Here is a 72,089-nt window from a genome sequence, read left to right on the forward strand (position 1 = left end):
ACTGAGAAGTTTCAATACCCTTGATGGAAAATAGTCACACTTCTTCCCAGATAACATCTGTATAGGTTTAGGATATATAACACAAACATAGTGTTCAAAGAAGAGATTTGCCTGCCATGACGAAAAGGAGTCTGAACTCTGCGGTTCACAAGAAGTGTGTAAAGATATGCAGAATCCTCTCTAACTGAGCAGTTGAAGCTATTGAGCTTCCTCTTGACACAGATAACTAATTGGTCAGTATGATATTGTAGTTTCTTGACAACATATCTATCTTGGGACTGTGACGATGTAATATCGGATTGCTTGAATTGTTACATGGATAACAAAGCAGCGTGTATATATCTCTGAGTCATCACAAACAAACCCTTCAGAAGCTGAGGAATGATGTGATTCAAGATCCATTGCTGCCTCACGATTTTGCTTTGCATCTGCTGCAATCGCTGCTGATGATGCTAGATATGCAGCTGTATCTGATTTGTGTACTCGTGGAGTTCCCACTACATCTTCTTTGGTGTTTTCCTTTGGCATGTAGAACTGCATTATTGATCTGCAGCTGGGATCCAGAACCAATTGATAGTCTTTGACAAGAGCTTGGACATTAGATGCAGCAGAAGCAACAAGCTCATATGCAACTGATGAGTGATGTAAGCGCTTATGCCTAGAATTCTCCTTTTTCTGGGTACCTGATTCTGCAGATTGATGATGCCGCCAGAGGTACAAGACTGGAATTCTGATCAAGTTTGGTTTTCACAGCTGATGCATTTGCCTTCTTTGCTAGAGAAGAAGTTACAAATTTTAAGCCATAGTATCTCCTTACATCCTCAGCCTGCTCACAATTTGGTTCACGTCGTCAATTGATCTGAAATAATGTCCAGGATGTAGCTCTTGAAGTGAACGTGGTGAATGTATAACCTTGGAATAGTGGACCAAAATGGAGAGTATACAGGTGAATCATTCTCCTCCTTTGTTCAGACGATACAGGGATTTTGTTGGTGCATCCCACATAAACTATGTTTCTTGGTTCCGTCAAGGAGAGTTCTCATCGTAGTAGGAAGTGTATCAAGTATTTGATAAACGTACTTTAATCTCTGGGATCACACAAGCCATGTTGCACAGGAAAGCCAACTTAGAGAAAAGCTTGGTGTCTGACCAGGGCACAGGACTCAACAGCCTCAAGAAGTATCCAGCTTTTTTCTTCGCACTGCCATCAGCTGCATCATCATCGTATTCTGCTTTACATAAGTCCCCAGCTCCATCTTCATCACCATCATCATTGTCTTGTTTGCCATATTCATCATTCTTTAGTTGCTTCTGTTTCCACTGGCGCACAAGTTTGGTTATGCTTTCAACCCAGTTTGCACTCTTCAGCTCGTCTTTAACGTTGATCTCACTGCCTTGGTCTCTTTCCACCATGTTCTCTTCCATGGAGATTTTTGCCAGTTAACAGATCAAATAAGAATGATCGAGGATTGACCGAGTAACAGAGGTGATTGCTGGAATATGATCTTTTTAATCTTCTTCTAGCAAAGAAATCTTTGCTCGAGCACACCCGGGAAAGGCTGCCTTGCTTTTTCGTTGAAGTAACCAGTATGCTGGTTGTAGGCAGCAAAGCGCATGCCATGACATCAATGCCACCTTCTCTGCAGCCGTGGAAACCTAAATAAGTTCAGAATCGAGCAGCATAATTTGCCTTCTTACTCATCAGCATCTTGATTGTATTACAATTTCTTGGAAACCAACGTACGTGAAGCAAGAACCTTGAAGGTGCAATAATCGACAACAGGCACCTTGTTTCCAACGAGACAGAATCAAGATGATGCCATTTTATAACCGCAATCCGTTTTGGAAAGTTTCAAAATAACATCAGCTACCAACCAAATATGTTCGTGTCTGGTTATCATCATTTATCACCAACATGTTACAATTAAACTTCTTATTAGAATCTCAATTACTAGAGATCTTCCGTGTGCCTCATGGTTGAAGTTATATTTAATAATTTAGACTCAATTGGTCTACCAGAGAGCACTTAATCTAGATTAGGCGTCTACTAGATTCTTAATTTTTAGGGACTACTCCTTGTGAGTGTTTTTGGCTCTCCAGCATAAATCCCTGCAATTATTTATGGTTGAAGTTTATGGACTGACATAAAGGGTTGCAAGTATTTTGTAAATTAGGCATATTAGCTTAGATTCGATTCATAAAAAGGGTGGAAGATGAAATCCTTTACTACAAGGAGAACTTGCGCTAATTTTTATGAGTATACATTTTGATGCTAATTGGGATTTTCATTTCAATAAGAATTTGTACAAACACTTTTTATAAAATGACTTGAAATTGTGCTCTCTTTTGAATAAACATCCAATTGCGACCTTTGCACAATTTATCAATATTTTGAAACAAGCTTGATAGATAAATTACTGGAAACTTTGTGAAACATCAACATGGACAGCTGATTTTCAATCTCAGACTTTGCATCTCCCAAATGCTTTGTAACAACTGCCAACTCTTGAAGAACCAATGCACTTTTCAGCAGACATTTCACTAATGCTAGATCATCCCAGCTAAATCTTCCAAATATCACTTGTCTCAAACATGGTAAAGCATGTGTGGGCAAGGATTCAGTTGCTTGATTGTTGCCAGCCGATCTCCTAAACTGTAACAAAAAGAAGGAAAAAAAAAAAAGGAATTCCAATTTGTATAAAAATAGCAGTTTTCAAACACTACATAACTAAATGGAAAAATGCACATAAAGCTTCCAAAATTTTGTTGTTTCTTCATTTACCTTGTTGTCGCCATCTTTGCTAAGCCCATTAGGGCTACGTTAATGTTGTCATTGAAATATTCTCCAGATACTTTAAGGACGAGCAGCTTATTGAAGACTGGAAGAGCAAATGTGGGTTCTGCGTATGCAAGTCCCTTTAGGATAGGGAGGAATGAGGGAGGAAATCATTCAAGTATCAGTTCAAGACTCATCATTGGTAAGAAATTAAAAGTCTAATCAATAATCTTTCAGGCTGCAAATTTAGCAGCCACCTTCAATCTCTGTGGAATCTGGTAATGTGAGGCCTCAAATACACCCAACCAATTAGGTAAAAGATAGGTTGATTCTTCTTTGCAGCCTCAAAGTATAATTAGGATGTTAACAACTGGTAGTTTACTATACTATTTGTGACCATCAGTCCCTAGACTTCTACAACATACCGCTTGGTCTAGTTAGCAAATAAATGCCATAGCCATTGAACTAAATTTGCTTAGTTACATATAATTGAGACTAATTTGACGGCACAATCTACATTAAGTAACTAGATTAATCTTATATATATTGACAATGCATAATACACTAGAGGGTAGGGTATGATGCATGCTACCTAATTTTGGTTTGAATTTCAACTTCAATCCTTGCATGTATAGCGTGCATCCATACCTTATAGTGTATACACTATCAATATGTACAAGATTAATTCTAAAAAATTAGCATCTAGTATCAATTCACTCAAACTGCCAAGAAAGAGAAGTTAACATAAAAAAATGTGTTTCAGGACAAATAACTTCAACTGGAGGAAAAATTTACCTAAATTAACAGAATTAAGCCAAATAACCAATCACACTTAGTTTGACTGACAAACTTTTCATGAGTATTGTAGAACCCCAATTTTAGGGTTCTAATAATAATAAATGCATGCAGGGTTACAAAATTGAAGGAAGAAAACAAACACTCAAAATATATGTGGGGGAAAAGAAAATAATTAACTCACAATATTATTAAAATCTCAAACAATGAAGAAAGTCACACCACAATAGAAAACCTAATAAATTCTTCTAGACTCTCTTAAGAAAATAGTCTAAACTAATGCCCTATTTATAACCTACCAGACTTGTTGAAAAAGAAACCACTTGCATAAGAAATTGCCAAATAAAACACAAATTCCTAAATCATACAACTACTAAAAACCTAACTCCAATAAAACAAACAAATAAATAAATAAATACTTCTAGACTTGGTTTAGTTTGCCAACATTGCCTCCCTTAAACTAAACTCTCCATTGAGGCAGGCCCAACACCATCTCGAGCAACAATTTCTATGCAAATTTCTGTTGCTGTATAGCTGACATGCAACTTCATCTTGTTGCTGGTTATGAACTTCATCTTTACACGTGTTTGTGGGCGCATTTTGTATTTTACAAATAATTTTTCAATAATTTCTCCTTGATCAAAGTACTCATTCATACAAATCCATTCATCACCAAAATCACCATATTTACGACCAATGTAAGTGCCTAAAAATACAAAATCATAGATTGCTCTCTTACCAAAATTATCATCACCAAATAATTCAAAATATCCACTACCATAATTATCCAAAAATTTCATATTGTCAATCAACTCTTTTGGAGCAAAATTTTTTTGAATTTCAATGAAATCCATATCTATCAAATCAAATATCTTTCCATCATCTTGAGGAAAATTCAAACCAATGATTTTTTCAATAATAATTTCTTTTTCTTCACATACCAAATCAGACTTCTTTTCTTCCTTTACCAGATTATTGCGTTCTTTTTCTTCAACAAATTCATCACTCCCAATTTCTTCAAACAAAATATGCAAATCAAAACTATCAACTGATTCAAAATTTTCAATATCACCCATATTATCAACAAATCTATCATTCTCAAAATTCACAAACCATCTCCAACAACCAAACTTCGGTTTGAAAGCATAATTCTCCTCAATCGTTTGCAAAAATATAGTAAATATCCTTCCAAAATCTCCAAGGTATTTTAGTACAACGAACAAAAGTTTTATAAATACATTCTGCCATCATTTTACGCATCACTTGAAAAAAATAATCGTGCCTTCTTCTTAAAAAACATGTTTTGGCAACTCACTTGCATCAACCCAACAAAGAATATCATCCAAATTATATTGTTTGAGATATTTTTCCACTATTAAAACCCAGCCAAAATATGTATGTCTATTTGTACTTATGGGAGTCAATATGAAAATTTTTCACCATCAATCAAATCTGTATAATATTCCATTATTTAATATTTCATATACCTGAATAAATTTTCTCTCCCTTCTATCAGGTTTTCCTAGCCTCTCTGGTTGATTGAGAAATCAAATCCTTCAATTTGATAACCCACAACAATCAATAAATCTTACAAGATTCTTCTCTGATCTTTGTCTTCACCTGCAGCAATCTAACAAATTTTGGACCAATCTTATGGTTGGATTCTTCACCAACTACACACTTCAGAACCAACTTTGCAGTCAAACTCAATTAATTGAATACTTTTCGGCAACTTTTTGCCCTAATTCTCTGACAGCGGAAACTCCTAGAACTAACCTCGTAGTCTGGCTCTGATGCCAATTGTAGAACCCCAATTTTAGGGTTCTAATAATAATAAATGCATACAGGGTTACAAAATTGAAGGGATAAAACAAACACTCAAAATATATGTGGAAGAGAAAAAAATAATTAACTCACAATGTTATTGAAATCTCAAACAATGAAAAAAATCACACCACAATAGAAAACCTAACAAATTCTTCTAAACTCTCTTAAGAAAATAGTCTAAACTAATGCCCTATTTATAACCTACCAGACTTGTTGGAAAAGAAATCACTTGCATAAGAAATTGCCACATAAAACACAAATTTCTAAATCAAACAACTACTAAAAACCTAACTCCAATAAAACTAATAAATAAATAAATAAATACTTCTAGGCTTGGTTTAGTTTACCAGCAAGAATAAAATAAGGATGTTTGTTCATTGACCTCAACTACATGGGCTGGGAGTTCCAGAATTGTAACGGAAGCAGAAAGCTTTTGCAACAATCTGAAGGTTGGAAAAGTAATGAATTTCCTCAACACAAGAATGTTGTCTTGAGTTGTATGCTTGATAGAGATATTAACTGCCCCTGATGGTGATGCACTTGACCAAACAAACTTGTGAAATAGAAGACCACTACATTTAAACTTTTTCAACTTGGCTACACCATTTGTTCTAATTTGTGTGCTGCAATGGTTAGATAACATCAGGAAGTTGGCAAGCAAATGAGCATCTATCTTCAATGTCTTTACTTTATCCAGCCCTTTATAATCTTCCAAGTGAAAAGATTCAAGAACTGGGAAGGACAACACTAACTGGCTCAAAGAAGATGAAAGATTGCGATTAAGAAATCCAATTTTACGAAGATGCAAGATTCTGAGCTTTGGCAAACAAACAATGGGAGGAAATTTGAGATTGAAACGGCATAATCTCACTTCTGTTAAAGAATCACAAGTGTGAAAATAGCACGGAAGTTCCAACTTTCGCATGCCATGTTCTCGATATGAAACATGAAGCCTCTCAAAATTATTATGCAATAACAAAGCTGAGATCCATAATTTCACACGAGATGGATCGTAGGAAGATAATTTGCATAATAGCTCAAATTCTTTTGCCATAGACATTGTGCAATGTGCTAGAGTTCTATCAACAAAATTTGCGAAAAGTTTCTTTTTAGTTTGCTGATTTGTATAGCTTAAACTATCATCAAACTTGAGATTGTATAGGCAAATTATCCACTTGTATTCCCAAGCTTTGCTTAGAACACAGGTTCGTACGGCATCCTTGGCTTGAAGAAGGGATAGTATGTGGCACAGAACACTTTCTGGTAGATTGCTAATTCTATCTCCATCATCCTCGACATTAAATTTTGGGTTCCACATGCTAATTCCTTCGTTGATTGCTTCTGCTATCCATTGTTGTTGTACTCTCTGAATCTCAATCTTCAACATGCATTACATGTATATAGCTGTAAATTCGGTTATGTAATACAACTATCTTATGGAGAGACTATATTCATTAAGGTCTCAGAACTTATGAGCAAACAATATATCTTCTAGAGTCAAGTTTTTGAAGTAAATTACCTTTTTTCAAATTGGATTGTATTTTGACAAACCCCCTTATATTGAAGTTCAAATGCCTATTAAATTCTTGTGTTTATGGAGTACAAAAAATTATATTTGTCTGATATAGAGGTTAGGTTTTACCCCTCTAACTAGTTTTCCTTTACCAAAAGACTAGTTGTTGCTTCCTAAGTAGGTTGGTTGTAGGATCCTTGATGTTTCTATATCTTTCAGTTGGGATGGTAATAACTATTACTCCAATAGCTTGTCTATTAAGTATTTCTAAAACTTCATTCAATAACAACAACATTACCTTGCTTCGTGCTTGTTCTCAATTTTTTTTAAGATTATAGATTTTTAAAATAATGAAAACTAAATTCTATAATTTACCAAAAATTAGTTTTTTTGCATGCTGACTCTGATTATGCACCATAATCATTTTTTATCCATGGCGAAGCTAAGACCCTAGGGTTAGGGGGTTCAATTTTCAACACTACATCATATATAATCATGGAAAATTTACAACCAAAAGGCGGTTATCTTAAACATATCTTTTTCCGTTATGTCAATTATAATTTGACATCTAAAAGTTGTGCTATAATGTAGTGTTAATTTGAAAACGTCAAATGTCTCATCGTTCAATTTACATCAATAACTAATCTTAATCAGATCCAACACTCTTGTATAGCATAAGAATTCAGAATTTTTAATTCATTAAGGAAGGCCAATGTAAATAAGAAAGAGACATAAAAATTTTTTTAAAGGAAATAATAATATAATATAGATAAGAATGATAATTTCAAAAATATTGGGGGTGCAAGGTCGATAGGCATGAGAATTTCAAATGTTTCAGGAGGTGCAAACAAAGGAGCAACTTGAAAATTTTTAAAAGTTCCATACTTGAAACAAAATTTTCTCAAAGTTGAAGGGGAGGGTAAATTGCCTACCCTCAATTCCATTTGCCTCCGCCCCTACTTACAATAACTAGCTTTTATAAATCTAAAGCGAACGAAGATCCAGGTCTTCATGTGAAAAGTTCTTTTGGCCTGGTTTACTATTAAATGTAAAATAGCTAAATTTCTAAATTAAATGAAAGTTTTGAAAGCCATCATAAGTTCCTAGTGGATATAACTTTGTAATTTCTAGATTCAAAGTATGAAATGGCTATGATATTATCTACTTGGTATAAGGATGTAGGGATGTGCTCGAGCTCGAGTACTGCCATGTTCGAGCTTGACTCGTACTATAATATTACCATACTTGACTTGAGCTCAAACTCGATCGAGTCGGAAAATATGGACTCGAACTTGACTCAAGGAAATGCTTAAAAAGCTCGAGACTCGACTTGATAAGGCTCGAGTCGAGATATCGAGTCGAGATCGAGCCTTTGAGTCAAGTAATCTAATCAATCGAGCTTCTTGGCTCAAAAAACTGGAAGAACATCCTGTTCACACATTCCCGTTAATAGTCATTCAAACTATAAATGAAAGGTAGAAACTCCAAAATATAAATATACTCCACAATATATAATAAATACATGTCTTATAAATTAACAAGTTCCAAATTATGAGCTAATTTAGGTTGAAGAAATGAACAGCAGCATAAATCTTCAAAGCTTGGGCAAGTCGAATTCTTTGATTGTCTTGGCTTCCTACAAAAAGGAAAGGGGACAAAACACAAAAAAGTTGCACAATTTCCCAAAAAAAATAAAGTAACTTATAGTCAATAACTCAAATATGGAAGTTTGGTAGTAAAACAATAAAGTTGACCTTCATCTTCTTTTTGACCCCGTGAAGATTCTTACACCAATCTCCTGGACACATCAACACTTGAACTATATTTGAGCGAAGTGCAGCTCAATAGGTGTCAATTATTCGAGTCCCAACACTTAATGTGCCCTTCGATGCAACTGTAGTTATCGGAATGGCCAAGATATCATAGGCCATTCAAGAAAGTACTGGGTATGGGATTCGATTAATTTTCCACCACTCCAAACAATCAAATTTATCGAGATCTTCTCCAGTTTTTTGGTGAGGCTTGTCTAAATAATCAACCAATTTTGGCTTATAGGGTTCGTTGGTCTCGACTTCATCACAATATTGATCAAAGTCACCCCATCTAGTCTTCTTGGTCACATTTGTTACTTGCCTTTGTGAAGAGCCAGAAGCTATTGGCCCTCTAGTTGGATTCGATGCTAAAGCAACATACTCATCATATAACTCAAAGATTACTTGACGAATGGTGGAAATGTTATGAGGAGCCTCTGAAGGTGAATACAATTGAGGGTAGGTGAAGTCTACAAGTCTCATTTTCTGTCTCGGATCTAAAATGGCTGCCACAGCCTATCAAATTACATTCACCCCAATACTTGTCAAACTTAACTTTCATCTTTCGAGCCATGACCTAAATGAAGGGGTCTTCTTCATTAACTTGAGCATCCAACACTTTTTTTATCTTTACCAACTCTTGAAGGAAAAAATTGCTGGTAGGATAATCTGAGCCAAAAATTATATGTGTGCACTCCCAAAATTTTTCCAAGACTGAACAAACCTTTTCTGCCCTTTGCCAATCCTCAGCAAATGGGCAAAAATCGTAACTTTGCTCTCTATCTTGGAAATAGGGAAAAACATCCTTAAATTTGATGGCACAATTCAGCACCTTGAAAGTGGCATTCCATGTTGTCTTGCAATCGTAAAGCAACATTTTTCCTTGTATCTAGAGTTGTTAGGTAATCTTAGCAAACATCAACGCTCAACCCTCTAATCGATTCACAAATTCCATGGAGTCCCTAATGGCTTTGGTGATGTCCACAATCTCAGAAATGCCATCTTGAATCACAAGGTTCAAAATATGTGCACAGCATCGAACATGGAAGAATTTTCCATCACAAGGAAGCTTTTTGGACCTGGAGATGTCATCCGGTAATATTCTAACAGCAACATCATTGTTCAAGGCATTGTCAACTGATATGGAGTAAATCTTGTACACAATGCCCCACTCTTTCGCACTTTTGAAAATTGAAGATGCTATCTCAACTCCTCAATGAGGTGGTGGTATGTGCACAAAACTCAGAACTCGCTTTTGTAGTTTCCAATTATAGTCAACCCAATGCCCGGTGATGACTATGTATTCGATCTTTTGATTTTTTGGCTTCCAAAGATCGATTGTGATGCTAACTTTTTCCACATGTTTTAACTTGTTTCTCATCTTATTTTTTTCAACCTCATATACTTGTATACAATCATTTTTTGCTATTGCTCAAGAGATTCTCTTCCACTCTGGCATCGCTCGTTTCATCATAAGATTGAAACCCTCTTCTTCTAATATGGTGAACAGATGCTTGTGCATTAGCACCCCATGTGCAACAACATATCTAACTTTCTCCATGTCAAACTTTCCGCTTAGGAGTGGCAAAGTTGAAAAAGTTTTATCAGTTGGCTGGAAATTCAGTTTGTTTTGCTACTTTGCCTTCTAATGCTTACTTTTTGGGCTGAACATCTATTTTGATGTCTCCACATCCTACTTGTTTGTTTTGTCCTACCTCTTGACAATTTTTTCCTGCAATACTTGCAAATAGTGTAGTACAATCCATTTTCCTCAACTTCATCAAAATCATCCCAAGCCTCAGATGTTTTACTTCTTTTAGGAATGTGGAATTCATCTTCAGCTTCAATCACCTCTCGTGTATCTCCTCTTTTTTGGGCAGCTGGTTCTTCTTCTTCCTCTTCAGGTGGCACAGACCCGGTTGTTGAGTTAGGAGCAATTGCTTGAACTCCAGCTGTTGGTGTTGTATCATTACTTATAAAGATAGGGGTATCCAGCGTGAATGGAGTAGATAAATCTATAGCGAATAATTGTGGGATAGAAGATACCTCAGGAAGACTAATTGTCGTACCTACAATTTACCCAAAAAGTAAATATATATATACACACTTGTGTCAGCCATACAACCACTACAAACATTCATTACTACCAGCATATCACCACAAAAACTACCCAAAATCAAGTGCATTTAGCTTACCAACTCCTTCAGCATTGCCTTTTAATCTTGAGCAACTCGTCAAATGTCCAGTGCCACTTTACATTTTCTTGACAGTTTTCTAGGGAGTGAGTCAAAGGTTCTTCTAAAGAACTGTCAAAGGTTTTTTAAGTGTCAAATTGGGCAAATTCTTAAGTGTCAACAAGATTGCAATTTTTATACTACAATTACTATTACAACTTTAATAAAACATCCTTAGTTGATGATGGTCAGCCATACAAGAATACAAGATTTTCAATTACTCTTACAATTTTAAAACTATTCCCTAACAAGTAATATATAATCTGTGGAATGTATACATATACCTACAACATAAGCCATCCGAAAGTACTGGGTAGAAACATTTCATCACTTGGACAATTTAAGATCAATTAACCCATGTTTTTGCAGCATATCTACCTCCTGCCAAATGCCAATTTACCTAAATTTCCTAACATTAAAAACTAAAACGATCCAAGAAAGAAACAAAAAAAAATTTCTGTGGATAAAATTAACTCATTAATCAAGATAAATTCATATGCACAGTGACCAATCTCCTTAGGGTTCTGGCCATTGACAAAAGTAAAATTAACTCAAGAAAACTTCCACAAAACCAACTAACAATCAACCATTTACAGTAGCATTTAGCAAATTCCACAGAAATTCGCGCATTAGGGTTTCAACCCTTTGGTAATATTGTTTCAAGTTCCCAATTTTTCTTTAATTGACAAACATTTTCTAAGCAACAATTAATTCTAGAAGTTAAGTCGGCAAATAAAAGCTTACCTCTAACTCAAATGAGCTCTGGTGGCTGGTCTGCGATCAACCCAAATAGCAGCTCTGATGGCACCTCACTATTCCTTCTTCACTCTTTAGATTTTAGCTAAACATCCCTAGAGGTCAACTAGCTCTGCAGCGATGGCGTTGGAGGCTTACAGACACGGTGAGCAACGGTGGTGAGTGAGAGATTGAGAGTGATAGAGATGGGGGTTTAGAAGTTTTAGTCTCAGTGGTTTGAACAGAGAAGAAGAGACTGAAGCATTTCACAATTTTTTGATGAATTTTCCACCTTTTCTTTGCTTTTTCCCAACATTTTTTCTTTTCAGTACGTACAATTATGTTATTACTTTTCTACCATTATGGAATTTTATTATAAAGAAGAGTATCACGTAACTTCAGTATAAATTATACCCATAATGATCATTTTATAATTATAATACATATATATTATTTAAATTATATTACTCATTGAGCCACGAGTTGCCTAATCTTGACTGGAGCTCGACTTGAATGTATAATCGAGTTACTCGAGATTCGGCTCGAATTTGGTCACACCGAGTTCAAACTTAGTCATTGACCGAGCTGCTCACGAGAAGCTCGGCTCGCGTACAGTCCTACTTGGTGTCTTTTATAAACTAATTTTTTGCTTTAAAAGAATTGGAAAAATTATAGTGTAACCATTTTTCAATTGGTTTTGTTTAATGAAATCTGGAGTTAAAACTTATTCCTGTAACCAGTTTTGTCAACATCCTTCAAACTAGCATCAAGCCTTCTTTTTTTGCTAAAATTGAACACCCAAAATAAAAAAACCTCCAACTTGTCTTATTATAAACAAAAATAAAAGCCTTCTCTAAAGTTGTCAAGAACTTGAACATCTAGGTGAAACATCATAAACTGTTCCCCATATACATTTCTTATTATAAGATAGATTTAAACCCATTTCATAAACTAATTTAACATTTAAATTTAATAAATTCAGATTTTAACAGATTCAGATACATTTGTTAATCAAAAATTAAACATTTGAATTAATTAATTAAGTAACAATGAATTTTCTAGACAAAATTTGCTCTAAAAAATAAGTGATAAATTCACTTATCACTTAATATGACATACACTCAAATGTATTAGATTTAGTACTTAACAATTCAATAACTTAATAAATTCGCACTTTAGATTTCAGATTTCATATTTCAATTTCCAGACTTCAATTTTATGAAACACACCCTTAGTTTAATTATCAAAAACAAAAACAAAAGATAGATTTAGTTCAAAATAATGTTTTTTTCTCCAATTCTTAACTTGTGTATTAACGAAATTTCTCATTGTACCGTTCTTCACTTCTTTGTTTCTCAATGTGAAATATTCCAAACCTCATGGACTACAGTGCAATTTAAGGGAAAGCCACAAACGCAATTATCCATGAGTTTTCGTAACTTCAGTTCCTCACTCTAACATTCCACAAGAAAGCTGATTATCCGTTGACTTCACATACGTTTCTTATTTGGGATCATTTCCCAACTTCCCTCTTCAGATTTCCCAACCTTTTATTGCTGCCAATTATCTGATCAAGTAAGCAAATTTCTTCCCTTTTCTTTCTCCGTAACAGTTTTTTTGTATGTGATTTTGTTTATTTTACTTGAATCCATACTCATATGATTATGCTGCTCTATCATAGTTTTCCTAGTGGTTAGTGCTAAAGTTCATATGGTTGTGGTTGACTTTGGAAGTAGCATACTTTAGTTTCTGGGTTTAAAGTTTTTCATGTTTTTTAGTGCTTTTGATTACTACATAAGGTAGGAAATTCAGAATCTTTAGTGGGTTTCTCGGTTTTAGTTGAGATAATGCATAGGAAAGGGACGATGGGGGCGAAATTTTGGGGAATTTGCTGGGGATATAAATCTATGTTTGGTTTTGGTTGAGTTCATTTTGTGATTTTTTAGTTTCTTGACTAAGTTTACTGGAGAATTATTGGATTTTAGTTTGGGAAAGACACTAAGGAAAGTTTCTTTTAATTCAAAGATGAGGAAAGAAAATGTTGTCAAAAGCTTCACTTTTGTGCAGGGCTACTTGGAAGTATATGATTCTTGAAGGAAAGTAATTATCCTGAGAATATGGTTTGTTAAAGTGAAAGAAATGTGAATTGAGACTAAAATGATGGAGTGATACTAGAATTAGACATAAGCAGGTTCTGAATTCTACAGATCCTATTTAATTTGGACTCCGTAGATTTAGTTAGCTTATATACCAGACAAATGTGGAGGCAGTAATTTTATTTTGCACTTTTTTTTTCGGTCTTCCACAAAAATTTAGGATCCAAACAGGCCCTAAAAATAGCAAGAAAAATAATGTGTAAAGAGAGAAAACAAGTTTTGCATGTGGGCTCTTGACAACATTGGATAGACTCTCTTTTCCTACTTGAATGCTTTTGTGTTTCAAGATATGGATTGCTGAAAGTTGGAGGTTAATTTTTAAGTTTTTGGTGTTTCAATCCTAGGTGTTACTATGGGGACTAAATGTGGGGCCACTGCAGTTACTTTTGTACTGTTGTTGCTTTTGTCCCCTGCTGTGTTTTCAGCATCAAATGATAAACTGATTAGAGTTGCACTGAAGAAAACAAAGTTAGATCAGATCAGCCGGTTTTCTGGGAATGTTGATCTTACTGAAGGGGGTTTTGCAAGAATTAATCGTCGTCATGGAAATGTAGTACAGTCTGATACTGATATTATTGCTTTAAAGAACTACATGGATGCGCAATATTATGGTGAAATTGGTGTTGGCACACCTCCTCAGAAGTTCACTGTGATATTTGACACTGGAAGTTCTAATCTATGGGTGCCCTCTGTGAAGTGTTATTTTTCGGTAATTTCATCTCGAGGAATTCTTTGATTCCTCGGAATGCAATTCCTTCACCCAACACCCCCCCTTCTCTTTCCCATTTACTTTGCATACTTGCTGTTGTTTCTGTCACCTGAATTTTATAATTGGCTGCAGGTTGCATGTTATTTCCATTCAAAGTATAAGTCAGGCCATTCAAGTACTTACAAGAAAAATGGTATCTGAAATTAGTTATTTACATCCTTTTGCTGTTGTTCCTGATCATTAATTTTTTAAGTTGTTCTCCATATAAGATTGTAGCAACTCTATATTAGGGCAGTTTTCACTTCAATTAAGCATTTTTCTTGACCATTCTTAGGAAAGTTCATCGTATTAAAGACTACTATAGTTCACATTCTTTTCGCTTTTAGGGTACATGTGGTTTCTAAGCGTCTCCTCAATCTGCAGTTCATAATACAACAAAAGAAATAAATTACACCATTTTTGTGTATAATGGTGAAACTATGTTGGCAAGGCCTTTGGAATGTTTCTTGATCCACAGTAGACAAAGAAATTCCTACTAGGAATGGCTAGAAGTTGTCTATCGATAGAACCCTCATAGAAACAGGAATAATCTTAGGGATATAAGCCAAAATTCTTATTCAGCATTGTCAAACATAGCCTCTCATAAACAGTATTTTGCAACATGATGTCATGTGTTAGCTTTAATTGACTTTTTGTCTCAATAGTTGAAATTATATGGTAAATCATTCTTGACAGGAAAATCTGCTGAAATTCATTATGGCACTGGATCCATCTCTGGGTTTTTTAGCCAAGATCATGTCAAGCTTGGCAATCTTATTGTAAAGGATCAGGTAAAGTTCAGAATAAACATTTTCACATCATTATAAATTCACTGATAATATTTCAGAACTAAAATATTCTTTCACGATCAGAAACTCAGTATTAACATTTCTGTTCATTAGGATTTCATAGAGGCAACCAGAGAGCCAGGGATCACTTTCTTGGCTGCCAAGTTTGATGGTATCCTTGGACTAGGATTTCAAGAGATATCAGTTGGGAATGCTGTTCCCGTCTGGTAGGTATAAGTGTATCTCCTGTTAATTGGCTGGTTGCTATTCGACTGACAAATTTGATTCCTCTCTGTAGATAACCAGTTTACCAACAGTATTTGTTTAGTCTTGGATAAATCTCACATACAATTTTTTTTTTCCTCAATTCAATTCCTTCTTTGTTACATTTGTTTAGGTACAACATGGTGAAACAGGGTCTTGTTGAACAACCAGTTTTTTCATTCTGGTTCAATCGCAAAGCTGAAGAGGAACAAGGGGGTGAAATTGTTTTTGGTGGGGTTGATACTAATCATTTTAAGGGTGACCATGCCTACGTTAATGTAACTCAGAAGGGTTATTGGCAGGTGGGTTTTCTGATTCTTATACCATTCTTTCCCTGAAATTGATGATTGAAAACTAGAATGTTCTTAGTGTAGTTTCTTATTCTCGCAGTTTAATATGGGTGATGTACTGATTGGTGGTGAAACAACAGGTAATTTTTTAGATTTCTTGCTTAGGAGATATTGATAATATTGTAATTGTTGCTTATTCATTTCTTGTTGCTTGTTACGGTCTTCAAATCTTCAATTTCAGGATTTTGTGCTGAAGGTTGTTCAGCAATTGCCGACTCTGGAACTTCCTTATTGGCAGGACCAACAGTATGTATCTTATATCTTTTAACCCAAGTTATCTTTCCTATTTTACGGTCTAGGAACTGGAGTATAAGCATATCACAAAACTAGCTGCCAAAATTGATCTCTAAAAGCTTGATATTAAGGAGGACAATAATATTTGAAACCAAATTATCAATTAGTCATTTCTCCCTATTGGAAGAAATATATCTATTGACTTTGAAGGGCTTATGGTTTTCAAGTTTAGCTAGATGACTGGTGAAGCTGATCTCAATATTTAAATGATTCTGAGCTTTGATAACTAATTTGCATTGCTGCTTAATTTAGCATCGCAGCTTGCTGTCTGGAAAAATCTAAACGAAAAGATTGTTTGTTGTCTATCTTCTTTCTTCTTCCCCTTTCTCGTTCTCTTTCTTTTTCCACGAAAATGTGTCCCATGTTATCGTTCTATGGCTGAAAAATATAGATCTCACATTGGCTGGCATGAGAAGTGATAGGAATCCGTGTGCTACCTTCAAGAGTTTACGATGTGAAGTTCCAGTTCGTGATCATTTGGAGTACTCAAGATTATTGAAGGAATGGATCATGGAAGAACAAAGCATCAATAAGGCTTTTCCAGGGTTAGTTTGGGCTCAAAAGGAGGTAAAAGACCTTAACAAACCAGGGTTTATATTGTACTCGGGCTTGGTAGATGTTGGCATGGATCGTTGTCAAAGGAAACGTTGGGAAAAGAAGCCAGGAGTGGATCCGCGACCTGATCCGCAAGGGACCAGGCTGTGGATCTGTCTGTGGATCCAGTATCCCTGCATTTAAACATGATTTTCATTCTTTCAATGTGAACTTCTGGTCATGTCCGGCACAATGACCGGCATGATGTCCCGGGCCGGTCTTCGTCGAATTAGTTTTTCTATTTTTAGACTATTTTCGTAGTTTTTAAGTTAGTTTCTATTTCGTAGCGTCCATTTGAGGATTGTTCGTAGTTTTTAAGTTAGTTTCTATTTCATAGCGTCCATTTGAGGATTGTAAGCCTATTAAGGCATATTTAACATATCTAGAGTTTGGAAGGTTATGTCAAGATAAGTTGTCAAGTCAAAATAGGAAACTTATGTTTTTCCAACTAGGTCTAGGGTTTTTGAGTCTTGTAAGGCTATAAATAGCCAACCTTATGCAACGTTGAGAAGTTTCTCTTTCTTGTTCCTTTGGGAGCGTCCTTGATACAAAGCTTGTCTCCTTTGTTCAAGTTTGGCTTTTCAATCAATGATCGCGGTTGGTTGTGGCAGTTCTATCTATCGCTTATTGTGAGTAAGAATTATTCTTAGGTCACAATCAAGGGGTTTATAGGGTTTCGGTTTCCGTTCAATCGTCCATAGCCTGGTCAAGATAGATCCTTCTGCTGTCTGATCGATTTGTTTCTTTGAGAGCGGGAGCTTGGAGAATCGGGTTCGCATCAAGAAGTTCACTTTATCTGGTACCAGCATAGGAAGTAACTGTCACAGTTAAAGTTATCCTAAGTTTTTTTTTTTTTTTTTTTTTTTTGCATGTAATGACGCGTAAATCTAGTGTCATCTGTGCAATCTATAAACTTCTGTTTAAGTTGATCCTTGGAATGTTTGCTGGAGTACATAACTCAGCCACAAAAGTAGAGGTCTAGTCCTTTTCGTGTGTGCCATATGTGATGAAGAATGTCCTAGTCACCATTTAGTTTTTATTCTTATTCTGTGCGCGCCATTTCAAACTCAGATGCAAAAGCCTTCGTATCAATCTTGATTCTGATTGGAGCTCTTTTACTCTCTCTTGGTCAACTTAATGAATTGAGGTAATAACTCAACTAGTCTGTTCTCATGGATTTAACTGTTGAAGGCTGAAAATTTGAATTCAAGACTTGTTAACTTTTAGGATTGATTTTCATGACTGCATCAGTAAGAATCAGATTTGTGGGTGTAGTTTTAGTCTTCTGGACTCTTTGTGCCACCAGTAGTTCATCACGGAAGAAGGGAGAAATATTTTTTTCTTTTATCCAATGGTGTGGTGTAGAGTCGTTTCTGTCAGTTTTTAAAGACTTCTGCACCTTTTATGTTTCCTTTTCTGATGACGAAAATGCACCAAAACTTAAGAATACTTCTTTTGTTGAAGATTTAAGCGAAAAAAGTGAACTAGGAAGGTTCTATATATGTGTTTCTTATTTTTATCTTGTGAGTGAAATGTTGTTTGGGAAATCTCATCAGCTAGTTCTGTCTTCATTTTGGGGGTTGTTTATAATTTCTGTAACCAGAACTGTCAATCAGTTTTCAAAATTGCTTCCAGTTCTGCTTATTAATGCCCCATGTTCATGTTGGGCTGCTGCTACTGTTTGACTTTCTTCTTGTAAAAGTATATGATCCCTCTGTCCCATCGATAGAGTCATTCATCTCTTCTTTTGGCTGTTCTAAACTACTTGTCACTTGGTTAAAATGTCTAATGATTTTTTTCTCCCAATTCCACGCTCTACCCTAGCATTTTTCTGCTCTAAATGCGACTTGTTCTAAAACGTTCAAGTATGGAATAGGCTAGCATGGACCTGGACCGTTGAATGTACACAATAGAGTTACTTAACACATCTGGTTGCAGGAGAAGTTTGGAAGAGAATTTCAAGCTAGTGATTCAACATACATGACTTGTTTACCATTAACAACTATAGTGCATTAGCTATTATGCAACCGAAAAAGGTTGAATGAGTGTTAAACACTTAAACTTGACAATTGACGAACAAACATTACAAGTCCAATACTGTGGAATAAAACCTTGAGTCCTCAAAAGGTCATAACTTACGGAGTGGAGGGAGTAACTACATTGATAATCATTCATGTGGCAAACAAGGACATACACTTCTTATTTTCTGGGTATTTCATTTGTGTGCTATATCATCATTTTGATCCTGTTTCCTGTTTGTATGCTTCAGCACTTACCCTTTTATTGCATCTTCTGCATATAGTCAAATCGTGAATTGTGATTTGACGTTTTGGATATCCATTTTCAGACTGTTATAACACAAATTAATCATGCCATTGGAGCTTCTGGAGTTTTAAGCCAAGAGTGCAAGTCTGTGGTTACTGAGTATGGTAAAACCATAATCGAAATGCTATTGGCTAAGGTATACAAGAGCTATGTATTTGGTGATTGTGGTTTTGTTAACTCTTTTAGTGGTTTGATTACGGTATTACATGTCTAATTTGAATACACGATGTTGCCTACTGCTCCAATCTGGCAATTTTCTATTCTTTGTTTGAGACCTAAACTTTGCTTTCTCACACTGTTTTTTTAGGCTGAGCCACAGCAAATCTGCTCGAAAATTGGATTGTGCTCGTCTGATGGTTCTCATGATGTCAGGTATATGCTGCAATTCAGCTTGTGGCAATAGTAATTATATTTGTATCTTCTCATCTTCATCCTTGAATGATGTTAACTCTCTCTCTCTCTCATATCTTACTGACCTTCAAATGCTGGCATGGTCAGGACGGACAATACTCGTTCTAATTGTTATTTGAAGAAGAATCTACAAGATATTGTGGTAGTTGTTTTGATCGCTAAAACGAGTTCAGCATGGGAGACGGATGTCAAATCTGATCATCCTATGAGCCTGAATTGTATGTGTTAACTTTTTAAAACCTGAAAAAGATAATGATTCCTGGAAAAGCTATTAATTTTTTTGAAAAAACAAATAGGTGCCTTTTTAATGAACTTTTATATCAGCTTCAAGCTAAAAGCAAAAAAGCAAATCAGAATGTTTAATTTCATTTTTTATATTGGAAACAGCTATAATTAGCTTCTATTAAGCAAATGAGAGATGGCCAAAACGCATTGGAAAGAAAACATAATCATGAAATTTTCACATTATCTGGAGAAGTACATAGCTACTCTCTGTAGCAACAGCCATTCCACGAGATGCACTGTAGAAATTAGTGAATGTGGAATAAGCCACAAGTTATGGGAAACTTCTGTGTGATTACAGTTGCACTTAGCTTAAGAATGTTGCATTGTTCTTCTCTGATTTGGTGGCATTCAAGAATGAGAGAATGTTTTTAAGAAGAAAGGTTCATCTGTTTTTCATCATTTAGAACCAAAACAGAAAGGGTATATAGTGTTTCAACTTTAATAAGAGTCAACCATGGTATGTCTCTGCAGTATGCTTATTGAAAGCGTGGTGGAGAATGAGACTGACAGGACATCTGATGGTCTGTGTGATAATATGTGCGCGGCATGTCAAATGGCAGTTGTTTGGATGCAAAATCAACTGAGACGGAATGAAACTGAAGAAAAAATCTTGGACTATATTAATCAGGTTAATTAGTCCCTGCACTAATCTATGCTGTTTTAGACTGTTAGTTTTTTGGTGATCTTAACCTTTTGGCTTATGTGTGAGTGCAGCTTTGTGACCGACTACCTAGTCCTATGGGGGAGTCAGCTGTTGATTGCAGTGCTCTTGCTTCAATGCCCAAAATTTCTTTCATTATTGGCTCTAAAACGTTTGAGCTTTCTCCTGAGCAGGTAATTGATCACATGTACCTGTCTCTTTGACTCTCCTTATTCTTTTCTGGTTATATACAGCACTGCTTCTGTTTTAGCTATTCAGCATGTTTTCCCGTCTGTCTTGTGATGCTTGATTATTCTACAATGTAGTCCTTTTGGGCAGCTCGCAACTACCTGAAGGCTGTCTTTTTCTATATTTTGTTCACCTAGGTGATATTTCCCGATTAAGCAACTAACTTCTGGAAGAGAAAAGATATAGCTATTTCCACTCTTATGAATTCCTTCGGGATTTAAATCATTGTGAAATTCATTGAAATTTTTATGGATTTATGGACTCAAATCCAAGATGAGTAAGATCTCCAAAATGAGAGGAGGAAGAGTGCGCAATATTTTCCACGAAAAAAAATTGACCAAAAATAATTGCACAAACATTAAATTGACATTCTTATGCAAATCCTGTGTCTTATCAATATCCTTTAAGATATATACGCGATGCGCTAGTTAAAAATCATGAGGGTACTTCAAAGGAACTCAAAGCAACTCCTTATGCATATGTCAAGTGTAACACTTCGTATTTTATTTATTTATTTATTTTTGAATTTGTGAGTAATGTTGTTTAGTAACTTTAGCATTTCTTTTTGAATATACTTAATTTATCATTATAGCCACGAGCATCATTTTCGCAAAACTCTTTTAGTCATAATCTACTGGCCCATATGGTTCTTACCTGCATTTTTTTTTAGAAGGGGAAATATAAATAAAGCCCACCTTCTAGTGTGGCGTTTGGCAGGACTGGTACCAGTTTTATGTAAGAAATACACTAAATTACATTTTTTATGAGTTCACTAGATGTTAACTATGTGAGTTGCTTTTTGGAAAAACTCTAGATGAAAGTGAATTGACATCTCTGAATTGATTTTAGTATTGTACTAGAAGAACCTTTAACAAAGGTGGCTTTCTGGAAAAGAAGAGAGTCTAGAATTATGCTCATGCTGCTCAAAATTATGGTCCAATTATGCATGATTTCATTGGATTTGATAGTAGCGAATTATAGCAACAATGGTCGTGAATTTTTTAAAAGCATTAATAAGTGGGTTGGGAGAATATTGTTACAGACTTCCGTATCCAAAGCTGCAATGTTTGGAGCAGCTGAAGAATATAGAAAAACAGAACAATCGTTTTATATGGCCATTTCCTAAACCTCACTTTTCGCACTTTTCTACTGTTAACTACATATAGTTTCAGATCATATTGTCTGCAATTTGTAACACTTGACTGAGGTACAATGGGAACTTATGATCAAACTTGGAAGCGCTTATTGGATCAGGACCTGGACATGATTACTGCATGCGTAAAAGTTGCCAATTCTTGTTGACTAGCTTGAGATAGTGCATGAGAATCTGGAAGAATGTGGCTGGATATTGAGTAGTCCTATTGTAGACAATAACAAAAGTAGGGTTATGAAGATTTATTTTTCTGGGTCTCTGTATCATGGTAAAGTTAATTTGCCTTGTACTCCTCACAATGTTGTTTTGTTCTCTAAATATTTACAATGATATTTTTGGTATGACATATGTCAAACTTACATTTCTGGCCTCTCAGTATATTCTTCGAGTTGGTGAAGGAGCTGCAGCTCAGTGCATTAGTGGATTTACAGCTTTGGATGTCCTCCCTCCTCGTGGACCTCTATGGTATGTTCTTATCTTTATCTTCTCCTGCTATGCATGTTTATATGCTGCAGTGAGCAGCTTCTACACTAAAAATAATAGCTGATTAGCTTTTAGTCACTCCATTCCCTCCATCATTAGTGGAATGACATATAAAATTCTGCAAGCAGTCAAGTATTAAGCTCATTTGTAACTGCATTGCTGGCTTCCCATACTTGGTGTGGGTTTCAGGAGTTGCTTTCTGAGATTTGGGTACTTCTGATTTAGACTTTTTCCTGGGAAACACTCTCAGTTCTATAAAATTATATACCCATTAATTCCTGTTAATGGTTCCCATGGACTGCAGGATTCTGGGTGATGTTTTCATGGGTCAATACCATACTGTATTTGACTACGGAAAAATGAGAGTTGGATTTGCTGAAGCCGCCTAAACCTCGTTGTTTGGATCAAGGTGCTATGTAACCTTAATCAGCAATCCTTTCTTTGTTATGTGTTCACGGGTCGTTTCATGGACTGCTGGCTGTGCTCATCTCCATAACATTATGTATATATAAATGCTACAAACAGAAACTTCTAACACTTCAATGTGGTATATCATAAGCAAGAACAAATCGCTAAAAAATAATTGCCAATGTGCTACTGTTAAGTTACTTTCGATCTGCATTTGTGTCTGCACATTGTGCTTTCTAGCAGGCAGCTAGGCCTGTGTTCTTTACGGCAGGCTAAATGGCATAGTGGAAGATTGTGTTTCCTCTAATTTACTGCATATGTTTAAGTGAATATAACCTCTAAAGTTTGTAAAATACGTATTAGCTATATACACATCTCATGCTGGAAATTATGAGACGATTGGGTTCCCTTGGAAGAATTTGTCTAAAATACAACAATTTATCTTAGTTTCCATTTCTGTGCCATGGTGTTTGTCATCAAGAAGTAGTACCATCTTGATGATCAGACAAAGTCATCTCATCTTTATTCAAGCTGCAGCGCTTGGTAAAAGGGCAAAAAGGCTTTGGTTAAAGTGATTTCGACCTATTTCAGAGTTCTGGGACTTTGGACTCTCGCTTGGATCATATCCACATTCTGTTTATAGGCGTTTAAGAGGGTGACACACACACCCGTCCCCCCCCCCCCCCCCCCTGCGGTGGCCGGGGGCCCTGCCCCGCTCTCAAAAAAAAAAACTAAAGGAAACAACAAAATTGCTATCTCTCAACATGGAGCAATGTTTATATGCAATGCCCACCATTTGTGGGTGCATTTTTGACATATTGACTATCCAATGTTTGATGATGAGCCATGGTGTTAGTTTTTATGTTGACTAATAAAAAAACATATTTTTTATTTTTTGTGTCCTTTTCAAAGCAATCTATGATACTGCAGTTTCATTCTTGAAGCTACTGTATTGAAAATTAAGGATTGGGGCCAACAAATGAAATGCCTACACTTCAAAGAAAAGATGCTTGCATTCTGCAATGGCTGTGGAGATGTGTATATTCACCTAATTAGGCAATTGTATACACATGAAGAGATGAATATGGAAGTTATAGGATTTCCAACTCTGTATGCTATGAAAATCATCAACACCACCCCTTCCTTGGGTAATTAAAATGTCAAGGGATCAATTTCTCTCTAGACACGGTACAAGATTGCCCAAAGCCTTTCCTGTTTTTCATTCTTTTTTATTTAAATTTGAACCGAGTACAATAAGCAAAAAAGTCTATCACTGTTCATATTTTTTCCTAGGTGGTAAGTGCATTAGTACTGCTAGAAAATCTAAAACTGTGGAATAACAATAGCCAAAAGATTATGAAGGGCTCATATGTTTCTTTATTCCAATATAACATCTCACATACTAAATGTTTTTTTTGTAGAATTAATGAGATTAAGCTTTCTTACATTGATAATATATACATTAGTAGATCTGAATGCATATTACATGTGCAAACCCAACGTTTGAACTCAAGGTGAGATTAATTAGGATGTATCGTCGCTAGTATATTCATTATCAGTATAGAAAGAAATTAACCTCTTTAATGACCTCTAAATTATCTGGTTCTGAATAATACTCTTCTTAGTTACTGGTATTACAACAGGTAATTTAGTTTCAAAATGATGTCCTTCTAAAACGAGAAATATACCTTTCGTTAAATACTAACTGTGGCATTAACACCATCCTTCTTTTTACACTCTACTGATCTAAACAGTGATAATCTTTTTGGGGTTTGTGAAGATCTCTCTTCTTATTATTATGACTATTCTTTAAGGAAGATCTTAAATGGTATTGATTAAGATATGAAGGAATTCTAGTAGATTTAGGGGGGAAAACTAAGCGGTTCTGCTGTTGATATGGGCTAAGTATCACTTGGGAATTGAGTTGGTTCATCACAAATCTACTTCCTTCTTTTTTTCAAAAGAGATCAACAAGTTTTCTAACAGCTTCAATGACTTAAACCCGTGATTTATCGATTACGGATGAAATGTTCCTTTGTGTTGTAACGTCAAGTACTCATATAAAAAAAAAGAGCCTATAATTGCTTGAAAACATGATACTGATCTTTGCTTTAAAGCTATTACGTGACTACATATCCAACTGTAGTTCTAGCTAGCTGTCCCGTGTTACCAAAAGCCAGCATATCCAGGAATGCCCAACTCCTCATGTGAGAATAATTCCAAAAGCAAATATTACTATTTCACCTTACATTTGGATTCAACCCTTCAACCACACATGGCAATTTAGTGCCTGAATCTTTCTCAATCTGCACTCACAATTCTACGACGGAACGTCAAAATAACATGGCAACATGGCAACAGCTCTTTTTTCGGAATTTTTTTTCTATGCATGTCAAGTGCAGGTTGTTGGAAAACCGGCTGAAGCAGTAATACTACTGTTTCTAAGTGGAGTAAATATTCTTATGATATTTTGAACTTTATCATTATAGTTTTTTTTTTTTGTATTTTTTTTAACGGAGTACCCATTAGTAAAGATGCTTTAATACTTTTCCTTTAAATTTTTTCTAACACAGACCGGAACAGAAAGTGTGTGATTTAAGAAGCAGAAAGAGGTATAGAGGATTAGAAGCTATGATCTCTAAATCCTACTACTTACTTTTAGTAATTTTCAATTTCTTGTTATTTTTTTTAAAGAAGTTTACGTGTTTCAGTTTGAAACTTGTTAATAAACGTGGAATGGACACTAAAAAATAAATTTGTTTTTAGTATGTATTATTTCAAAACTAAAATTGTGAATAAGGACAAAAGTACCAATAACACATAAATGAGGGTCTTATCGAAAACTTATAAGAACGAATAACAAGGAGGTTAACAAACGAGATTGTGACAGATATGGTTGACTTTTGGTTCAATTAGATGCTATGTTGTACCTTTTTGCTTTAACTTTAATCTACACTTACATACACAAATATTAGTTGCACGCATGCATTGAAAAAGTCTATAAAAACAAAATTCAAGCGCACAAAAAGTTATATCTATATATATCTATATCTATATATATTACGTTCTATAAGAAGTAAAATAATTGCGCAAAGTGTAGAGATAATATCAATTGTAATTGTTCAAAACTAATATACATGAGAATTGAAATTTACAACAGTGTTATAAGTCAAGAATTGTGTAACAAAATATGTTACGCCACAAGATCTAATAGATGAATCGTACAATTTAAATGTCAAATTGAAAATTCATTTTGATCAATCCCTCAACAACACTTGGTAATTTGTTCTTCAACACAAAAACTAGAATAAAGGAACGTCGGAGACTTAGCAACAGCCGACTTGGAGCACTTTCTTTCCAAGAATTGCAGGCGCTTTTTTAATTGGAGTTTGGTGCAAAAGCGGCTGATTCATTAAATCGTGCGGAAGAATCTAAGTTTCGGATCAGAAAAGCGTGATACCTTGTCCTGAATTTAGCCGTACGTCTTATCTGTCTTTTTAGTTCCTTTATATAAAAAAAAAAAGGACATCACTTTTGTTAAAAACAGAATTTATCAGCAAAATATATATATTTTTTATTTAGTGTAAGTCACACATAATTCCCCATTAAAAATCTCTTCTTTTTTTTTTTCCGAAATTTTTTTTTTTCAACAAACGGAATTAGTACTTTCATATATTAAACTTGATAATACAAGAGTCAGTTACAAAACGGGGCAATTGCCCTCATATCTTTCCGAGCCATGTCCATCAGCCATACCGGAAACTCATTTTTTTTTTTCCGAAATGCTTATAAACAAAAAAGCATAGTGTGCTACGACTAAGATGCACATCTCCCTCTCTCTCTTAAATTCAATCAATTAAGTAAAGTATTGCATTTCACGTATTTCTATTTTTTGTTAGAAATATTGTATATTTTAGCTTTTTTTTCTTGAAGGTTTGTTTGGATGTGCATTATTTACAAAATGTTTTTCATTATTCACCATAACAAAAACGCTTTTGCACTAGTCTTTCATCACACATATATCACATCATATTAGAAAAGCATTACAATAAATATTTCAAATAGTCTTCAATCCAAACACTAAGCATGTACACCTATTAAGATAACTTACTTAAACCAGTAGTGGCGCCAGGACCTAGGCTTAGTGGGAGCAAGATTGTACACTTAAAATAAAATAAAATTTTTTTTGAGTTTTTGTTCTACTACCTATAATTTTACTCATTCAAGTGGTAATTAAATGTATCTGAATTAATAGTTCTTTGAAGCAATTGAACCGTAGGAGAGATACTTAAAAGAAAGAAATTGATTATTTGAAGGTGACTATTTTCCAAATTATAGGGGTGCAATGTCAAGAGATAAGGATAATTTTTAAAATCGAGGGGGGACAATTGTGAGAGAAACCTAAAATTTTATAAAATTTTCAAGCCTATTTTATGATTTTTGCAAAGTTGAGGTGGGGGCAAAGGCAATTACCCACCCTCACATCAAGGTGGCTCCACGAACCTCTGCTTAAAACTATGAAAGATTAAATGTATTTAGCTACACTAAAGTAATTACCAAACTTGAACCGTCATACATCAATGCAATTGCAACTTGCAAACCATCGATTTAAGTCGCTGAAAAGTGAAAAAGTGCGAAAACTATAAAATGTTTAAAATCTACGGTTGCTATTTGGTTTAGCCATTTAATTGTTGGGTAGTCATGAAATAGCCAGCTTTCTAATTAACATGCATGGAGGATATATATATATATATATATATATATATATATATTTTTTTTTTGTCCTTTTGGCTTTGGATCTTTATATGGTCCCCAAAATTTTCGGTCTATGCCTAGTTAATAAAACTTTGTTATGAGGTCATAGTAATTAGGTATTAGGGAACTTCAGTCCATGTTAATTCAATGTTAGCTAGATACACTTAATCTGGTAAGTAAATGAATTTACTTTTTTCTTAAATGTTAAAGATCTGATGATATTGCCAATGTCTTTCATCAAGAAAAGATCTTTGTTACTAGCCAAATGCCGCATATTTTTTAAAAACAAGTAGCAAAAGTTGTTGGAGGTTGTTAAAATTAATTATCACTAATTAATTGAGCTCAACCTTCGAAATTGGCACGTTTTGAGAGGCCAAGACCTAATTAAGAGCCATTTTTGTCTGCCTCAAAAAAAAGGTCATTTGGTATATGGTCATAAACAAAGCCACGAGGCATATCAGATTTGCATGACAATATACCACTAATGACGTCCTATATTAATTAATTAATTAATTGTCACTAAAAAAATAAGTGCACCTCTTAGGCTGTCACCAATTGGAGGGATGAGTTTTTTTTTTTTTTTTTTTTGGAGGGTCACTACTTGTTAATCAAGAAATTAAATTGAGGAAGATCTTAATTAATTTGATTGCTTGGATCTAAGTACACAAGCAATTGAGAGAATAAAAAACTATCATGCAACACGTGAGTTGAGTGAGACAAAAGCGTTGTAATGATTGGCTATCTTACAAGCCACGCTTTCATGTTGTGTGTGTCTGTGTGTGTTTCTTGTGTGCACACATGGAGAATGAAGATCTCATAAAGTTGTATCATCTCAAGACTTTGATATAATAACTATTAGATGCTGTGAATATATGGCTGCCCAACTAAATGAACTAACTTGAGAATTTGGAGGAGCAGATGGGCTACTGTGTGTAGTGTGTGAAAACAATAAGGAAGAAGTGATGAGGTGGTCCTTTTAATTGGCTTTTACTTTACAACTAAACCCCACCTATTATTGTTAGTTTGTGAGCAATAAAATGACCCCTCTTGCTTGCTCTTGGTGTAATTAGTTGCAACTCCTTTTTGCTTTGACAACCTTTCTTTAACTTGTTCTTCAAACCAACTCCTTTTGCACTCTTCATTAATTGTCAAATGCCCTATATGTATATATACCTAATTTCATAGGTTTCTAGCTTTTAAAAGTATAATTTGGGGAAGCAAGTGGACTTGAAGATTATTTATAATTTTATGTGCAGAAATTTTTGTGTTTATTGATAGTGTTAAACCAAAAAAAAAAAAAAAAGTTTGCTGTTATTAATGGCCTAACTATTTCAAACTAATGCAACTAGCCTAGATGTTCAATTCCAAAATGTCAATTGCAACAATCCTAAACAAATGGATTCTTGACTTTTTTGGCCCTTTTCACCTCTTTTACTTCCTCCTCCAAAAAACACAGAAGGGAAAAGAAAAACCAAAAAACAAGAAGTGAAAGAAAATGGCTCTTCACCTTTGAGTTTAATTTTGGCTGAAAATGGCCAGTTTTCTATCTTTTATCATTTACAGGGATCCAACTTTGGGACCTTACACATGAAAATGATCTTAGTCTTTATTTTGATAAGGCCAACAAGCAATCCCTCTTACAAACTTACATTTTCCCTCTCTCATATATATATCTATCTGTCTACCTTGACGGCAGGCAGGACTTGAAATTCATGCTAAAAAAGGTACTTCCAATTTTTTTTTTTTTTTAAAAGTATTTCCATATTTCTAAATAGCATGTCAATAATACTCATAGATATAGAGCAAGTAAAAATAATAGCTTGCAGGTGGTTACTTCATGACACACAACAGCTTTGTTGGCCGGTCATAAATCATTCATGAAGCTTTTAGATTTGGGAAATCATCACGACTTTTTGTGCACTTTTGCCGCATCAAAAAGCTCAAATTCTTGATTTATAAGTTACGAACCACTACGTTGGACAATTTAGGTTTGAAAATTTTTAAAGTCACAAAGTTCCACATGTATAGTTTATTATTGTTCGGTGAAGAAGCTCGGAAGCTTCCCCCGTGAAGGTCAATTGTGTATTTGTCCGCCCCAGCATCAGGTGCGTGGAGGGGGGCCTCCCCAGGATTCGAACCCTGGTCCTTGTGTATAAGGGTCTTGGGGTTGAAGTCCTGGTACCACTTGAGCTAGTGCGTGGAGGGGGGCCTCCCCAGGATTCGAACCCTGGTCCTTGTGTATAAGGGTCTTGGGGTTGAAGTCCTGGTACCACTTGAGCTAGTAGCTCAAGTGGTACCAGGACTTCAACCCCAAGACCCTTATACACAAGGACCAGGGTTCGAATCCTGGGGAGGCCCCCCTCCACGCACCTGATGCTGGGGCGGACAAATACACAATTGACCTTCACGGGGGAAGCTTCCGAGCTTCTTCAAAAAAGGCCCCAAGTGGTACCAGGACTTCAACCCCAAGACCCTTATACACAAGGACCAGGGTTCGAATCCTGGGGAGGCCCCCCTCCACGCACCTGATGCTGGGGCGGACAAATACACAATTGACCTTCACGGGGGAAGCTTCCGAGCTTCTTCATTCGGCATCATTAAAACGTAGCCTAACGCTGTTCTAGAAACTGGTTGTTGAAAAGAAGCGCACCAAGTATAACTAATGATGTCAAATCATTATTTCCTGAAAATCCTACAGAAAGAAAGATAATTTTTTTTCCAAGTATGAAAAGAGAAGGGGGATTGGAACTTGGAAGTGGTTTTTGTTTTGAATTGTGACTTCTTGATGTTTCAAGAATCAAAGGAAACCAACAATTTTTGTGTTTGTATGACTTTCATAACATTAATTCCTAATTTACATTATTTAATAAATTAAGAAGAAAGGCAAAGGAATGGATTGGATGATATAAGGGAAGGGAGCATAAATGAGAGACTCTGGATTTGATATGAGAATATAAGACGAGAAAGTATAAACAAAAGATCCCAAGATTGAGATCGCACATTTACACGAAGTCATTTTTGTATATTCAAGACTACAATTGTAAATCAAAAAGACTTTTAATATTTCAACTCAGTTGGTTTAACTTCTTTGTATTTGAAATTCTTTTTGACCTTGAAAAGCCCATTTATGGGATATTTATTAGGTTATCCAACGTACTATTCAAATTTCATACTTTGTCCATCAAAGGTTTCATACACTTTATCATATGGCCACATAAACCATGCAAACAAAATTTTGCCTGCAAAGAAAAGTTCCAGTCTATAGTCTACAAGCCAATTGTCATCTAATGAACTCTTTTATCTATGTTGCTATCAAATTGTTGAACTTTTCAATGGAAAACTAAAAAATTCGTGGACTGAAAACAAATTACTATTACCATTTGACTTGCTAACTTGCCGGGCGTGCATGCTGAGAGAGACCCTTGACTTATCAAGGGCGAAATTGACTTCAAATTTGTTAGCATAAAGTTAAGATAGAACAAGTAACCAAAGCTAAAACACAATCCAAGTCTCTACCAAAAAAGAGAATTTCTCAAGAAACAAATTCAACAAGTTTGTTCAACCCAAAATTCAGCCCCCTAATCCATGAAATTTAACTTTCAAAGGGAATCAGCATCACTTCCCTACAAAACAACGCATCCAAAAGCAGAGGAATTTGGATAATCCAATCCAATCCAATCCACCTCATCCAACTCCCATCCAACTCCTTACACTTGTACCCACTTGACCAAGTTTAGAAAATATATTTGTCCACTTGGCCTCTAATCCTTGTTACCACATGGTGACCAGCTATTTTGCCAAGTCATCGCTTCCCCCCTCCTACTCCAAGCTGTCCAACCCTTAACCCTTTTGCCACGTTGTAAATTTCAATTCAAGAAATTGGCATTCCAACTCTTACAAAAAGAGAGAAAGAAAGCCACCTGTAGTACCTCTGCCCAACTAATTTGGACACATACCTTTCAATTAGAGGTCATCAACTTATGCAAAGTCACCTAGTATAAAGCCCCCAAGTCCCTAACCAACTTGTTGCAACACGATACAAACAGGACTTTCTCTCTTCATCAATAATCTTTCTTTCTTTCCTCACCAAAAAGAAACCATGAACTGGACGAGAGGGCACACGTTAGGCCATGGCTCAACTGCCACAGTGTCGGCAGCCACCTGCCGCCACACCGGTGAAACATTTGCCCTGAAGTCCACGGAGCTATCGAAGTCTGAATTCCTGCAAAATGAGCAGAAAATTCTGTCTACTTTAGACAGTCCTTTCGTAGTTGGCTACAAGGGGTATGATATAAGTATGGAAAACAATAAGCTTATGTTCAATCTCATGTTGGAGTATTTGCCTGATGGATCAATAGCGGATGCAATTCACAAAAGAGGCGGTCGGCTCGAGGAATCCATGATCAGCTGTTACACAAGGCAAATCGTTGAAGGACTAGAATATTTGCATTCAAGTGGCATAGTGCATTGCGACGTTAAGGGGAGGAACATTTTGTTAGATGAAGATGGTGCTAAAATTGCTGATTTTGGATGTGCCAAGTGGGCTGCACCGGTGCCCAGAATCACTAGCCGGGAAATCAAGAAAGTGGCAGTAGGTGGCACTCCTCTGTTCATGGCCCCCGAAGTTGCCAGAGGGGAAGATCAAGGACTTCCGGCTGATATATGGGCTTTGGGATGCACAATTATTGAGATGGCCACAGGTGGTTCGCCTTGGCCTAATGCAACCAATGCAGCATCTCTGATGTATGAGATTGGATTTTCAGGGGAACTGCCTGAAGCTCCTGATTTTCTATCTGAACAAGCAACAGATTTTCTGAGCAAGTGCTTGAGAAGAGATCCGCAAGAGCGATGGACCGCTAAACAGCTTCTGAATCATCAGTTTCTTGAGGGGGCCAATCCCAATTCAAAGCAGAATCAGGAACATATTACCAGTTCTCCAACAAGTATTCTTGATCAAGATATCTGGAATTCAATGGAGGAACCAGACAATCTGAGCGATGGTGAAATTAAAGAAAGTTCATTGAATTCTACTCCAGCTCAAAGACTACAATTCTTGGCTTCAAATTCAGGGTATCCAAGCTGGAATTCTGGTGAAACTTGGATCACAATCAGAAGCAGTAAAGCTGTGAAAAGGGAAGATGAGGCCATGGAAATTTGTGGGTCATTGACAGATGTTGATTCTGATGGAGTGAAGCTGGAAAGCAGAAATTCTGGTGATCAGAATTCAATGAATTTCTTGAATCAAAATGTCTCTAGTAAAAGTAGCTGTGGTAAAATGATTCTCAGCAGATGTACAGATGATCAAACAGTTGTTCTTAGCAATCTCAATATTGAGAGAGTGAAAAAGAGGCCAAAGCTTAATCAAATTGGTTTTTTATGAATCACTTTTTTCCATGGCTTTCTTTTTTTCCTTCCTTCTGTTCTTGATTCCATTTTCTTTCTCTCTTTGATTTTATTCCTTTATCTGGATTCCTTTTACCAAAGCACAATCTTTCCTTTATATCTTTCGTACATCCTTGTGCTTACTTGCATTGTTTGGCACTGGAATATACCTATCTCCTCGTGGTATCTGACAATTGAATTGCTCTCATCAATTTGCCAACTCATATGGGCTTTCAAGAAGTTTCAATGTAAAAAAAAATTCTAATGCTTATCCTTCAGACAAACTACGTAGAGACTTGTTTGGTTGAATTTGGCAGTTAGATTAGATTAGATTCCATCAGTTCCAATCCAGTATAATCAAATCATTATGTGCATACCAAACCTCAAAAACTCTGGACATGTTGTTAAGAGCTGGGGCATGAATATTATATGGGGCCTCAAAAGATTGAGGTATCAACTTTTGCAATAGTTCAAATTTCATTACATCTTAAACTTTTCATATATTAACTGCATGCCAAACCTCAAAAACTCTAGACATGTAGTTAGGATTTGATGTTTAGGTGTGGCGCTCAAAAATTAATGTATCAACTTTTGCAATGATTCAAATTTTCAAATGTAGTCACATCTAACATGTTTCAGGTGATCAGATGGTATAAATTACATAGATATATATATATATATATATATATCTGCAAATTTTAAATAAGAATGCCAACATAACTGAGTATATGTTGATAATAAGTAGTTTGTTATCAAATCCATGATTTCTTAAGTAAACTGTAGTAGTTTACTTGGTATAAATGGACTTGAGGAGGAGACTTATTTGGGGAACTTCAGCAGTTAGATTGGATGAGATGGGACCAAGTATGATCACGAAAAACATCATGTTCAAACCAGAAATCAAGAAGGTACAGGGAAGAATTGATTGGAGCATCTGATGAAATTTGGGGCCTCAAAATTTAAAGCTATCAACCTTTTAGAGCTTTTAATTACTCAAACCTCGATAGACTTCAATCACTATAAAAAGAGTAAACAACATTGTAACAATTTACATTAATGGGATATATGTGTGCATCAAATTATATATGGATTAAATAAGTAATAATGTACACTGCTTTACCCATTGTCGTTACCAAGCTGATCAATCATTATCCCAAGAAAAATGAAAAAAAAAAAAAAAAGTATCCAATGAAATGGTCAAGCATATGTTTTGTAAGTGATGATGTGATTCACTAGTTTGTTGGTGTAAATAGACTTGTGGTGGAGGAGGAGGAGGAAACTTGCAGCAATAGCTAAAAACTTTGGGAAAAGGAATATAATATGCTTCTGGTGGGCTATTGCAACCCCCTCTCAACTTTTCCCCCATAAATAATGGCAATTTGTTGCTTGGAGTGTGTTGTGAACCTTGTCAATTTGTTTGGGATTCCAAATTCTAAATGGGGTCACTGTTATTCTTTGATTTCACCCAAAAGTGGTCATGATAGTCTTTGATTTTAGTTAAATGGAACTGTTGCCAGTTTGGTAGACCACCCTGCAAGGATGTATGCCGGCAGCAGTTACTTGAAGGTGAAACTAGGTAGGAAATCTACAACCTTTCATTTTAAATTTTCACTTTGTGCAAATTTCAATGTTGATGCACAGATCTTCATTGCATTAAAATTATGATTTTAGGATGGTCATTTTGGATTTTGCCCCTTTTCACCATTGTTTTTAAAACTGGACTAAAGAGTGAACCAGCAATCTGTTCGACTCCTATTGTTGTTGATTCAATTAATTCTGACAATGGGGTAATCGATTCGTTAATTTATTAATGCTTAAAATAAAATTAGAGAACATATAAAGTACCTAGAATCTAGAAGAGCTTTTACAAAAAGTTTAAGAAATCATCCATCAAAGAAAAGAAACTGTTCATCATAATTTCACAAAAAGGATTAAAGAATCATGAAAATTATGAATAAGACTTATGTCTCAAAAAAAAAAAAGAAGAAGCTAATTTCGCAATCGAGGATTAAATCAAAATAAGTAAATTTTCCAAATATTTTGCATGCAATTACAATCTCTAATCGCATGAAGAGTTGTCTTTTGTGTGCAGGCTACAGTTCGATCGTTTTCACTAGTTTCAATTCTTTTTTAAAAATATAGTCATAAAACGATCGTGTTAGACAATGAATGAATTAAAAAATTTAGTTTGAAGGGACGAAATATATATACATTTGAGTTTTCGAGACTACATAGAATGCTTTGAAAATTTTTGGCATCGCACATATAGCCTAAAATACATAGAAATTTTTCAAAATTCTCAAAATCTTAAAAAGAAAAAAATATATGAATTTCTAGAACATGGGGAAAGGTGGTGGAGGCTCTTCCCTTCCCCGGGTTGACATTTCCATATCTTCTTCTTTGAGGACAGCCATCTTTGGATTCGTGTATTCCACGTTGATTTGATACCGATGGCAGTTTGTTATCTAAACATTATGGGCTTTGGCGGCCTTACAAGCTCACAAAATTGAGACGCCCAAGAAGGAACCTTATGGCTCTAAGTAAAGCCCAAACACAGACTTAACAGTTCAACTGAAGAATTTTTTTTTTTTTAATTTCACCGGACTTTATTATAGGTTTAAAAACATTTCTTTCAACTTTATATTGGAAAAATATGCCTAGCCGAAACACAAATAATTTTGAAATTAGTCTCTTTGGGACTTTCAAAATTTTTGTATATTTCAATAAACGTCATTAGGAAAGTGTAACGAAATTTGCTTAAATGACAACGATATGCTCCGGTGTGTGTTTTTCCCTTGGAAACACTTTAGTATGTTTAATACAAAATAGTTTTTGTTTCTCATATTGTTTTTGTTTACTTTGCTTCAAGGTGAGACTTCGAACATTGCAATGAAGAAGGGCGAAAATAGAGGGTTTCAGAGTCAAATAAGACATGTCATGATTATTTGGCTAATGAAACTACCAATTAAGATGGATTTTGGGGATCAACTGCCTTTATTTCTCCAAATATTCAAAAGCGTGTCTGAAAATAAGTACATAATAAAACTACAATCATTAAAAAAGTTTGCCCAAGCAAGAACATAGCAAAATATAACAGAGAAATTAAATAGGATGGAAGGAGTAGCAAGAAAGTGATGCATCTGAATCTAGATATTTATTTTCAACTGGCAACATTTATAATTTGTAATCAAATGCCATTTCATTGTCAAAGAAAAACTACCTAATATCACGTATTCTCTACCTCTTGATAAACCAACTAAGATATCCACTTTTCATCTCATAGACTTTCAGCTAAAGCATACCACTAATTATTTTGCTTTAGCATCTGAGTGAAAACCAGTTGACTAGCTCAAGATTTTCATCATATGATTATGTGTTCAATTTCAAGAAAAAATGTGGGACAGCATTTAACAAATTAGGGAATTGGCATGTCTTTAAGCCCAAAATATTACCTGTAGAAAGGCAAATCTTGATCAGAAAATAATAAAATCTAACAACTTTTTCAAATAAACACAATAATGAGTAAGTTAGCCATGTAAAGGAAAGCAGCATTTGGGTAGTTCTCATTTCTTCTTCTTCTTTTTATTCTTTTCGGTTCATGGGTAGTTTATACTTTGCTTTAATACAAATAGGGTGAAGCTAAACGTGATCATAACATAGGAACAAATGAGCAAATGGTGCTTTGATAATATATGCAACTCCACAATAGATATAGTCATTACAACAACAATGAACAAAAACAAAACTTTTGATACAAACTCTGAATATAACTTTTATCTGCATTTGTTGTTTAGTGTTTATATGTTTTAATTCAAACAGCCTGTTGTATAGTTGACACTGACAATTACAAAGGCACATATCCAGCCCATGTGATCCTGACATTTAACTGAAGGAGCCCAAATGACATTATTGTTCTTTTCTTTTAAGGGCAGGAAAATAAAAAGGGTGCATTTCATGTCTTTCACTTTGTTGTTAAAAGGTGGTTGCCTAATATCTTGACACCCCTATGGATCTTTTTTGTGTACGGCTGAAAAATGAATTAAACTACTTGATCATCAAAACCAAGTTTAGCTTGGTTAGAATTTATTCGGATTTAGTTTACCAACTAGTCAAGTCAAATTTAAATAATATTTTATATTCAATAACATTTAAATTCAATAAAAAAAAACTCATTCAAACTCGATTCAACAAATAAATATTTCAAATTTAAATAAAATATCAAACTCATTAAAATAATCAAATACATTTAAATATTAGGGTGTTCGATTAGATTATGTTCATTTACACCACCTATATTTCAATGTACACTTATAACGGGCAAAAATATGGCAGTTGGGTCTTTAGTTGTCCAGTAAACAAACAGGCTGCAAAGTTAAGTTGGGTCAAGCTTATTTTGACGCCTACTAGTTGTCCAGTAAGCTTGACGCCTACTAGTTGGTTGAGGCACTTGATGTACGCATTTCTTAATTTGGGCCACGAAGGTAACGGAGCTGTCAACTAAATCTCAGACATGAATGATTCGTCTTCGTGATTTAAAAAATAATCTTGAATTTTTTTTTATCACTTAAGAACCAAATAATCATCTAATACTTTCAGGTAAATTTTTTAATCAATTTTAGCATTTTCTGAGCAGAGTTGGAGAGAATCAAACAGCATGTTTATATATATATATATATATATATATATATTTTTTTTGGAGCTAGCATGAAGGGAGTGGAGTGGGGAACCTTTATTGCAAATAGTATCAAAATAATGTTATAAAAAAGAGTAAGTTTTTTATACACTGTCAATGTATATGTGTGTGTGTGTGTGTGTGTATATATATATATATATTACACTAACATGTTTAAATCATGCCACATAACACGAAATCAATTTTGAAATTCATATCATATATACGTGACATATATTCATAACTGTTAGTGTAAAAAAATTACTATACTATTAGTGTATAAAAAGTTAAACCTAAAAAATATATTATAATATATAACTATGGATTTTCAAGAAATGTTGGTAGTTAATAGCAATCTCCTAGTTATGATTATTTATTTAAAGGCTCCTAAGATCAAGATTACGTACGTGTTGTAACATTTCATAAAGAAAGGATAAAGGATAACATTTCATTCTCACTTATGCATACTTCGGCACTATTTGATAACTTAATTCAACACTAAAATTTAATGAGTTCAAATTTTAACATATTCAGACGCATTTAATAACAAAAAATAGAACATTTGAATTAAATAAATGATAGTGAATTTTTTAGATAGAATTTGTTTTCAAAAATTAATGATAAACTATTCACTTGTCATTTTTTGTGGTATACACTCAAATATATTAGATTTAGTACTTAACAATTCAATAAATTAATAGATTTAGACTTCAGATTTAAAATTGAAAATTTTAGTTTTCAAACTTAGTTTTATAAAGTGCACCCCTTCGCCTTCCTTGTGCTCTTCAAAAGCCGAAGCTAAGATAGCATATAAACATACAACGAAACGTGTTCGACAACTAGTATTACTGGCTAGCCTTTGGATATATATTAATTAGGTCCACCACGAAATGTTAGAGCTGTAGCAATTCCTCTAGTGCAACTATGATAATGTAAAACCTGTAATATTCTCTGTGTCTTTTTTTTCTTTTCTCCCCCTACAGGTGCAGGGACTGTAATTCTATACCTCCAATCTTGTTTCACTCCTGCAATCTTGGTATTAATCTTGTTCAAAAATAAATTATTTTTGTGTAATTGGGAGATTGATGGAAGAAGAAAGAAGGGAAATGGGAAGGTATAAAGCTACAAGCCTAAAGGGGATGCTGGAGGCAGAGTCGAAACTTACGCTTAGTTTGAGAGTTTAGATTTAAAAATAAAGAAAACAAAGTGAGAGAAGATAGCTCTTTTTTTATGTTTGGTGTTTGGAACGATTGAAAAGAAACGAAATAGGAAGATTTGGATGAATCACTCTAGAGCAACTACAGTTCAAAAAAACTTTTCCACCAAAACATGGGCAGAAAACAAACGAAAAAAAGTTAAAGCAAGCTTTATAAATTTTTTTTAAAATACCACTTTTATCTCTAAATGTCTATTAAACAATTTTATTGACATATGTATCCAATATAATTTCATTTCTTCCCTAAACTCCCAAATAATATCACCTCTCTTTTTTTTTCCTCTTCTTTTCTTTCATAACCCTTCTTTCTTTTCTATCCTGAACTCCCAAACTAGCCAGCTGTTAGAGTCCGTACAGGCTGGAGAGTCTTTACCATCCACTTCCATGGCCAGCAAAGCCAAGGAGGGATGGTGACTGTAACACGAGAGTGGTTAACATGTCACCTGATGTATGCCGATTATCCTTGGTATACTGGTATTTGGTAGTATAGAGATCATGCCATTCTTTTGCAGATCCAATTGTATCACACAGGTGACCTCATATAAACCTAAAATACGATGGATACAGTTTAAACAACAGACTGTTTGTGAGTTTAATTCAGCATTAAAGTCGGTAAAAAATCGAACAAGTTCTTATAATTAGGCTTTAAGTTTAGGAACTATAACAAAAATCCTTGCATTGTTGTCTCAAGATATATAATACCGCTTCATTCGATGAGGCAGGGTACAGAGAGTGTTTAGTGATAGTGTGCATGATAGGGAAATTAAGCTAGTTTTCACAATCAAAAACAAAATTGTAGCACAAAGGAAAATTGAAGGAACAAATGGATATGTAAAAAGTGAAGTAGAGACTACGATTTATACTAGCAATGCTTCAAGTACATTCATTCTTCACACCAAGTGCAAAGAGAAACATAGTAAGTTACATAACATTCCAACTTAAAGCTAAAAAGTCAGAGCTGAACAACCAGCAAATGTGGATTACCATCCCAAACATGCTCGAGGAAAGCAGTTAAAAGACCTCGGTGGAGCTTCGGTGATCTTACATGTTCTAACCACTAAAAGATACTAAGCCATGGACTGCAATGAGCAGCAGAAAATCAGTAATCTTCAAAGAAGAGATTTGTCCAGATCATCAAAGTAAGGATGCTCCATTGCTTTCTTAGCTGAAATCCTCTTTGTTGGTTCATATTGCAACATTTCCTGCATAACCAAAGACAACAAATAACGAATATAAATAAACCACACTTGTTATCGAATTGATGGTACAATAAATTAAACAAAGGGTATGAAGCTCTCAAAACTTACAGCCAAAAGATTTAGCCCCTTCTCATCCAGGTTAGGGACAGCTGATGAGAGTGGCTGAGGGCTCCATTGAGGGTACTCATGCCAGTTTGGTAACTTGCTCACTCCAGGCCACACTTTTTCATTGGGAGTACCCAATAATCTAATTTAGAACAATGGTATACAATTAGGAATGGTTCAACTCTAAGAACAAATGAAGAAGAAAAACGACAGGAAGAAAGAAACAACAATAAGCAGAATAATCATGATTAATCTAATTAGACCTGAAAATGTGTAGCAACTGTTGCAACTCAGAATCTCCAGGGAAAAGGGCTTGCTTGGTAACAAGTTCAGCTAACAATTTAGATCAAAAACAAGGAAAACGAAATAATTTAGCATTTTAAAGATACTACTTAGTTGACTGATATGTTCAGAAACTGGATCAACAGAAAGGTACCAAATATGCAACCCACGGACCACATGTCCACTCCAGTTGAATAATGTGTGCCACCCATTAGAACCTCTGGCGCTCTATACCAGAGAGTCAAAATCTGAAATAACAATAAAAGTGCACTTTTCATTAACTTCACAGACTTGAAAAGTTTTCCCCAATTTAGCATTGATTAGTGTGAATCATACAAAAATCAGCAAAACTGAAATAAATTGACATAACAAAAGTTAGGCATTCTTCAAACAACTTCATACATTTGAGAGGACTTCCAACCACTCATTGTTTCAGAGAAAAAAGAATTTTGATTAAACCTCATGAGTATACTTCTTGATAGGCACGGTATAAGCTCTTGCAAGTCCCAGATCTGCAATTTTAAGCATCATAGTCTTGCGGTCCATCAAAAGATTGTGAGGCTTCAGATCCCTGAATCATGAAAATTTAAGATCAAGCTCCGGATTTCACTTTTCATAACGACTTTATCATGAGATATCAAAAGGAGAAAAGCCAAATAAACCTGGCGTACCTGTGCAGAACACCATGGCCATGACAGAAAGCAACACCCTTACAAAGCTGATACATCAAACTCTGCATTAAAGTTTCAAGAATTCAGCAAATACATAAATATACACTACTGTAAACAGAAATCAAGAGTCTACAAAGTACAATAACAGGTGAAAGTATACAAAGCACTAGACAAAAAGTACAAAATGAATCAGAAACTCACGACAATTATTAATACCTTGACGATATTTGGGGGAATATCCCCAGTTTGACGATAACTACGGATGAATTTCTTGAGGTCAGTATCCATATATTCAAAAACCAAGTACAAAACGGTCTTCCCCTCCTTATTCTGACCTTGTTTAACATCCATCAACCTGTTTGCAGAAATGCCCCAAACAGTTCAATAAGTTAATTAATTGAAAGATACCCCCAATCACCACCTAATAATCCGTCGATCTTCTTCTAAGACTCCCAAAAGGTTCAGCAGATTAATTAAACAAAAAGAATCAAGTTATCAGATAATATAACCCAGGACCTATTCGTTAAAATGCCCCAAAGAATTCAAGAATTTCATTCCAGAAAAAACCAAATCCCTACCCACTAATCCATCACCCCATTTGTAAGAATGCCCAAAAGGGTACAGAATATTCATCAAAGCAGAACTCATAACACCAGATAAGAAGATAGCAGATCAATTTTCAAGAAATAATCAAGAAAATGCACCTGACGACATGGGGATCTCGGGAGAGCATCCGCAGAAGAGAGACTTCACGGAGAGTTGTGGGTGGCACCCCTTCTTCATCCTCGTGAAGACGGGTTTTCTTGAGGGCAACAATCTTGCCGGTTGCTTTCTCTCTTGCTCTGTAAACTTTCCCATAAGTCCCTTCTCCAACCTTTTCTAGCTTCTCAAAGGCATCCATTTTTTTCCCCTCTGTTTTTTATCTTCGTCCCCAGAATAAGAAGAAAGGAACTGATATATGTATCAATGTAGGGTCGGCTACAGCAAAACGGTAACATTTTTGAAATTCAAATCCGGTCCTCGGGAGATGAATTTCCGAAAATGCCCCCGACTAGGCTCCGCCTACCAGGCCACGTTTGTGATTTGCTGGGCCGAGTTTTTCTTCTCTACCTTTTTTTTTTGGCGAAAGGTCTTAGGACAAGTTTTTGTTATCCTATTTAGTCTTGAGCCCCACTAGGGCAAGTATGATTTTCCACCTACAACAACTTTCTACTTAAATTAGTACTATTAACATAGTGAAAAGTAACATTTGACTTGTTTGAAGCTATTTCTAGCATTTACCACGGTGAATTTATAATGAAAAATTTTCATCTAAATGTTTATATTTGTTGGTCTTTTTCTAATAATCATAGAGTAGCACATTTTGAGAAGTGTTTATGTAAAACAAAAACTCGATTAAAAGTGTTTACCAATGGAGTTGGCTTTCAAATAAAAATATATCAATATGAATTGTTAATTAGAAAATGTGCTTAAAAAAATCAAAGTTGACAATTTGTTTTTTCCCCCTCCATTAATACATGTTTTTTTAGAAAATTAAAAGCTTATGATAACATAATTGTGAAGAGAACATTTTATAGTCTTACAAGGTATCGTGGAACTTAATTTACTCAAATTTGTATTTCTTTTCCTACTTAAGTTTCTTTATGCGTCAATTAGTTTAGTTGTCTATGTGGTATTGCATAAATACTTGGTGTAAACTTAAAAGTGTTTATGAATAAATTTGTCATTTTAGCACATGAAGAGTAAATTAATCGATGCCAACAAGTGAAAGTTTACATTGTCAAATTGGGTTCCGTATATCTGGACAACTAAATTAATTGTTGACGATGAGTGAAAGTTTATATTGCCAAAAACTTTTATATTGAGAGTTTTCTTCTCTCCTAAAAATTTTTGTGAGAGTTATAGGTAGCTTTTTCATTTTCTCTATTATTAGATCTGAATTTTTTCAGATTTTTGTCAGATCTGCAATTTCTTAAATTTATTTGATAGATGTCACTATAATATATGGACTTGAAAGCAGTCAATCAGTAGATCTTGTGACTAGAAGTATGCACATAAGTTCTTGGGCTACAACTGTATCTTAATTTTTATTTATTTTCAAATCTGCAATATCCATTCCTCTCATATCTATTTTTTGATATTTGTGTATAGTAAATGATATAACTTTTATCACTAGTGCAAATTTTGATAAAATTACGATTTTTTATCGAAAAAATTGGGTTACGTATCATGGATTACTTGACTCATGTGCCACTAAATCCTTTCAATGTCAAGAGAGATGCTCAGCACAATTTGTTCTTATCTGGTCTATTTTCCCTCCTAAATATGCCCTATAAAAATAGAGACAAGCTTTAGCACAAGGCAAAGCTTAAAACTTCTAGGGCGATGAAGTCTTATAATTCTACAATCAAATGAATGAAAAGTTATTTAAATCTTATATCCTAAAAATGAAAGGCCAACCTTCTCTTACAGAAAGTTGTCATGGGCCTTGGTATGCCAGTACAATGTTTTCAAACTTGAGTTTTAGTTTGAGCTGGGGTTTAAGTATTTTCAAGAATCAGAATATATAAATCCAATTTATTTTGAGCTCAAAAATCCCTTGTAATACAACTTCACTTGAGATTTATGAACTACATGACATTTACAATATGTATGCGCGAGATGTTGAAATACACATTTGGCAGGCACTCATAGTATGTCCAGCATTGCATACTTCAACCATTTTTTTCCCTTTTCTGAGTTTACAATAAGGATTAATTTTTCCTAAGTGTACAGCGTTGGATGAATAATAACTATGCAAAATTTAAATTTGAAATTCAACTTTTGTTCATATATCATGAATCCAATGGTGATAGTGTATACACTGTTAGTGTATATAAGATTTACTCTTAAAATAAATGTTACTTAATTATTAAAGTAAATCTTAAGCTTTTTTCAAGTAAGCTGCATTCCCGTTGGATTGGTCATTTTATAGTTTCTTACGTCTTTCCCTATGGTGTAGTAGAAATTTAGAGCGCTAAGACAAACAATAAGTTTATGGTAAATGGACACCATCTCAAATATTACTACGAGGGCTTTCCAAGTGGAGAAGTGGAAATGATACGTCTGGCTGCACCAACTTGTTCCAATTAATGACACGTGGCCATGTCTAGCCAAAAACATTAAAGAAAGGCGCTCATTGGGAGGCAACCCAATTTTTTTTAGTTGTTTGTTCAGTTTTGTTTGATAGGTTAAATATGTTTTCCTTGAGTTTGATTGATTTTTTGCTTCAATTTTCGTTTTTGATGATTCGTAGGTATCTCTCTGACTTGACGTGCCTGCGTCGAGTCACATGGAGAGCTCATCGTCAGAAGGGTTCTTGCCTTCTTGACATGCTCGTGTCACGTTCGCGGGAAAGGTAAGTATTCAAACCTCAAGAACAGTTTTCGATTTCCTGTTAATCTCTAATTTTGAATTTCGAAAATAAATTTTGTTAATAATATTAAAAAATAAAAATAAAAAAAATATTAAAAAACTTAAAAAATTTAATTAATTCAAAAAAAAAGTCTTTCGTTTGACCGTAGCTTTTGATTTTCAAATCACAAGTTTTTTTTTAAAATTTAAATTAAAAAAAAAGAAAAAAAAGAAAACTATTTCTTTTTCTTTTTCTTCCTTTTCTTTCCTTGTCTTTCTTTCTTCTTTTTCTTTCTTTCTCTTTTCTTCCTTTCCTTCTCCTCTACTCCCCCTGTTTCTCGTTCCCTTGGCAGAAACCCCAAAGCCTCCGCCGCCGCCTCACTTTGCAATCGATGCTTACCGTTGTTACCCCTTTACCGCGCATCTCCCTCTCTCCTTCCTTGCAGCGCTGCCGCCTCTCACACCGAAGCAAAGAACTGCTGCTGTCTTTCCTAGTCACGCCCTTGACTGCCGTCCCTAGTCACGCCCTTGACTGCCGTCCCTATCCCGTCCATCCCTCCCTCGCCGCAGCGTCCTATCGCACGTGCCACCGTAGCGCCGTCGCTGCCTGCTGTCGACATGTGCCTTTGTTCGCCCTCACTCACTCTCTCCAGCCGAATGCTCTAGCCATCGACTGCCGCCCTTCCAGTTCAGGTGAAGAGCTCTCGCAAGCCACTGCCGATGCACAGACGATAGTGCACGCTGACCCATCTCTCCCACGCGAGCCTAACAGTAGCCGCTGCCATCACAGGCTGCATACACCACCTCTCTCTCTCACCACACTTCTGTTCACCACCACCAGTCCCACCCTCTTCAATTGTAATATTGTGGAGGTAATTGTAACTCATGTCCCAACTATTTGGCAGTGTTCGGTGTCGTTTGGGTTTATCAGTGGGTTGGTGTTGATCGTTTGGGGTTTCTCTTCAATCGTGTGGTGCACCAGTGGTACTAGTTGAGCTATTTTGACTATTATTTGTTGATTGTATTTGGTTGAATACCTGTTTGCCTGTTAAGGGCTTGTGCCTGAAGTCTTATTGCTACATTTATGACTTGCTATTGTTGGCATTACTATATTCTTGGGGTTCTTGCTACGGTTTAATTGCTGGGGTTATTTGTTGAACTTTTGGGTGCAATTGTTGAGGTTTTGGGTGGACAAAGTTTTCCATCTGATGATGGCATTGGGGAACACCAGTGACCCTTAATTTGCTTGTTAAAAGTGGTGGGTTTTGGGTTTTATATGCGTTGTTGGGGGTAACTTGTGTTCTGATTGCGTGTTGATTTGCTTGGGATTCCTGTGGTGCCTTTGGTGGGATGAATACTACATTTGTCTATTGAATCACGTGGCATCTGTGACACTTGATTTGTTTAGTGCAATTGGTTGAATTTAATTGAATTGTTGGGAGCCATTTGTTGTTGCTTTCCACTGTTACCGACAATGGTGAGACCAAAATAAGTTTCTAAGTCTAGAGCCTCTCAACCTCAACCCCCACCATAACCCTCCATTCCAGTGAATGCACCTGCCAATCAATCCTCCCCTTCCAGTGTTCGAACCCACTTAGGTAGGGGTAGGGGTGCTTATGTGAATGCCCCCACTCATGTTGGGGGGCATTTAAACTTCACTAGACTCGCCGATCAACAGAGATACTCTAAGGTTTGTGAGCAGCGTATCATCCCGTGTAAATACTCTGACGAGCTGACTATGGGTGTTTTGGGAATCCAGGAGGAGGTTGAGCGCATGTTTACCGCCATTAGATGGCGCCCTTATCTCGCTATTTTTCGTCCCGCTTTTGTCGAGTTGATTAGGGAGTTTTACTCTACTTTTGAATTTGAGTTGCCTACGAGGTATACTGTCGATACCCCAAATGTCATTCATTTCCGTCTAATGAGTCAGGAGTTCAATTTGTCCATTACCCAGTTTAATCTGGCATTTGGATTCATTATTCGGGAGTATGCTGAAAATAGGGAATACGCTGAGAGTGCTTGTCTTTACGTAGAGCCATTTCTCTTCTTCTACCACGATGTGTGGAGGGACATGTCTGTCGACAGGTACCGTTATGACCCTTCTAGATCTAGGAGCTCCTTTCTTAAGAATTCTAGTGCCCGATATATTCAGCGACTCTTAACCTACAGCTAGTCGAGTCGCAAGGACAGCTCCAATATACTCTCTCGACCTGAGTTCTTCTTTATCTGAGGTATGAAAAATAATATCAAGGTCGACTTGGGGTGTTAGTTGGCAACACAGTTCAAGACCATTTTAGCAAAAAAGAACAAACCCCTGATCCTTGGGTCCTACATCACACACTTGGCAGTACAGGTGGGGGTTCTTAATTTACAGGATCAAGACCTTCATTTGGCGTTTGAAATGAAATTTCTAAATGCGAAATGCTTGGAGAGGATGGGAGTTCTTGAGTACGTTGATGGTTCCTATCGGTTCACTCCCCCGAGACCGCCTTGCATCCCCCCTCGATCCTCGTTTGCCCGTTCGTCCCCTGCTGGTGATGATCCCGACTCGTCTACTTCCGCTCCACCTCCTCCACCCCCAGGGGTTGATGACTGGCACCGGCTCTTGATGCAAGTTCAGAATCTGGAGACTCGGGTGATCAACATTGACGCCAACGTGGCTAGCATGGCGCGAAATTTGGCAGCATTTATGCACCACGCGGGTCTTGCACCTCAATTTTCGCTTAACCCACCACTTTGACCCGACTTCAGGGAAGTTCTGTTGTCCTTTTCTTGCTTTTATTGTTTATTTGTTACAGTGAGGGCAATGTGTTGTTTAGGTATGGGAGGGATCAGATGTGGTGCTAGTGTTTCTAGTTTTTAGTTTTTATATGTTTTTCCTTTATTTTTAGTTTGTTAATTGTTTATCTTTCGTTCATTCTCTTTCTTTCTTTTTAGTGATTAGCTCTCATGTGAATACCAAGATTTGATGTTGGGTTGTTGACTCTAATTCTGCTATTGCCAAGTTTTAGTAATAAAAGTGCATCTAGTTAATGTGGTTGAGTCCAAAAACATTTCTTTGGTGAATATCGGTGATTGTGTGGCTCTTTTAATTTTTGGTTAATTTGTCTCGGCATTGGGAATGATTGTTGGTATTTTCATGTGAATTGGTCCAGCGATTAACTTTAGTTCTCCATGTTTGAAAAAAATGAGGCTAGCTACTACTATTTTCTTTGTGATATTGTAAGTTATTGTGTTATCTAGTTGTAAATAAGAGTTGACTGTACTTCGCTAGTTGTTACTACTGAGTAACCGGGGATCTTTACCAAAAGTATCAATTCTCGCGTCAAAAAATAGTAATTGCTATGAGTATGTGGTCGCGTGGTGATAGGAGCTGAGTAATCGGACTCTTTCATCTGACAAATATTGGAGCTCGTGTCAAAGGGCTCTAATGGCTAGAGACTAAGTCTTTTGTTCTCATTGAAAAAGAAAAAAAGAAAAAAAAGAAAAGAGAGAAAAAGTAGAAAAACGTGATAAAAAAAGTTAGAGGTTGTGTTAGTGTGTGATAAGAGTCAACTTGCCGATTTATGGATTTAATGTTGAGATTTTCGTTAATAATTGGATCATTTGCTGATAAATATTGAGCGTTCATTCCTTTTTCTTAGATTAGTTAACCTGAAATTGGAGGAGTTTGTGGTTTAAAAATTAACCGTGGTGATGGCTTTTGGATCTTGATCACTGATACTTAATATATGTTTTTCTTGGTATCTTGGTAACATGGTAGATGGAGCAATAGCCATTGTCAAATATTGGTGTTTGTTTGCTGTTATCATGTTTGAGGGCAAGCATGGTTTAGGTGTGGAAGGAATTGATAGGCTACGATTTATCGTTTATTTTATAATTAATTTTCCTTATTACCTGACCCAATGTGGATTAATTGTCAGATTCTACTCACTTTTAGAAATTTGCACTTATTACAGGGAGTAGAATAAAAATACCATAACAAGTGTCAATTTGGCAATCATCAGGAAAGATTTCAAGTAGCAGGCGTCCAGGGACATTTTTGAAATATCAAGACGGAACCCTTCTTGGTAATTTGGCCGAAAACAGCATTAAAGAGAAAAGGCTGGAGTCTTCTTCTTCTGGGTAGCGGACACCGCACAAGAGCAGTAGACATTAGATAGAAATTAGAATAACGGTGACTACTTAATGGCTTAGCTTTTTGACTTTTCTCTTTTGCTTTTGGGTAGCTTTACTTCTCGTATGTCAGAGGCAATAGGAAGACAAAAATCATTCCTCGTAGCTTTTCTTTTTGACTTTTGCTTTTCGTCCTTTATGGTTCTCTTGCATCGTATGTCTGGGACAATTAGAAACAATTGAATCAATCGTTGTGGCTTGCTTTTCCTTTGTAATTCGAGCAAATTGAATTCTCCCGATCAATGACAAAGGCCGCAATTGTTCCTTCCGCTTTGTGTGGGTGTTTCTCATTAGGGATGAACTAAATTCCTTTTTCTAGTCAAGAAACAACAGAGGCCCTGGTTCGTCTAAAAATTGTGAGATCAATTTAATTTTATTTTTCTTTTTATTTATTGGTATTCGCGTATTCTCTGATTACAGTGCTTATGGTTGTTCAATTAATTGATTGTGTGACTCTCCCACTTCTTTCAAGGGTGAACCCAAGCGTATCGGTAGGATGCCTGCACAGTTTTCTCCAGGACTCGGTACAATCCATAATTCAAAAGTTCGGAATACTTCAAATAACTTCAATACATAATTAAAGTACTCCAAAATATCTTACACTTAGAATTAGTTAGCTTTCAATCTTAAATACAACCAACGGAATATATACTATAGCCATCCGTTATAATACAACTTAAAATCTTCAAAAAGAAAACAATCTAATACTATTCACGAGCACTCTTGGTCTCGAACCCTGTTAAGGAAAACAAAAGCGTGGAATGAGTTACACAGCCCAATGAGGTTCCAACACACTCTAACAGTTCTAATAAATCAAGTAATTTGAGCATACCACACGTATGGTTCAAGGTTTCACATTGGCATATTAACATGAGACAGTTATCATGTACAAATAATTTGAGCATATCTCAGGTATGGCTCAGAGTTGCACGTTAGCACATTAGCATGAAACAGTTATCATTATGCAAATAAACACACATTGAAGGATACGATATTCCAGTGGAACCATTTCGGTCAACTGCACTTTATAACTTCAGAATCCCCTCGATTTGTTTGGTCATCACCTTATCCCTCCAGTAGTAGTACTCGAGTATATCGAAACGGTGATCCAGGATTCCAACCTACCCAACCGAACCCAATTCTGGCTCGAATAGGTCATTAGCCAAGGGCAGGGGCCAGTTCAGCTTAGAACTTATAACATGCACAAGTAATCAAGTAAATCGGTAAATGGTAAAATTTATCAATTTTGTAGGTCGAGTAAGATGAAGTACACACTCGCCGTAAAACTGTAGAAAAGTTCATGCGAACACGTAATTTACGGTAATCACATAATCAAATAATCAAGTAATCAGGTAAGCAGGTAATCAAATAAATAATCAGGTAAACGGTGAGATTTATCATTTTAGTAGGTCGTCTATTGCCGTTTTCCATTTTTACCACTTAAGAATCGGGGAGATTCACTCCAATCGACTTATGCAGCCATAGCATAATTAATCATTGAAACACTTCACATAAATATGCATTTCAAGTATTTCATGTCGAATAATTCAAGCACATTTTACTCAAGTGAGAACGAGTGTGGTAAGGTACATACTCGACTCAAAATGGTGGAAAAATTTATAGAAACAATTATCGGTAGTATTTAACAATTAAACACATAATGACCATGGAATAAACATATCATAAAACTATTCGAATCACATATTCCTATATGGAACACTCTTAAAACTTCCAACGGATAGAAAGTAGCTGAAGAGTCAACTAGCCGTCAGAGTGTTGGACGTCCGATGCTTGCGTCCGACAGCAGGCAGTGAGTTTAGGAGATTTTCTTCAATTCTTTCGGACGTCCAGTGCAAGCTCTTTGTGCATCCGACAGCAAATAAAGAGATTTGAGAAATTATCTTGTTTCAATCGGATGTCTGGTGGAGACATATTCAGCGTCCGATGGTTTCGTCGACTTTGAAGGATCCTATTGGACGTCCGAAGCATGCGTCCGAAGTTGTACAATGATTATCAGACGTCCGATACTGTTATCACAAGCGTTCGATAGCTTTCAGCAACCTTTGTTTTCTTTTAATTACACTTGTTCACGGAATCAAATAACTTCATAACTGAAAGTATATCTTGAAGAGATATTAGTATCATCCATTTATTTTGTAAACATCAAAAGATAGGGAATAAGATCAATATTCTCCCCCTTTTTGATAATGACAAACAATGGATGGAAAGAAACAAAAATAAGTATAAGCTCCCCCTCAATCATTGCATCCAAAACTTTTAAGAGCCAAACTCATAATCTCAGAATAACTCCCCCTTACACATTGCATCCATTTCTTTCCCTTTTTCTCATCATAAGATGAGAATAAAAATCAACTATTATAATCCAGCAACAATAACATGGAATCCAATGTTTCAAACAAAAACAGAGAAATGATATAAGAAAAATACCAACATATCACAAAGAGTTTAACAAAGCAAATCATCATTAGATCAAAATTGTTATTTTCTCTCCTTTTTGACATCATACAAATTCAGTAACATTCAAAAATATCAGCTCAAAACATCAGAAACAAAAGAGAATTACAAAAAGCATTATAAACAAGAATTTCACCAATCTTATCAATATCTCCTACATGTTAGAGTTAGTATCATATTTAACTATCCACATTCATTTCATGCCTCTTCTGATATTTTTTCTCACATAACAATCACTTTTCATGTGACCTTTTTGACAACAAAAATTACACATAACCAAAGAGTTATTCACATGAACGGGTTTAATAAATCTGACTTGTCTTTTCCTATGGATAGCAAACTCTTTTGCATTTTAATTCAGTCTTATCTGACGAGTGCCAAAATGAGGTTTTGATTTATTACTTTGAAAACAGTTTTGTTTTTTATATTGGAGTAACTCATTTAAATTATCCATTCTTCTTTTCAAATCACCTTCTTCCTTTTTGAACATTTCACAAAGTCTTGTTTTTCTATCAAACTCAAAGTGTAAAACAGTCTCACTCTTTTTTAAAAAATCACTTTCAATTTTCAATTTTTTGTTTTCTTGAAAAAGACGTGCATTGTCCTGAAGAAGAAAACTAATTTTATGTTTTAATTTGTTGTTTATAGCATAAGATTCTTTCAAACTATCATGTAATTTTATAATGAAAGATTCAAGATCATCATCAGTTTCATCATCACTTTCAAATTGAGAGTTAGAAGATATTACCTCATCATCTCTAATGGCCATGAAAGCCAATTGAACAGATTCTTTAATTTCACCATCGGAGTTGCATTAATTTCATGTGAATTGGAAGTTGTTGAATCTTGGTTTTCTTTCACAGTTCCTCTTCTTCATTGGACGCTCACTTGCGTAGTGTCAAAGTTGGCCGCATTTAAAGCACTTATCAGTTTATTTTTTGTTAAATTCTAGCTTCCCTTTGTTTCTCAGGTTGTTGAATTGATTTGGGAGTGAATTGTTAGATCCACCTTTTCTGAATCTCCTTTTGTTGAATATTCGTTTGAAACTTCTTGTGATGAGTGCGATATCATTATCATCACCTTCCACATCTTCTTCATCTAGGGAGGCAGAATCATCTTCATCTTGAGATGCCTTTAGAGCAATGCTTCTTCTTACTTTTGCATCCCCTTTCTCTTGCATTTTGGACTTAAACTTCAGCTCATAAGAGATTAGAAAATTAATAAGAGATTCAATAGTCATAGTATTCAAATATTTAGCTTCCTTAATAGCAGTCACTTTATTTTCCCAATCATTGGACAAGGCATTCAGGATTTTTCTATTTTTCTCATCTAGAGAATATTCTTTTTCCAGTACCTTTAAATCTTTAATAAGATCATTGAATCTACAATACATCTCATCAATATTTTCATGAGCTTCCATCTTGAACGATTCATAATTTGTAACTAGAATTGACTTCTTTTGTTCTCTAACATTTTCACTACTTTCATGAATTTCTCTCAATTTATCCCAAATTTTCTTGGCTGACTTGCACCCTTTTACTTTAATAAATTCATTTGAGTTTAAAGTATAAAATAACACATTCATGACTTTTGCAGTTAAGGTGAGATGAGTTCTATCTATAACAGTCAGTTCACTTCTTATTTTTTGTCTAGATCTATGAGTATTTTCATCTATAAGAGAGGCATCATAAAGATCTTCACTAATAATAAATCACAATTCAATATCAATAGATTACAAAAAGATAATCATTCTTTCTTTCCAGCTCACATAATTTGACCCATTAAACATAGGTAGTCTAATGACAGAATATCTTTCAAAAAATATAGCATTATTGGATGTCATTTTTACTCCCAAACCGATTAAACTTAATCTCCAGGAGACCAAGTTCTGATACCAATTGTAAGGATCGAAGACAACCAAGTGGAAGAGATAAACAATGTAAAGATCACAAACGTAACAATAAGTAAATAAAAAAGGAAAGAATTGCAAACCAATTAACTACCCAACTCCTCTTGAGCTTGTAGATTAATTCAAACAAGTTTCTTCAAGTTGATGAATTACAATTACTCTTGTGTACAAAGGAAGGTTCACCTCCTCCTTGCCCCGAACTCCACTCGATCAAATTAGGACGTTTTACTATCTCTCAAGACAACCCTCGCAGAATTACACTCATGAAGTATTCACTCACAAATGAAAAGTTTACAATGAATCTCACACCACTAAGACTACAAATCTTCCTTGAAGAGTATTTTCTCACTAAAATCTTTCTAGATCTTTTGTATCTTCAGTGTGCAAAAGTTATTTGAACTATCTGACCAACCGTTATTTATATAGGATCAAGAAAGTGTCTCATTAAAACTTCCAACGAATAGAAAGTAGCTGAAGAGTCAACTAGCCGTTGGAGTGTCGGACGTCCGATACTTGCGTCCGACAGCAGGCCGTGAGTTTAGGAGATTTTCTTCAATTCTTTCGGACGTCCGGTGCAAGCTCTTTGTGCGTCCGACAGCAGACAAAGAGATTTGAGAAATTATCTTGTTTCTATCGGACGTCCGGTGGAGATATATTTAGCGTCCGATGGTTTCGTCGACTTTTGAAGGATCCTATTGGATGTCCGAAGCATGCGTCCGAAGTTACGCAATGATTATCGGACGTCCGGTACTGTTATCACAAGCGTCCGACAGCTTTCAGCAACCTTTGTTTTCTTTCAATTGCACTTGTTCACGGAATCAAATAATTTCATAACTGAAAGTATATCTTGAAGAGATATTAGTATTATCCATTTGTTTTGTAAACATCAAAAGATACGGATCAAGATCAACATTTTTGAAAGACTCTTTTAGAATTATTATGATATTAGTGATGCATTTCAATTTTGAGTTACACTAGATGGATATAAAGACATCGTTTTTCAATGGTAATATTGATGAGATGATCTGTATAGTGCAGTCAGAAAACTTTGTATTGGAAGATCCAAATAATATAGTTTGCAAATTAAAAAAAAAATCATCTATGGGCTCAAACAACCATTTTGACAATGGTATTTCAAAATTTATCAAGTGATCATCTCATTTGATTTTGATATGAATTTAGTAAATGTTTATATATACCATAAGTTCTGTGGGAATAAGTATATTTTCTTGGTATTATATATGGATAACATTTTGCTTGCCAGTAATGATATGGGTTTGTTGCATGAACCAAGAGATTTTTAACTAAAAATTTTGAGATAAAAAATTTTGGATATGCATTTTTTGTGCTAAGTATATAAATATATTAAGATCGCTCTCGGGGTATTCTTAGATTATCACAAAAGAGTTATATCAAAAAGATTTTAAAATATATGGCATGTAAAATTGTAAATCAAGTGACACCCCTGTAACTAAAAGAGACAAGTTTAGTCTCAATCAATGTCCTAAGAATACTTTTGAAGAAAAGAAAATGCAAAGAATTCCTTATGCATAAGCAGTAGGGAGTCTAATGTATATTCAAATCTGTACGTGTCCGAATATTGCATACATTACTAGAATGTTTGATAGATATTTAAGCAATCTTAGATTAAATCATTGAAAGACATCCAAATGGATCTTACGGTATTTACAAAAAATAAAAAACTACATGCTCACGTATCGGAGATTAGACAAGTTCGAGATCATTAGATATACTGATTCCGATTATGGTGGATGCCAAGGTAGTTTGAAATCAACGTCAGACTATATCTACTTGCTAGTTAGGAGTGTCATATCTTAGAAGAGTGTTAAACAGTCTCTTATAATCTCTTCTACTATGACTATATAATTTATAACTTGCTATGAGATATCTAATCATGGAAATTGGGTGCAAAATTTTGTCATAGAATTACGTGTAGTGGATGGTATTGAAAAATCACTAAAATTATTTTGTGACAATAAGTCAACAGTCTTATATTTCAATAACAACAGGAGTTTAACAAAATCTAAACATATAGATATCAAGTTCTTGGCTGTAAAAGAGAAAGTACACAGTGAACAATTGTCGATAAAGTATATCAGGACAAACTCAATAGTTGCGGATCTGCTTATTAAGAGATTGCCATCCAAAATATTTCATGAGCAAACTGCTCGTATGGATTCCCTGTTATTAAGTGATGTTCAATTTTAGTGGGAATTTGTTATTTTAAATGTTCTTACGATATTGTATTTTTTGGTTATTTAAGGATATTTTGTGCATTAATCAAGTTTAAATATATTTACACTATGATTTTGGTATAGTTTGATTTCACAAATTTTAAGATGGACTAGTTGAAAATAGGCATGTTATTATCACGTTACATAAAATTTTCATACTACACATCTACATCATGATTCATGTTGTTCAATTGTATCAGCATATATGACCATTAATGGGTAGATTTACGAAGATTGTAACAAAGGTCGCTTTGATCCTATGTTGGTTTAATTGACGGATCGAATTGACTGTAGATACATTTTGACAATGACAGTAAAGTTGAGTTCATACGGTTAATTGTAAAATGTAATTATAAAATTACGCATATAATTCAAGTGGAGGATTGTTGGATTCTTAATCCAACGTTGAACTTATATGTAAATAATTATGTGTTGCAAACTATCAAACTATCAAATAAGATCAAGTCTAATTAAAGTGATCAATTATGATTTATAGTTTAATGTATCTAATAGGTTGTGGACATTTAATCTGTAGAGATTTAAAGGTAATTTCTATTGCTATGATTGGTTAAAATAGGAATCCAAAACATAACGGGAAAGTTATTTATAAATAGAGTTATGGTCCCCAAGTCACACTTATTGTTATTGTCGTATTTTCAGTACCACAAAATAACTTTTCCCGATATTCCATTGTCAGGAAAGATACCAGAGAGAAACTAAAAGCATCTCTCATGGGAATAACAAATACGTGTTGACTTGGAAGGCCACCTCAAAAATTTCTGAGGATTCAAGTACCAGTTTATCAACATGAATTCAGGTATGTTTTCCACAATTTTGCTGTTAATGTATTTCTTAATAATCGCCATAATGATTTTGGATTTAATAGGCGATGGTTTTCACCAAACATTAATACAAACAACCACTAACATAAACAAGTTGAACATTCTATTATTTAAATTTGTTTGATTATTTTGACAAATTTAAACTTTTATTTAAGTTTAGATTGTTTACTTCTCCTAATAGAGTTCAAATAAGCATTTATCGAGTTGAGATCAAGTCGAGATCGAGTAGTTTGAACATTTTACACGTAAATTTTACTTATACTAATTGAGACAAACTTAAACAAACTTGAAAGTTTATCAAACATAAATTGTTGTTTAAGATTGGTTTGATTAGTTAGTGAATCAAAGTCGAACAAGTTCTTATTGAGTCAAACTCAATTCAAGTATCAAATAATTTGATTCACTTTTAATCCTATCTACAAATCTATGACATCACTATTTTCCTCAGTTGCCAGCTAGGTAGGGAATCCAAATCTTCACGGGTCACCATAAGAGGTCAGCTGAATCCATTTTTATGCATTGTTCCTGCTTGAGTTTTAAGGATGTGAAGATTTCAAGCTATACTAGAGTGTTTCCTTCATCTTGTAATACCGAGTGAGTCTTCGTGGTGTATTAACCGATTGTATATCTCAATGCGATGCGTGTACTAAAATGGTTGAGATGGATAACTGCTTTTGCATTATAGGTTTCTTAATAAACAAAATATCAAAGAACAAAGGTACTGCCACTTTTTGTTTTTAATTTGAGATTAATCTCTTAATTCTTTAGATTGGAAATCCACAAGCTCTTCGCCTGGACAACTCCTATTTAACTCTTCAGGTTATTTAACCTTAAAAATTTCACTGAGGACCTCTTTATGAATTTATTTACCTTTTACATTGACTATAGAGTCAATTTCCTATAGAGCTTACTTATACTACAGTTGGTGTGTTGATTGTCTGATAGTTGTAAGATAAAATGTTCTTTCTCAATTGGCTGCTACTCATTGAGTTGCTGACCTAGTGCTTCTAAGTTAGTCTCTATGAGAATTGGTAGTCAGTTGTGGAACAACATGTAGATGAGTCATATAGAATTTATTTGGATGGCTAATTAACTGTCCATTTGATATAATCCTTTGGAAATTAAGATGTTGACTTGCGATAGTTAACCTCAATTATAAATCGGAGTAGATTAGCCATGATTTTGGTGTATGGAAACCCCTATTGGACAACTATAAGATTGAATTTGTCCTATGAAATAAACTCTGTGTAAATATTTCTCCGTTTAAATTGAAATCCAAAAGAGCAAATCACGTTTAAGTGGCACACCGGGCTAATTGTGACAAGAAGGTTCTGGTACTGATTTGGGGTTCTCCTGCTAGGTTGCATAAAATAAAATGGTCCTTTAGTTTATATTTCTATCCAATATTTGAGCTGAATATAATGCTGATGTTTAAAGTTTAATTCCACTTTGATTTATTAATTTGAACTGAATTTTGTTTTGAACAGTAGCCCCAATCTTTAACTCCTGCTATCGTTGTCTTTAGCAATTAGTGATTGGAGATGGCTCTTGGGATTGAAGATATAGTTTCATTCTAAATTTTGAGACTCATATTTGGTTACTTGTGTTATTCTTTGTGCTGCTAATATTGATGTTGTTCTTAGTGTCATTGTCCCCATGGAAGCTCTCTATTATATGATGCAGCCCAGATGAAAAAGTTAAGCAAATTTCAACCATTTCAATTGTAGCATTTCATCTACCATAGTTAGTAAATGATTATTTCAAATGTTATTTTTGTTCTAAGTTTGTATTTTAGAATCACTATAATGATCATTATTTGTATAAATATAGGGAAAAAAATAAATCAAGCCAATCATATTAATCAATTAGCTATTAAGGGGTACGACCCCATTTAATGCACAGGGCTGTGGTGCCTGTGTTAATGAAGTAATATGTGAAAATGTATCATAGCTAAATAATGTATAGATCTTTATGAAGCAAAATATAGTAGCGATCAAAATAGGAATAAAACAAGGAAGGCGAATAATTGAAATTTAATCCATAATAGCACTGGACTTCTATGTTTGGACATAGATTAGTTGTCCAATGGTTCGTTAGAATGGTATATTTAAACCATTATTTCAATATAATTACAACTGTTATGATCCTTTATAGTATCCTACTATCCTTGTTCCAAAATTATCATACAAGAAATCAAAGCCAATTGTCTTAGCAAATGGCGAGTTGAAGAACCTTGTCTCCTTCTAAACCAGAAAGCTTACAAAATGCGTTTTTCACCTCCAGGATGAACAATTTTACGAGTCTTAAGGCCAACTGCTAACTGTCTTCTCATCATTAGTGTTTTCCCATTCAAGATATATAATTCCTAGTAAACCAGAGATTTCTTCAAGGGTTGATGACATCTCATAAGTCCCCGTTCTAAACACAGATATTGGATCCCAGGTGCTTACTGTTAGGATCCAAGCGCGGAACACATAACTGTTGAGATATCAATTCTACAACAATTTAATGACAAATAAGCCACAAGTATAAAAAATAAACGATACACAATATTTAATGTGATTAGGCTCTACTATTAAACCTATGCCTATGGAGAGAAATCAGTTCTTTATTTTGAGAGGAAAACCTATATAACAATACAACTTGAATCCAAACCGAATTCTTGTATACCATCTCTCATCTCCCAAGAACCCTCTCTCACCACCCATGTATAAGACTACATGTCACCCTTGTGTGCCTCACGTATGTCCCTTGTGTAGTATGCTAACTTACCTATTTATAGGGAATATTATTTGGCCAAAACCCAAATAACAATAGGAAGCCAGTGCTAATTTCTAAACTTATACAGAATAGGAAATAACTTCTAAGTCCTGAACAAAATAGAAAATTCCTTGATTACTACTTCAAGTAACTAAAACCAATTAGAAAACTAGTTACTTCCATACAAGATAAGAAACTTGTTTAAAAGAAATCAAACCAATTTCCTAACAAATCTCCACCTTAGCAAAAATTTTTTTTAGCAATTATTTACCTTCAACTACCAAATAATATGGTACCGAACTACACACCCGAATCAATACAGTCCTGATCCCAAATTGATTTAATTGGCAAATGAACATGTGTAATTACCCCAAATCTAACCTCCTGATGACTTGCGAGAATGTGTTTCAATTCATCATCTCCTTTTGTAAGATTTTTTCTCACCACCACTTGCAACTCGAGATCCCCTTTTAAGCTCTAACTCTAATCATTGATGCAACCAAATGGTAAGTCACCATACTTCTTTCCATCCTCAGTACTGTCTCACCACGTGTGGTTTCCAAGACTCCAAATAAAATGAAAAACTCGTAATTGTCAGAGTCTTCTAGTGCATGAAAATTATATCTCTTTATTTTTTTGGGACATATACCACACTATCCAAAGAACATAACCGAAATCTAAAAGCCACCAGAATGAAGTATCAACCGTTGGAGGTGTGAAAAAGTCTCCACTGATTCACATACAAAATCAACATTGGACTCCACATTTTTCTTGATTCTTGAATTACCTGTCTAGATTTACTGTCAAGTATCTCCACACTTTTCGACTTTCTATCTTTCACCTCAAATGCTTCTTATCAAACTCTTGAAACAAAGATACGACCCATTAAATTGTTCAATTGGTAACAACCACCAACCCACTTAATCTCAATAGTTAACTAGGATTCAACTTTGAACAACCAAGCTCTTGATCCAACCATTCAGTTTATTGGGATCCAAGTGCTTGTGAACAGCCCAGTGTCGCAACTAAACTCTGATACCACTTGTTAGGATTCAAGTGCAGAACATACAACTATTGAGATATCAAATACATAACAATTTAATGACAAACAAGTCACAAGTATGAAAAATAAACGACACACAATATTTAACGTGGTTCGACTCCACCATTAAGCCTACATCGACAGAGAGAAATCTATTCTTTATTATGAGAGGAAAACCTTATACAAGAATGCGACTTGAACCCAAGGTCAACCCTTGTTTAATAATGTATAAAGTTACATGTTGCATTTATGTGCCCCTTGTGTAGTATATCAATCCACCCATTTATAGGGAATATTATTTGGCCAAAATCCAAATAACAACAAGAAACCAGCGCTAATTCCTAAACTTATATAAAATAGGAAATAACTTCTAAATCTTAAACAAATTAGGAAATTCCTTAGTTACTATTTCAAGTAACTAAAACCAATTAGAAAATTGGTTATTTTCATACAAAATAAGAAACCTGCCTAAAGGAAATTAAGCCAATTTCCTATCACTTACTGATCTACTTCGAGAAACAAAGGAGTTTGAAGTAGCTTCAACCAAAAATGGCGTATTTCCCAAGAACGGGTGTAACCTGACAACATCTAGTAGACCGTTTTTCCAATTTCTAAATCTTTCCGATACCTTGGCTAGCTTTCCAAACCTAACTAATTGCTCAATCTGAGATGTCTACAAAGTTTAAATGAGCCTTTCAACATGAAAAAATATAAGTTTGGATTGTGATTTTTGCAGAAAATTTTTTACTTTCTAATAACCTTTTTATCTCATATACATCAAATTGTTATAATACATTTTTCTACAAAAACTCCTAAAAATAGCAATCCAAATGGTTCTAAATCTATCCGATACCTTGGCTAGTTTTCCAAACCTAACTGATTGCTCAATCTGAGATGTATATAACGTTTAAATTTGCCTTTCAACATGAAAAAAATATAAGTTTGGATTGTGATTTTTGCACAAAAATTTTTACATTTTTTCGTGAACACATTTTCCAATCACCTTTTTATCTTATATACATCAAATTGTTATATTGTTATAATACATTTTTCTGCAAAAACTCCTAAAAATAGCAATCCAGATGGGACATTCGAACTTAATTTGTATCCAAATATGATCCCAATTAAATTTGAATAATAGTGCAAAATCCAAATGCTAAAAATAGACTTGGGTGTTATTGATTATTTTATATGTTCTTTTTGTTTTCTTCAAATGTAAATATGTAACTGCTATGTCATATACATACATATACAAATATATATATGTATGTATATATACACACACACACATATATATGTATATATGTATATGTATGTATATATACACACACATATATATATGTATAAATATGTATATATATGTATGTATGTATGTATGTTTATATATGTGTAGTAGTTTGGAGCATTATAAGATATTATCAGTTTTTCATTTGCAATTTTAGATGCCAATACTTGCAACCATTGTGTTTAATTTTCAGTTTTATATGATTTTCATATTATGGGAGGTAAAATTATATATATTGTAAAAATGTTAAACCGAATTGCAAGTTATGGTTTTCTTTTGCTTCAAATTTCTTCTTTTCAATTTTATTTTGAAAGTACAAATATAAGTACATTTTAAAAGTGTAAAACCAAATTTACAAGTTGTGAAAATTTTTTCTTTTCTTTCAAATGTTAACTCCTCAATTTGGAGGTTGAATATGGATTCAACCACAAAATATCTCCCTTGAAAATTTGAAATCATTCAATCCAATTTTTTTGGTGTGGCCAATTCAAAATTAACATGAAACATAAATAAATTTCATTTTTTTATACTTTTGTATTGAATTTTGATTTTTATATTTTACTCAACAAATTTACTTTATAGTAGTGTAACACTAACAATACGTTAAGTTATGTTTTTAATAATAAAATGCCAATCATAATTACTGCTATTTAAAAAGGAAAATCTCAACATAAACACAGCATATTATATACATAGATGTACATTTACTTGTCATAAGCCTATAAGAGAAAATTATAGATTTTTATAGCATAATATATTTCAAATGAAAAACTATAATATTACTTTATTCTAGTTTGGTTGGGTAGAAGAAGAAGAGAAGAGTAAGGGAAATAAACATGCCTCTATGGTTAGGCGTGAGGGATGGAGGTTTGGTACTATCCAAGGGTTTGAGAGAATGAAGAAGGGAAAGGGATAGAAAATTAGGTAGTGGGGATAGGAAACTAAATGGGAGGGGAAGAGAATAATAAGGTATAATATCCTGTAATTTTTTCCTTCCATAAAGTAATTCTTGGAATTAAGGGAAAAATTTCTTTAATTGAATTAAAAGTCCATCAACTATAAAATTCGGGACCCAACTGATTTCTTTTGAAATTTGTAGGAAGGGAATTCGGACCTTATTAGTTACGGTATTTTGTGACTATTTGGAAATTTATTTATGAACAAGATAATTTGGAATAGGTAGGAAGATCACTCTACTCTTCTTTTTGTCAATAACAAGATATGAGTTTTTACACAAGTGGGGCACGGAAAAACTGTCTTGCAACGACTTCTAGTGTTTGCGACGGCTGCTAGGTTGCGGCGGCGGCTAGGGGCTTGCAGCCATGGTAGCCCTCTAGCCTCCTGCTGGGGGGCACTCCTCTTTGTCACCTTCTTGTCCGACCTTCCTCAGAAAGTCCTTTGCTGAATTGTTTTCCAACCGATCTTCCATACCATCACTTTCTATCCAGGCAACGTCTTCTACTCACAAGGGAGAACCCGCTGTCATCTTCTCGTAAGAAGCTCTGGACAAACTCGCCGTGCCTTATCGCTTTGCATTGGTAGGCAAGTTCTCCAGAGATCAGCCTAAGCTAGAGGACATACGCAGATTTCTTCTCAGGCTTGACTTGCGCGATACTGCTACGGTCGGACTGTTTGATTTCAGGCATGTTCTACTGTAATTCCAGAACGACACTGACTTCCACAGGGTCTAGTCCAGAGGGATCTGGTATGTCCTAGGATACCCGATGAGGGTCTTTAAATGGTCTCCAGCATTCCATGTTGATCGAGAGCCTTCGGTGGTGCCGGTGTGGTTCCAACTGCCCAAGCTTTCCCTGCATTTGTTCCACAAAGAAGCTTTGTTTCTGGTAGCAGAGTTGGTGGGCATCCCTTTGCTGGTTGATACAGCGACTATGGCAGTGTCTAGACCGAGTGTTGCAAGGGTCTGTGTTGAGGTGGACCTACTGAAGTCGAGACCTTTGAGGATTTGGATAGGCAATGGTGTGCGTGAAGGTTTTTGGCAAGAGATTGTGCCAGAGAACTTACCCAAATACTGCTCCCATTGTTATCAGAAGGTCACACGGAAGAAGGTTGTCACGTCTTGAACCCGGAGTTAAGAGCAGGAAAGCAGGAGGAAGCCGCGGAGGAGGCTGAGTAGCCTCCCAAACAAGCGTATAGGCCTAAACAGAAAGTGCCGAGAGCCCATGAGAGCACGGAGTCAGCGCCTAGAGATGGGCTTGTCGCCAACCTGTAGCCTATTTCTGTCATGGAGCCAAGGGACAAGTAGTTCTCAATGGCCTTGGTGGACGAGATGGATACTCACCAATCGCCAGGAGTTATGACACAACGCCAAGAGGATGAGGTAGCAGCAATGCATGGAGGCATGGCGTCTCCACAGTGGCAGCCTGTGGCTGCACTTCATGACCGCCCCCAAGGCGGCTTGCGAGTATTGGGTGGGCAGGAGGCATCCCAGGCACACGCTCATGCTAATGATAATGCGCTGGTTATGACTGCAAGCCTTTAGTCCGAAACAAATTCCTCGCCAGGAGAGGGATGCTTAGTTATTGAGTTGCCAGCAATCCGAGGGGTATTAGCGGCAAAGTGTGTAGCGAGTGCTCCTTCAGGAAGTCTGAACGCAGAGGTAGTAGCAGGAGAGGATGAGTTACGGGAGGTGCAGGGGCGGGTGGGCAATCTGCCACCAAGGGATAAATCTCAGATGCCGCGGTTGGGAGGTGATCGCTCTTCTTTTGTGGCTTTGAATCTAGAACATAGTGTGCTATCCTCAATGCACCAAGATAGGTCTATTGTGGTACCCTAGGCAAGAAAGTGAGGTACTCGGGTCTATGTCCCGTCTGATCGTACGTTACGCTCTTGGGTAATTTCATCACAAAATACTTTCTCCACTTTGTCTAATGATTAGATTTCTTTTTTGGAACATTCAGGGTGTCTCACGGGCCCCTAATCTTAAAAGAGTTCGCAAACTTGTTAAATTGCATTCTATTTCTTTGATAATGATTTGTGAGCCTAAGACAGCCCCTATAAACATGGACATGGTTAGGGTGAAAATCGGAATGGACTATGTTATTGCAAATCAATCGGGTAGCGTTTCGGTGCTTTACAACTCATCTTTTAGTTGTCACACATTAAGGGAGTTAGATTAGCATATCACGCTAGGCATTGGTTCCCAACTATTGGCTGAGGAGATAATTTTTTCGTTTATTCATGAGAAGTGCACTGCCTAGGAGAGGGGAGGTTTATGGATGGATCTATTACGCGAGAAGCTGGAAGGCAAACCGTGGTTTCTGGTGGGAGATTTCAATGTTATCTTGAATGCAGACGAAAAATGGGGCGGTTTACCTTATAGGCACTCCGAAGGGGTTGAGTTGGCACAGTTTATGTCATTGGCAGAAGTTGGAGATGCTAGCTTCTCGGGGTCCAAATTTACCTAGTGTAACAATAGGCAGGGTATGGCTAGAGTATGGAAGCAATTAGACCGACTTTTGATCAATTCGGCTGCTATGCTCATGGAGAACACTATTCTGCTACAACATTTGGGAAGAGACCGGTCCGATCATGCCCCTCTCTTGTTATCGGCGGTGACGAGGTTGGATGGCAAGCCGTTGCCTTTCCGATTCTTGAATGTTTGGACAAAAAACCCAGATTTTCGGAAGTCGGTTATTCATAGAATCCGGAAAATCAATGGTGAATGGATGGACAACGAAGCAAGTATTTGTGCTGAGGCCGTTTCTTTCTTTCAGGATTTGTTCACAGAGGAGGGGGGAAGGCAGTCGAGTGATATATTAGAAATCATCCAGAGGATAATCACTGATTAGGATAATATGGTGTTGACTGGGGTCCCGTCAATACGCGAAGTAAAGAAAGTCATTTTTTCGATGGATGGGGACAGTGCGGCGGGGCTGGACGGCTTCACGGGGAAGTTTTTTACAGTTGCATGGGAGGTGGTTGCTGAGGATGTTCACATGGCAGTCATGAGCTTCTTTTGTGGAGCAATGTAGCCAAGAAGTGTCACTGCTACTGCCATCGTGTTACTTCCCAAGGTACAGTGCCCACAGGATTTTATCCAGTAGCCGATCGATAAGTTTGTGCAACTTTGTCAACAAGGTCATCTCCAAAATTTTATCCTCCCGCTTGGCTAGGGTTTTGCCTCGTATTGTCTCCCCGCACCAGAGTGATTTTGTACCTGGAAGGCAGATGGCGGATAACTTTCTATTAGCTCAAGAGCTGTTAAGTGACATTAAGAAGCCCAATCGAGGTGGGAATGTGATGCTCAAGTTGGATATGATGAATCCATATGACAGGGTATCCTAGATTTTCTTGTATCCGGCAATTTGGGTTTAGCGAGATTTGGATTGATATGGTTTGGCGATTGATTTCTAATGTCTTGTTTTCCGTCATTATGAATGGCTTGTCACACGAATTCTTTAAGTCCACATGAGGGTTGTGTCAAGGAGATCCAATCTCGTCGGCCTTGTTTGTTATTGGAGCAGAGGTTCTTTCTTGGTCTCTGAATACGTTGGCGGAGCATCGTAGTTTCCGACCATTCAAAGTCCCGAGTGGCTGCCCTCTGGTGACTCATTTGGCGTATGCAGACGACGTAGTGATTTTCACGAGCGGGCTCAAGACTTCTGTCAAGTTGGTCAAGGGGGTAGTCGATGGATACTGTGATGTGTCGGGGCAGAAGGTTAATTGTCAGAAGAGTTGCTTTTTGGTGCACCCAACTTTGCCCCTGCAATGATCGGAATGGTGACGAGTTTCTCATACAAAGCATTCCCGTGCAAATACCTTGGCTGCCCTCTATATATTGGACAGCGCGGAACGAGTTATTTTGAGGAGATCTACAATGCTGCAACCACTAGAATCTTATCCTGGAGGCATCGGGTTCTCTCGACTGGGGGCAAAATAGTACTATTAAGGAGTGCTGTCTTCGATGCCAATCCATTTGTTGGTGGCGACTTTACCACCAAGGAGAGTTTTTGCCTTGTTAGAAAAGGTGATGGCAGATTTTTTGTGGGGTGCAACGAATCTTGGCCCTAAGTTCCATTGGCTTAGTTGGGGTGATCTGTGTCGCCCGCAAGAGGAGGGTGGGATCGGCATTCGTAGCATTGGGAAGATGTACCAAACTTTCTCCATTTACCTCTGATGGAACTTTAGGCAGAGACAATCTCTGTGGGCAGAATTTCTAACAGCAAAATACAATAAAGGGGTACATCCATGCCTAGCAGAGGGAGTCACTTCACAGTTTTCCATGTGACGGAGATTATGTTTGGTCCAGCATTTGGCGGAGAAGCACATCAATTGGATTCTGGATGCGGGATCGATGGACTTCTGGTATGACAATTGGTTGGGTACAGGGGCCTTATGTCATCAGGTGGAGATTTTTCATGAGAACATAGTTTCAGATTTTGTCTCTCAAGTACGATGGAATTTGGGGCTATTCAATCAGGTTTTGGAGCCTGGGTTGGAGAGGCAAGTCTTGGAGGTCCCCACTCCTTCCTCTCGGGGGTCTGACAGGATGGTTTGGATTTTAACGCATGATGGGGTGTTTTCGGTAGTCTCGGCGTACTCCCTTGTTACACAGGCGTCTAATTGCTCTAGGGTGGATTCCCAAGTTTGGCTCAAGAGATGTCCACTCAAAATCTCTTTTTTCATGTTACGACTTTTACGGTCGCGGCTTCCCCTGATGAATGTACTACATAGATTTGGGGTTCAAGACCCATCTAGGTGTCACTGTTGCGTTGAGCCAGGCGAGGAGGGGGTTAACCACACCTTTTGCACAGGGGACGTAGCAAAGGCAGTTTGGAGTAGTTTCGAGGAAAATCCAGGGGAAGTGGGCGTGCTGTCCACTTTGCAGCACAGGGTGCTACGGTAGTGGTTGCGCCGGGGGCAAAATGTGTACCCCAGATTCGTTTATCGTTTGCTACCTATGCTCGCTTGCTGGGAGTTGTGGAAAGCAAGGAACAGGGGAGTCTTTGATGGGAGGAGAATAGTGGGTATTGAGGTGGTGCATCAGGTTTTTCACCAACTGCGGGACTTATTTCATTGCCAAATTTCGGAGATAACATGTTCTTCTGGCTCTTGGGAGGCGTTCCACTCTTCTTTGGTGGATATGAGATGGAGGATTTCGATACTTCCAGTGAGATGGGTGGCTCCTATGGTAGGGTGTAAGTTGAATTTAGATGGATGTGCTAGGGGGAACCCGGGGATTAGTAGGGGTGGGGGTGTGGTGCGGGATTTGGAAGGGCAGCTCGTCTTTGGATATTCCTGCTTCTTTGGCTCCTTGACGAGTTTACATGCGGAGCTCAAGGCTATGGCGTTTGGGATGCAATTATGTGTAGATCGCGGCTTGCATGAGCTGGATATCGTGGCTGACTCGCTCGTCTTGGTACAGATTCTGCAAGGGAAACATGGATGCCCGTGGAGATTGCAACGGGAGGTGGATGAGTTGCTCAAATATAAGCGGTACTTCCGGGAAATCACGCATTGCTATAGAGAGGCGAACAAGCCGGCTGATTATCTAGCTAACTTGGGAGCAGACACGGATCAAGAGACGATTTTTGATAGTCATCGCGCATTGCCTGTTATGGTCCGGGGTGAGATCCAGATGGAGCGGTTGGGTTTTCCTAATTTTCGTAGGAGAAGCATGAGTTGAGATTTGTATACTGTTCCTTTATCTTCATTCAATAAAACCATAATTTCATTAAAAAAAGAATATATAGGAAAGAATTTCATATAAATAATTCTATGGAAAAAAGAGTAGATAGTCCAACAATCAAATAGATACATACATATATACTAATAATATATCTACCTTACTTCTAGTCCAAATATGGGTAGGCATCCGAGGTATATGTATACGTATAATGACCAGGGATATGGGTCAATACTAGGAATGAATCAAGACTAGTACCATACCATCAGTTCAGGTAAAGGAAAGGAAAAACAAAAATAAAAGAGGGAGAGGAAACCTAGTTCAAAGGGGATTGTGATTAGGGTTTGCCTATATAAGTACACCTAGGGTAATGAGGAGCCATCATTCTTGCATTTTTCAGCAACCAACAAAGAGGAAAAGGGAGTGAGAGACACAGCTGGAACTCAAGAAAACTGGGGAACAAAGGAGGTGCACATACCAGGAGATTACACTTGTGCTGAAGAGGTAAAACACTTGTCTCATGAACTTAGTAAATAGTTACATAATTTAAGTACCTTGTTGGAGGAAAAAAGCGTGTGGACTATGAATCTCATTCTAGCTATCATGACTTGTGATTTAATACGTGGTTGTAAGGAATAAAATTGAAAAGTTTTAAGTGTCTAAACTAAACAGGAATAGCCTTTAGGTTTTAACAAATTGTAGTGGAAAATATATGGAATTTATTCGTGGCCTTAGAGGCTGTGGTTTTTGATGAAATTTTGATATGTTATGGGCCTATACGTGTAGAATTTTTTTAAAATTTCAGACCAAAATTCTAAGTTTAGAAGGGTCTTTTGATTTATGAATCAGAACTGGTCATGCGTTGGCAGTTTTTGCATGAAGCTAGGTTGTATGTCAAGAAAACGTTTTCTTAAACATAGTTTTTACAAGACTCTTGAACTAGAATCCTTCTAACATGGAAAAGATCAGACTACAAAAGTTTGGGTAATTTTTTAAAATGTTTCTTGAGTTTAAAAAATAAAAATAAAAAGTCGGTTTCCTATCTATCAGGTTTCTAAACAGATTTGGAAACTTGATTGTTATGGGTTTAAGCAATGAATTTAAGGTAACTTTCACCCAAGATTAGACTATAGATTTGGAGTATTACTTGTAAAAGAACATTCTGGATGTGGTGGATATAAAACCCAGCTCTTGAAGATCATTTTTGCAAGCGTTCAGTGGGCGAGTTCAAATCTGTTAAAAGAATCGGATTGTTAAATCTAATGGGTTATTGCTGTAGAACCTGGAAAGAGCACTAAAACTTTAACTTTGGGGAAGACTTGTACCAAGTAAAGGCTGGTTTAAACATCACAAGTAATAAGGCAGAGATTTTAATTGTTTAACTTAAAGATTAGGAATTTTTTTTCCAGGGATAGATTATGAACTAAATTCCTAATCTTGTAACTAGATTCCTAACTAGATTAGTTCATAATCTTGAACTAAATTCATAATTTTTTTCCAGGGATAGATTATGAACTAAATTTTGCGGATACGGGTGCGCAACAACTTCAACCTTGGGTCAAGAATCCTTTGGTCAACATTGATGGTCCGATGACAAGATCAAGATCCAAGAAGGTGAAGGAAGCTTTACGAGCCTTGATCATTCACCATACAAGCAAGGAGCAAGCTAAGTTTGAATATTTGATGGACCATGAAGTTACTTTGTTCACTTGTACGTTTGAAGTGAAGGAATGATCTCATACTTGTTAGCTTAGTTGGTAGTTGTTTTAAGACTGCCTAGTTTAGTAGTTATTAGTCGTTGAGTATTTTATTACTTATTGGACATTATCGGGAAGCCTTAAAGAGTTGGCTCTTTATGTGGACCGAATTCCTATTCCAGGTTTATGTGGGCCGGATTTGCTCTAGTTTTAGCCTATAAAAGACACCTATTGTATGAGTGAAAAGACAGATGATTACAACCAGAAATCGTGAGGAATTTTCCTTCAAGTTCTTATTCTAACTTACTCTTGAATTCTTGAGTTCATAGCTTAGGATTCAAATCAGACTTTATCGATTAATTTGTTCCCTAATCGTGGTGTCTCTTCATCCATCATATTTGCTTAAGGTTGTTGATTACCTTTGTGTGTCAGAGGTCTTGAGTTCATGAGAACAATCGAGTTCAATTTCCATTGGGAGAAAAGATCCAACTCTGATAATTACAAAGTTGGGAGGGTCTAGAAGGGTCTTCCCATAGGGTTGCTCATCAGGTGTTGTTTGCAAGGTTGAACAGTAAAGTAAGATGCCTTGTGAGACTTGAGAGGGGGGGTTTACTCTTTGAGTTTCACGGCGTGTTGCATTCCAAATCAGGTGGTCAATTTGGGGTGTGACATAAGGAGTTAAAGAATAGTGGAAAAAGTAAAAAATTGAAGGTGAAGTACAAATTTGGGCCGAGAAAGAAAGAAAGATAAAAGGGAATAGTGGGGACATGATAGAGATGATAAAAAATGATAGGCAGAATAGCACTGTGATAGGAGATGTGATGGTCATACGAGGCAGTGAATGGCTAACTGAACAATAAGAGAGGATGAAAAGTATCATAGTTTTTAATAATTCTAAAAACACAGATTACAAAGATTTTTTAAGTCTATATTAAAGTCCATGAAATATGCTATTCTATAAGTAGTCAACAGTTTTAAGGTTTTTCAAAAATCGAGAAAATAAATTAGTTATAATTTATGTTTTTATATTATAATTTTGATATATGGGTATAAATTTTAATTTATATTATAAAATTAGTATAATTATTTTAGTCCTTTTCATACACTTTATCCTGTACTACAATATATAAATATTTATATTATTATTTTGAATTGAAATATAAATCAGAATGCTAGTTCAAAGAATATAAGTTAAAGTTTCAAGAATATAAGTTGCCCAATCAGATCAAAAGATTGTTCAAGAATTTTGGGAATAATATCCAAATAATTTTCCCAAACCGGTAAGGAAAAAATCTCATCCTTGTTCATTTTCATGGTATTTATAAAATATAATGCCAAGAAAGAGATAAAACAAAATAGAAAATTAAACGAAAAGAGGGAAAAAAAACAAATAGAAGGATGAAAACGTTGGATTGCAGAAGCAAGCAGCTCCAATATTCATGCCTGTGCAATTACATTAGACTTTTATCCTTGCAAGCATGTTTGAGCAATGGAGAGGACGTGGCCTTTTCCTTACCAAAACCAAATATTATCACCAAACCACGTCGGTAGGTCTTAATAGGATTTAAAGAAAAGAAAAAACCAGGAAAATAAGTAAAAGCCTCAACTTGCTAAATTAGAACAGAAGCACAAAATCCTGTCATAATTAGAGATTTTCCTTGTTCGTCATTTATTCAAATAGCTAACAGGCGTAGAAGAAACTAGTGTATTTCTTTTCAAATTGTACATAAATTATGCCCAATTTTTTCACCAATCCAATCCCATAACTAATTTCAATTCCAATTTTGCAAGGTCAACAAGGCTCAAGCATAGAACATCAAAAAACATAATGACACTTATGCATAGGGAACAAAGTAAAAATAAAACACTACAAGACTGCCCGAGTTCTACCTCTGGCAATGAAGCTCACTCCGACTGTTGGTGCTCTGATTTTCATGAAAAGAAAATAAAAGCTCTTAGTCCATGTCTATATTCTATGGGTGGAAGAGCCCGTGAAAGTGGCATGCACCAAGGGTCTGTTTGGTTGGACTGGGAAAATATTTTCCATCGAAGTCATTTTCTTGGAAAATCACTTCCTTCGCCATAATTTTCCAGTGTTTGGTTATTAAGTGAAAATATTTTTCGAATTCCTTTTTTCATAATTTTCCGGTGTTTGGTTTGTCAATGAAAATATTTTCTAATATGTTTGTTGATATATTGCAAATATTTTTCTACTCTCAAAACATTCATTTCATTACAAGTTAATTTTAGTTTCTATCCATTATAATCATATTATCATTTTTATAAAATATTTATTCATATTACACAATGAATTCTTAAATTTCCGAACTCGAATACAGGGCGGAATTAGGATAGATCTAGATCAAACTAAAAATATTGGATATTTTGATATTTGAAAGAAAATGAATTCTTTCATCTCAAAATTTAATTAATATTCATTATTTAAATTAAAGTGGTTCTTTCGATCATTCATAGAAAAAAAGACACT

The 72,089-nt window shown here is 35.7% G+C and overlaps 5 protein-coding genes across 5 annotated transcripts in view; 2 read left to right on the forward strand and 3 right to left on the reverse strand.

Moving 5' to 3' along the window:
• The window catches only part of LOC113689378 (phospholipase A1 PLIP1, chloroplastic-like), a 2,291-nt gene extending 866 nt beyond the window's left edge, over positions 1-1,425 (reverse strand). The window contains exons 1-3 of the mRNA XM_072050046.1: positions 1,081-1,425; positions 684-826; positions 316-553 (exon numbers count right to left, since the gene is read on the reverse strand). Coding sequence (XP_071906147.1) covers positions 316-553; positions 684-826; positions 1,081-1,425 — 726 coding nt within the window. The remainder of the gene's footprint in view (positions 1-315; positions 554-683; positions 827-1,080) is intronic.
• Positions 1,426-5,741: 4,316 nt separating this feature from the next.
• Positions 5,742-6,785, reverse strand: LOC113689379 (F-box protein At4g09920-like). Its single transcript, XM_027207159.1, has one exon. It carries the CDS (start codon positions 6,783-6,785, stop codon positions 5,742-5,744), a length of 1,044 nt encoding a protein of 347 aa, XP_027062960.1.
• A 6,297-nt stretch (positions 6,786-13,082) lies between these two features.
• On the forward strand, positions 13,083-23,039 carry LOC113690239 (cyprosin-like). The gene is made up of 14 exons (XM_027208075.2): positions 13,083-13,266; positions 14,192-14,556; positions 14,689-14,749; positions 15,292-15,386; positions 15,498-15,610; positions 15,781-15,949; positions 16,038-16,077; positions 16,179-16,243; positions 19,233-19,346; positions 19,518-19,582; positions 20,378-20,534; positions 20,621-20,740; positions 22,325-22,413; positions 22,736-23,039. Exons 2-14 carry the CDS (start codon positions 14,200-14,202, stop codon positions 22,818-22,820), a joined length of 1,530 nt encoding a protein of 509 aa, XP_027063876.2. The 5' UTR covers positions 13,083-13,266; positions 14,192-14,199; the 3' UTR covers positions 22,821-23,039.
• Positions 23,040-31,414: 8,375 nt separating this feature from the next.
• LOC113690216 (mitogen-activated protein kinase kinase kinase 18-like) lies at positions 31,415-32,988 on the forward strand. The gene has a single exon (XM_027208046.2). The coding sequence runs from the start codon at positions 31,694-31,696 to the stop codon at positions 32,972-32,974; it is 1,281 nt and encodes a 426-aa protein (XP_027063847.1). The 5' UTR covers positions 31,415-31,693; the 3' UTR covers positions 32,975-32,988.
• Positions 32,989-39,694: 6,706 nt separating this feature from the next.
• Positions 39,695-42,065, reverse strand: LOC113689877 (cell division control protein 2 homolog D). Its single transcript, XM_027207670.2, has 8 exons — positions 41,826-42,065; positions 41,338-41,476; positions 41,122-41,183; positions 40,910-41,021; positions 40,605-40,698; positions 40,432-40,501; positions 40,172-40,310; positions 39,695-40,066 (listed from the first exon to the last, which is right to left on the reverse strand). Exons 1-8 carry the CDS (start codon positions 42,020-42,022, stop codon positions 39,974-39,976), a joined length of 906 nt encoding a protein of 301 aa, XP_027063471.1. The 5' UTR covers positions 42,023-42,065; the 3' UTR covers positions 39,695-39,973.
• Between the last annotated feature and the right edge of the window lie 30,024 nt (positions 42,066-72,089).

The sequence above is a fragment of the Coffea arabica genome, chromosome 5c, assembly GCF_036785885.1.
Source record: "Coffea arabica cultivar ET-39 chromosome 5c, Coffea Arabica ET-39 HiFi, whole genome shotgun sequence".
Lineage (NCBI taxonomy): Eukaryota > Viridiplantae > Streptophyta > Magnoliopsida > Gentianales > Rubiaceae > Coffea > Coffea arabica.

Bases quoted from the DNA above. Each gene is read 5' to 3' on its own strand.
- LOC113690239 (XM_027208075.2), top strand. From the start codon at position 14,200: ATGGGGACTAAATGTGGGGCCACTGCAGTTACTTTTGTACTGTTGTTG. The intron at 14,557-14,688 runs GTAATTTCATCT...AATTGGCTGCAG, and splicing joins CTGTGAAGTGTTATTTTTCG to GTTGCATGTTATTTCCATTC. The intron at 22,414-22,735 runs GTATGTTCTTAT...CATGGACTGCAG, and splicing joins CCTCCTCGTGGACCTCTATG to GATTCTGGGTGATGTTTTCA.
- LOC113689379 (XM_027207159.1), bottom strand. From the start codon at position 6,785: ATGTTGAAGATTGAGATTCAGAGAGTACAACAACAATGGATAGCAGAA.
- LOC113689877 (XM_027207670.2), bottom strand. From the start codon at position 42,022: ATGGATGCCTTTGAGAAGCTAGAAAAGGTTGGAGAAGGGACTTATGGG. The intron at 41,022-41,121 runs GTACGCCAGGTT...TTCATGATTCAG, and splicing joins GGCCATGGTGTTCTGCACAG to GGATCTGAAGCCTCACAATC. The intron at 40,067-40,171 runs GTAAGTTTTGAG...TTGGTTATGCAG, and splicing joins AGGGGCTAAATCTTTTGGCT to GAAATGTTGCAATATGAACC.
- LOC113690216 (XM_027208046.2), top strand. From the start codon at position 31,694: ATGAACTGGACGAGAGGGCACACGTTAGGCCATGGCTCAACTGCCACA.